The following is a 59,272-nucleotide window of genomic DNA, read 5'->3' on the forward strand; positions in this document are numbered from 1 at the left end:
GTCCAGAGAAGGGCAACGAAGCTGGTGAAGGGTCTAGAGCAGAAGTCTTCTGAGGAGCGGCTGAGGGAACTGGTGTTGTTTAGCCTGGAGAAAAGGAGACTCAGGGGAGACCTTATCACTCTCTACAACTGCCTGAAAGGAGGTTGTAGCGAGGTGGGGGTCGGTCTCTTCTCCCAGGTAACAAGTGATAGGACGAGAGGAAATGGCCTCAAGTTGCGCCAGGGGAGGTTTAGACTGGTTATTAGGAACTTTTACTTCACTGAAAGGGTTATCAAGCATTGGAACAGGCTGCCCAGGGAAGTGGTTGAGTCACCATCCCTGGAAGTATTTAAAAGATGTTTGGATGAGGTGCTTAGGGACATGGTATAGTGGTGGACTTGGTAGTGTTAGGTTTACGGTTGGACTCGATGATCTTAAAGGTCTGTTCCAACCTATACGATTCTGTGATTCTGTGATTCAGTTTAGGGATGCCAGAAAGCACAGTAAAACCTGCAGCCTCTTGCAGACTCGGAACAGATGCTTTTGGCTGAAGGAGGAGGGCAGAAAGAGAGAGAAAGACCAGGAGAGAAAGAGGAAAAGGTTTGGGGGAGCTACAGAGGAAGAGGCAAGATGAAGACAGGGCCACAATGAAATTAAAGTTGGCATTATAAATAAATAATGACATAATTTTCCTGGTAGTGCAAAGCTGGGAGCCTGCTGATGGAGTAAACTCATCGCTTCATGCCATCTGTACTTGCTGATGGAAACTGTCTTGCTGGATATAGAGCGTGGAACATTCCTGAATATGTTCATGCTATAAACTGTTCATAGATTAGCATATGCTGTCACAGAAACACTTGAATTAGAGAAGGAAATGACCTGTCATAACAACTTTACAAGGGTCCTTAATGGTCTCTTGCAGATCTACTGCATGCAAGTAAGTGACTGACCCAGAAGTGATCTGAGAACATTGCAAAATCTTATCTGCAAGCATAGATCCTCTTTGTGCCTGCAGGCAGCATACTCAATTTACAGCCAAAGCTGAAAGTCCTGTGAAAGTTGGCCCTTAAGGTCATATCCTCTGTCCTCATGTCTGTCAAGGATTTTTCCCTTACAAGATATTCCAGGAGGTTTTTCTAGTGAATGCTTGTCTTGTTTGGGTTGTTTTGGTTTTTTTTTATGTGGCAGAAACAACAACCTTTGGGAGAGTCCAGATAATCAGATTTACATTTTGCTTAGCCAGTCTCACTGCTCCTATCTTGAAAATAACTCCCAATATAGCTTTATACTCTAATTCATTATCATAGTATCTGATCATCTTTCATGCTAAACCATAACAACAAAGAAGTTCCTAAAGGAATTCAGAGTCCCTGACATTTTCTTTTTTTTTTTTTTTGGCATTTTTCTTTTTCAGTGTAGGTCTTTTCTTGGGCTGTGTGATTTTTAACTTTTGAGATTCTAATACTTTGGTTTGCTGATTTTTTTTTTCAGATTCCTGCAATTCAGGTTGGGGGCAGGGGAGATTAATGTTTCTCAGTACAAAGCAGGGTGGTTCTTAGACGGAGCAGAAAGTCTCTTCTGTTTAAGGTTTTGCTGTGTTTCCTAAAGAAAGTCATATTATAATCTCTTGTGATTTTTTTTTTCTTTTACCATAGCTGGATCCCTTCTACAAGGAATGCTTTGTCCCCTTTGCTTGTCCCCACTCTCACAGGCTTTGTCCTGTGCTTTTCAGCTTGGCACTGCTATAAAACAGCTTTCTCCATAGTCGATATTTTACCCTTTAAATGTTTGCATACACTTAGAACCTCTCTTCAAAAGGGTCACACCACCTGTATTGAGCTTTTTCAGTTTAATATTTTGCCATGACTTTCTCAACCTTCAAGGTTCTGTAATGTACCTGGTTTAACTCTGTAAACTCCTGGATTTGCATCCTTCTTTTATTACTATTAAGTAACCTGCTAGGTAAATCTGAAAGCATTTAGAACTGTAAATCCCAAACCTGATAAAGGCATAACCTTTAATTTGTTTAAAGTATTTACATTAATGAAAACTGCCCAGTGGAACTGGAGTATAAACCAGCTAGTTTATAAAATACTGAAATAAGTTCTTTTAGATTATTCCAGGGGTCTAAGAATAACAAACAAGGCAAAATTACATTTTTAAATTGAGAAGCTGCTAACTAGAAGAATAAACAAAACAGATTCAGAAGAGATTAGTGGCACACTGGTAAATAGTTACAAGGCATGTATGCAATCTAAAATTATTTGATTTCTTTCCTTGTTTTTGCTTATTTTACACTGGTAAATTAGTCCATTAGAAGCCATCCTTCATTTATATTTTAACTAATGGGAGAATCTGGCTCAAATAAACTTTCAGAATCTGTCTAAGTATGAAGCACATAACCGGGAGCCAAAGCAAAAGACAGACTGAATTACCTAGGGTGTGGTCCATGTTAAGACATGGATTCATAGACTTCATGTTAAATAGCTTTTCTGCTCTAGACCTCTTTTGGTATGTAACTGCTTAGCCCTTTCCCCTGACACACAGCCTGCGACAGAAGCGTGCAAGTGCTCAGAGACTCTTGCAGCAATCACTAGCCTTTGCTTCAGCTCTGTCTACATCTGGGTCATTAATTTCCACACCATCAGTGCTGGGAATGAAAGTACAATTAACAATTAATGAAAACATTTCATTTCATAATGAAATCATTCATTAGAGAACTCAAAGGAATCTTGTAAAATTGTTTCCAGTCCTACCTGGGCTCTTAGTGATGGAGTATGGGCAAGTGTTAATCTGTTGACTATGTGAAACACACTGCTGTGCAGAATTGGGCAATGCAAAACCATCTTGCTTGGTATTTGTGAGTTGTCATTGGCAATGAGGACTGTAAAGTACCCTGCAGATGTACTGAACATGCTTTGGAACAACGTTAGCATAACAATGGGAAAATAATCCACCTCTTAACAAAATCCAGTTTTTATTCTGTAGCAATTCACATGAAAATTCCTTGGTTAAGTGTGGCCTTCTTTTGCTACATTACAATACATTATTGTGGCTAATGGTTTTGAAAGTTTTTGGGAAGCAATAAGTGGCAAATTCAGTTGCCTAAAAATGGCCTTTAGTGTCGTTTGAGATGTCCTCGGGCACAATGTGTGGTATCCAGCTGCTCCAGAACAGTGTAGGCATCTTGTTTGTCCTGTGTTACATCTGCCAAACATATGTGCATGTCTCAAATGCCCTAGGGCATCTCAAATGGCACTAGATGCCCATTTTAGTCCACTGAATCAATCCATGTGTGGTTATTTCAGGTGAGCTTAAATTGCAGGTGGGTTAACAATGAACTAACTTAAGGTGAACTTAAAGAAAGTCTTGCCAGAGAGCTGAGCATCTCCTATATTTCTATTATTTTCTCCCAGTCCCATGGATAGGTCTTGGATATCCTAAGCGCACTAAATGGAACTAGCCACCTGTAAATATAGGCAGTTTTCACTGTCTGCAATTCATGCAACTGAATTTCATCCTTAACATCTACTTAATTCCTGTTTAGGCTCCTACATCCTGTGTATGAAGTGGTACCTGTCATTTAAGTCTAACACGTTAGTTCAGTCTGTTTGCTTTTCACTAATAGCTCGTGCCCCTTAACTCTGAGGCACTTCATGCGGAAATGAATTACAGTGTGGGATCAGAGCTGTGAACACAGAAGTTAAACAAATGAAAATTAAAGACAATCAACTCCTTTTCTTTGTGTTTTAAATAAAATGCAAGAGCTTATGTTTTCTTATGGGAGGATCAATTTAGCCTTAGCAGTGTCTTATTTAACGTGCTTTCCAGCACAGAAAAAAACCTGCTGTCACAGAAGTTTTTCCTCTAAGCTACATCTCTATTGGAGTCTGTTATTCTTAGCAATTTTGAATTTTCCCAGGTAAAGTGACAATTCATCATTTTGAAGTGATATCACTCAAATTAGAATCCATAGTTTTTGTTTTCCAGGGAAGGAAAAAAAAAAAATAGACAGCTAGTTTTCTGTATCAAGAAAATACTCCTTCATAGATGACAGGAAAAAGGGGCATGAGTGTTTGGCACATTAGAAGCTGACTGTAGTTATATTTCAGAGAATGAATGCACAAGTAGAAATGTAATACTTCTCAGGTTCCTAATACAAAAAACATATTTCAAAGCTGCACAGTTCACCTTACCTTGAAGAACTCTTTATCCAGCTCTAGGAAGAGCTCTGGTTCAATGCACATCAAAATGGTAGGAGTTTCATGGTGGAAACACAGAACTTAGTTGAATCCTCTCAAGGACAAACCTGGGCAAGAGCTTTGGGATGTGTCAGTGGAAACAATTTGATAATATTCTAGCAACAAATTAAGACCTAATTTTGTTCCATGTTGTCCTTATGTAAATTTGACTGTTACTGTGAACCAACGAGTGACTGGTGCTTGGAAATTGGGCATCATACTGCTTCCACTGAGGTCCCTGAGCTGTGTCATGGGTGGGCCACAAGAGGTATTCAGTAAGAATAAACCCATGCCCTGCAGCTGCCACCCCAGAAGAGGTAGGGTCAACAGGCAGAGTTAGTGGTGGCTAGAAGGATCAGACGAGGAGACAGGTGTCTCCGATGATATGAGACCATAGTGCTCTGGTGGCAAACTGCTTCAATGCAGCTCCCCCTTACTAAAATTCCTGGTGCCCAGATGGAAATTCTAACTCCTGATGGTGACAAGTTATCGAAAAGACAAACTATTTTTTGGAAAGTAAGATTATCTTATCCCTCAGTTTTTCTAACCTTTTTGCTCCTGATTAATTCTCCATACTGAAGTCTGCCAACCTTCCTCAGCAGAGCAGTCTCCTGTCCTGGAAGTAGTCCCACTGAAACTCAGTTGGAGTTCCTGAGCAGAAAGGTGCTATTCATTTCACTAAAATCATCTAGAAGATGAAGGGTACTTGTGGAGTAGGCTATGTCTCCACAACTAGTATTGAGACAGCAGCATGTGCAGCAACTTGACAGCGACATTAAAACCATGCACCCTGCGCACTCAGGCAGGTGACATTGTTAGACCAATATTCCCCAGTTTCTGACAATTTTCCAGCTTGTGCAGCTGTTCGGAACATATGGGCCTTCATGTCTCTGTAGTTAGCAATGCTTCCTCTTGCTTTTTCTTACGTATACACACACACACACCCCAGCCTGGCTCTGCTGAACGCACTGAACATTAAAATAACAGATTGGCTCTCACAGCAAGATAGTAATGGATTCAACTCACCTTAATTATTGAATAGCTTCATTGCCTTGGAAGAAATTTGAATGTATTGCCAGGTCTGTGATCTGCTTCTTTGATACTGGTAAAGATTTTCTTTGTGAGTGCATTCAGTTAGGTATGTAGGAGAATCTGAAAACTCTGAGCTAAGGCACAACTTGCTTCTTTCTGATTATTTTGAACATTTTACAGGCATGGAAACATGTTGCATTTTAGCTGGCTGTAGTAATTTAGGTGGAAAGGTAGGTATTGCAAATTTCAGTGCTAATTAAACAGAATTTTGACAGCAGGAGAAAGCGATATGCCCTGTTCTTCCAAATATGTGTTCAGTCCAATCTGTCTTTTTAATTGGACTGCAACAGATTATTAAATGATTCAAATAAATAATGGAAGTAAACTTCAACTAAAATCCTGCTGAAGGGGAAACTGCCTTTTATTAAAATGGTTTCATATTATTTTGTTCTGCATTCTGACAAATACATAGCCATCAATATTCTTGCCTCAGTATGACAGAAATTGTTCAGATTAATAGCTGGCTACTTCGATCGCGATATGAATTTCTATTAAAAATGTTGATAAAATTGCCATCACATTTTTAAATGGGCAAACCATGAACAACTGCATTACCCTGCAGCATTATTTAATAATTCAGCAAAATCAAATACATAGTGATCTTGAGAATTTTAGTAATTAAACTCCAAAGTGAAGCACAGGTGTAAGCCAGCTGTTTTCTTATGCCCCTATTCAAGGTAGAAAGAAAATTCAACAGTCTTACCTTTTGGCAAATTATGCTTTGGATGGAAGAGCACAAAGGAACAGAAATTGAAGGTTAATCCTTCAATAGCCAAGTTATTTTGAAAACCATCTGAGATGAATTCATATGCCTTTATTTGTGTTTACAACTGGAGGAAAAGTTGGGACTAAGGCAACCAGCTCCTAGAATCACATAGAGAATCACTGCTAGGAACATCCCTGTCTTCATGAAAATGGAGTTTCACTTACAATTATTCTCAGAAAGTGAAAAAGTTTTCATTTTAAACTATTGGTACTAAGATATGGGAATAAGATACAGATCTGTTGATCATTTGGCAAATGACATTAGTGCATTCACCTGTGCAAAAGCACAGCCTTGGAAGCAATTATTGGGTAACAATCTGGAGCACGGGAAGGGCTAATCTACAGGGGAAATTAGATTGGAGATAACTAGAAGACTGGTGGACCTTAAGCTTTGGAAGAAGGCACTGAGACTGATAGGGTGCCTACAGACTTGAATATCCTTCCCTGTTTAGTTATCACAATCGCTAAATGGTTTTCTTGTTCTCCTTTCACCTCCAGATAAAAGTTTGCACCGGCTTACCAGATAGTAATTATTCCGATTTTTCTAGTTGTGAGGTTTAAGGCAGGCTATCTGTCCCAGATACAGTAGATACGATTGGTGCCACAGAAATTTTATGTTGAAAAAAGTTGAATCTGTCATTTAATCCAACCACTTTCATAGCTATATCTTCCTTCCATACATTGCCAAAGGTGGTACATGTAGAATATAACCCTGCTTGACAAAAAGAGAATAGTTTCCAAAAGATGGGGGAAACAAGGCAACCAATGAGCAAGAGCAAGATCTACCCAAACCATTAATGCCATGGCACTGCATATGCGCGCTCCATGACTTTGCATAAAATTCATAATGGAGCTACACTTCTTACTGATTATATCCAACCACTAAATCTTACATTAACAAGATATGTTCAGGAATTATCTTTCAAAATAAGTCCTTACAGCTGAGCTGATTCCTGTTTCCTACATTTATCTGCTGCTCCACCCTGAGCCATGATTCAAAGTCCAAGTTGTTTGGATACTCCATCTGATTTTGAGAACTATGTTAATATAGCAAAGTTCTTAATACTGAGCAGGGAACACTGCTCATTGTGAAACCAAACAGAGAAAAAAATAAAAAGACAAACAAACAAAAAAACCCAAAATGAAAAGGCAAATTGAAAATCGAAGTCAGTGTGATGATCACAATGAAACAAATACCTCAATGTGGTTGTTTTGAGAACAAATCAGATTACATTATACAGATTCTACAGAAGTATAATCCATATTGAAGCATTAATCATATCACTGTCTGTTTTGTATCATTAATATTTCATGCAGACCTACGTGCATTTTTCTTCCATGAAAATCTCTCATGCTCCTGTAGGATGCATCAGTATTACGTGCAATTCTGTGTTGATGGGTCTTTCCAGCTACTGGAAATTCTAAAATATCACAGCATCTTTTCTAAAGAGATAATAGTTTACTAGAAATTGCCATGGCAAAGTGTGCTTTGAATAAGTCTGTGCACATTCATCAGGCAGTGCATGGCTTTCAATAAGAGGTTTTCATCTTTATGTGATACATTTCTTTTTCAGACTGTTTCATCTTCTTTGATTTGATTTTTAAAAATCGCTCATGACTTTGGCAATATCTCTTTATACTGTTCACGTCATGGAGATTAATCTCCACAGCCTTCAAAGAGGACACAAGCAGCAGACATCTCTGATTTTCCTATGACTATATTTCAGCTCTCCCCACTACAATGAAGGAGTAGACCTCAATTGTTGAAATAAAAAATCAGAAGATTTAGAGCTGGAAATAACTTTCATTAGGTCCTCTCATCTATGGTTTTGCCATTTCAGAATTAGTGTCTTTCAAGGGCTTTTGTCCAAGTTTTGTCCAAGCAATGAATTTTTAGTTTCAATTCCCTGATAGTTGGAAGATATTTTCCTTCATTTGAGAGCATCTTTAGTAGTCTGCCTCCAATTCTTGTGTTTTCTCACCTTCCCTGCAGAAACCCAAATAATCAGGCAAACAGGAAAATCCCAAACTTTGCCATTATCCTTCATTTCAATTTGTATTACTGGCTTGGATTGTAAATTATACTCTTCTGCCTACTGTCTTAATTTGTCTGTATGTAATTCAGATGCAGCCAGCATCGGAAGATTTGTCATAGACACGAAAACCTTCTGGAGGACAAATTCTTTGAAAGTGTGTTTTTTAATTAAAATTCATATCTGGGTCATTATCATCAATGGAGTCATAAAGCTTATGGCCAAGAGAGGAGATTAGATTATTTTGACCTCCTAAGTACTGTACCTATTTTGCGCTTTTTTTTTTAATCCTTACAGCTTTGTCCTGAGCCAAATAACTCAAAATTTTGCTACAACACATCCACTGTATTCTATACGTTCTTAAGGACAGTCATACAGGAGAAGCCTTATCAGGGATTTTTGCTGAAAATCAAATATTAGAATCAAATGAATGTGGTTTTGGACATGTCTTTTTATTAGGGGTGAACTAGAGGAGTACACATGATCTTCTGGAAGGTTCCTTGTGGGTTTAAGATGAAATCAATCAAGCAGTAGAAAAAATAGCAGCACAAACTGTAGCCTACAAATAACTCATGTTGGAAACAAGGGTTGGAATTTTGAGTATGAGGAGCATTCCTGAGGCATTCCTGAAATACATCAATGTAAACATTTACATGGATAATTTTGAACAATGGGTATGTTTGTAATTATCAAACTGTGCCTGGAAATAGCATGTAAAGACAGAAAATGTCTGAATTAATTAGATATACTATTTACTATGGCTATTGCAGTCAACATTGCATGACTGCTACGACTTAAGACTGATGGAAATGGTAATATTCCTGACTTTTTGCTAATTTGTTTCCCTTAACATTAACTAGTATCTACAGTACAAGTGGAGAGGTGCCTGTGATTTGATTATATTATAAATAGTAATAAGAAAGGGTTTAAATTCCTGCTACTTGCATCTGCCAGTGATTCCACGTTACCTATGGTTATTTACCTTAACACGGTATTATCTTATGTCCAAAACGCATACAGTGCCTTTTCTGGAAGTGACATCAAGTGGCAGCATGTCCTTAGGTATCATTATTAATTGACACTTTTTCTATTAAGTTATTGTAAAGGAATTTCAATGCTTCTAGAGATAATTAGATCTCAAGTGATCTAAGTACCCAGTTTTACTGCAGGTGAACACAATCTCCAGATGAAAACTTTAAGGCTTTACATACATTCTCTGAAATTGAAATTGTTGTTAACACAATTGCTCTATCATATTGCCCAGAAGAAGTTGACCAAATCAATTATAAGTAATCACTCATTTCATATACAGCTGACTGACACCTTTGATGAAAAATAACTGTGTTGTACGTTTATTGACAAAAGGATACAACATATTGCTCCCAGAAGAGCCAGAACATTTTAATAGAGTAATATGAATTATAATAAAGAACCTGGAAGACAATTAATGACAATTAATTGGTTGCACTAACAGGCCTTGAAAACTCTGAGGTCCTAGCCATATCACTACACTATGTACATTTTGTATTTTATATATAATGCAGAAATTCTGGTAGAAGACAAAAAATAAGGACTGACCTTCTGAGATGTACTTGCCTTTGATGAAAGCTGATTGATTTTGCAGGTGTTGCAAGCTGATAGATGGTTAAGCAAACATTCCTGCAACTTATCTTGGCTTTCACTGGAAAACTAAAACCAAACTGAAATTGTTGATTACTTTGTCAAAGTCTGAAAATGTTATGGCAAGTATATCTTATAGACCGTGATATAAAAGATCTTGAAATGTATTTAGAGAACCATTACTGTTTCAGGTGGAAACCCTTCAAAACTCACTAGTTTCAAATTCTCAGATTTGAAATAAATTCTCTCATTCCTGAAATAAGAGAAGAATGTCCATAACAAACCCAAACTCTTGATGTCCAAGTGACATTTTTTAACATTTATAGTTAATTCTTCCATTCATGAACCTTTCTTTTTTTTTTTTTTTTTTGGGGGGGGGTAGATCCACAAAAATGTATATTGTTTTTAGTAGATATTATAGAAAGTGTTTATTTGTGTTTGTGTGCGTATACACGAGCATATGCGTAGGCTGATGGATGTATAAGGAATCAATGAAACAGACTGTGGAGTGCCTTCCTGATAGGAAGTGGATTCACGTACAGGGGATTTGCTGCTGCAGCCCCAGGGGGTGCACCACCGTGGGCACTGCTGCACCGGTCTGCACCCTTCTCCCACTCACAGGCTTCCTTCGCCCCCACTAAACCGAGCCCCCTTCGCCCCCTGCCCAGCAAGCCTCCCGGCAGCAGTGCCGGCACCCACGGCGGTGAGCGAAGCTCTCCTTCATCTGCCGTCCCCCCCAAGTGGGACCTGCCTGAATCGTGGCCCTCTTGCATGCCCCCGGGTCCCCACCCTTCCAAACATCTGCCTTCTGTCAAAGCTTGTCTTGTTGAACCTCAGCCTCAAATAAAATCAGAATTATTTTCAGTAATCTTTAAATTATTTAGAATAATAATATAGCCACCCATAAAATTGTTTAAAATAAAAAGGATTTATTTTTTTGAACATTTTATTGTGCTTTTATGTATTTTTTTTCTGAGTATAGAGCTTCTTTTATATTCAGATATGGTGCAAATCTGGATAAGGGCAATATGGAGGTTCGTGTGTTCTGTCCTTCGGAGTCTTCCAGGTTAATTTGCTGTGTTTGCAGATGACACTTTTTCCTAGCCACCAAAACTTCAAACCCTGGTTAGGATTGGGATGTTAAACAATCCATCGGGCATTTTGCCCAGTAGTAGTTATTCTTCTTGGCACAATCTGAAAATTGTGTCTAATATCTATCTGCAACCTTGGTTTGCAGAGCTGCATAGAAATGTGAGCTTGTAGTAAAACCAGTAATTAACAGTGACATAAAGACAGATTACATTTCAGCATAACATTTAGAATTAAGATAAAGATTTTGGCTTAGAGACACACAATGTTTCTGGTGCTGAATTATGTTTTAGGTCTTTCTGTACTGCTGTAATAGCCTGGAAGCTCCAAGTCAGCAATTGCCATGTCTGGAGGCACCTAATTTTCTGAGAAGTCCCTTAATTACTTCCTGCTGTGACCACGTAGGAGCATGCTGGTCTTGAGAGCATGAAGCTGCTTGGTGCCTCAGTCTGTAGAGTCTGTGTAAGGAAAGCATCTTTCTAAGCTAGAACAGGAATTTGAATAGGTTGCTTTTGTGGCGATCATCAGTGTCGCCACATTGATTAGCACTGCAGTGTTAGGATCCTTTTACGGATTTGATCCGCAAAGCTCGTTGTTATCCTTTCCTGAATACTTTTAATATCTTCAAGAATAAGACAAGCAATGTTGCTATATTTTTTGTTCATTCTTTCATTGCTTTTGTTTTTACCCCTAAGTTGAAAACACTGGCAACCAATCATTTGGTTGGAAGGAATAAACCTTCCTCAGGACAATTTAAAGAATAAAAGAAGCAATATGCTTTGCCTACCAGTCCTGCACTGAGGAGTTTGCAAGGTAGCCAAAAGAAGTTTCACACATTTTTAAGTGCCTTAAATGTGTTTCCCTAGATTTCATGAATATTCAGAATAATGATATGCAATATATACTCAATTCCCAGTTGTCTGTCCTACATTAAATCTACACATATCCACCATCAGAGAAAAACACTTTTTTAAAAACTCATGGTGAGTTGTTACAGCAGAGACCAGTGGTAGAAGTGAGCTGGTTTATGATGGTATGTAACACCAGGGCTTCCAACACATAGGCCAGCACTTTTCAGACATAGTCTGCAGGTCAAGCAGATTGCATATCAAGGACTTTTACAATTTCACACTGAGACTTCTACATTTCCATTTCAAAGGCTGGTAGAGACCCTATTTGTTCTTGATGTAGAATTCCTACTTGAAATCAAATGGTATTGAGGGCAGGGAACAAAAGTTGGATAAGTAACAAAGATCTATTTATGTGCCATGGAAAGAAAAAAAATTGTGCAGGTGCATCGGTATCACTTGACTCTACGTGAATCTGTAAAGTGATCTGTGCTTTAGGTAGCAGTTTCATGAAGTAATCCAAAGAGATTTTACTTTGGTTTTAGCCTTTTACCTGCAGTTTATAGTGTGTGTTCCCCTTTCCTGTACCTAAGATTAGCCCTTATTTTCTGGCTCAGCTGGCTAATCAGCATGATCTTCCTTTATCAATAAACATTTTTGGCAGTTTCTTCTATGCTTATCAGCTTAACTGGCTTCGTACCTGTGACTACTTTCCAGGTTTCAGAAAAGGAATTTACCCAGAGGAGTATAAACAGTGACTAAAGAAGTTCATCCAAAATGTAGTAATCACTCACAATTTCCATAAACTAGTGTGCAATGGGTGGCAAAAGGAGTTCTCAGGCTCATGTAGATTGTATCAGCTTGTGCTGCACCCATCTGAAATTGTCAGAAATAAATATACTTTTTTCAACACCATGTTATGAGTACTTATCCCGTCTTTAAGAGTATTTTTGAAAAAGATGTTAAGAAAAGCAAGTTATCAGTGTTCTGGATTCTAAGTTTCCAAAAATGTAAAAGCAGCTTTTTCACATAGTGTGTTGTGAAAGTCTGGATTTCTACCTTGTATCTTGCAGTTAGTGAAACTTCAAAAAAAAAAAAGAAAATATACTACACTGATTATACAGATTTCCTCAAATTTCATTTTTGAAGTATTATTAATTCAATATTTTTATTTTTCACTGAGTGGAGGCAATGAACTTCTGATAATTCAGTACATTAAGAAAGACGGTTCTTGCTTACAAGTTCTTGCTTACTGCTTGGAAAACATGCATGTTCTTCTGTATGAACAGAGGGATTGGCAGTCAATTTTTCTGTTCCAAACTTACTTTTTCATACCTCTTTTTTTTAATATGTTCCAAAAATACAAAATTGAAAAAGATCAATGTTTTCACGGGATCATAAAACTACATTGGCAAATTGTTGGGATGTGAGTATTGTATTGATGACGCAATTAATTTCTGACATAGAGCATCAATATGTGTATACATACATATCTCAAAGATATATAAATATGTATCAAAGATTATATGTATATATCATCTTTACTTCCTGAAAGTGCAAGCTTCTGCACTGAAATTGAGACGACACTTGCACAGTGAAAACCTCACTTTCTGCCTTAGTGGTTTGAGCGCTTGCCGGGGTGGAGAGAAGTCAGAATCTTTTTTCTTCCAGGGGGATTGTTCCTCTGTGTGGTGTTAAACTGCTAGTAGCAGTAAGAAAATACCATCTCTCAGTCATTAAACAGGGTTTCTTTGGTGTGTCATTCTCTGCATGAAGGAGGGAGCTCAGGTTCCCCCAGGAGAGATGTCATTCTGCTCCTGGAGTTTCTGGGCACGCTCAAAGAAAACTGGAATAAAACGTGGAGGTTTAGCCACACAGTATAGGGGTCAAGCGCTGGTTCAAACAGAAGCCCGTTAGTATTCTGTAAATATTCTCACTTTTTTTTTTTTTTCCTGAATTATTTCTCAGGTTAGTGAAGTTTTCAATTATTTTTGCAATATAGCACAGCTTTCTCCACAGGAATAAAGGATGCATACATTTTCCTTCAGTTATCCTCTCTCCTGCTAATTAAAGCAGTGGCTTGGAAAGCTAAAGATACCGTTTTGAAGCTCACAGTCCCCGCAGGGCTTGCAGGCAAGTTTACCATTTTGGGGCAAGTGTTCTGATCACTAAATAATTAGCAAAAACCTCAGCAGCAGCAGGAGCAGAATCACAAGTGGCCTCAGTTGGGAAGAAGTGCATGGCATGGGAAGCCCCACGTGGCAGCCCGTCCTGGGCTGCTTCTGAAAATACACGGCAAAACGGGGCCCCTGTAGGGAGGGAGGTGGGGGTTACTCTGGTTTCTCAGGGTTTCTGGCCAGAGCAAGGATGGGAGGTGGGCTCTGGGCAGCACAACATGGGGTGGTTCTGGGCATGCTGAACACCACAGGTGCTGCCTGAGCTTTGCAGGAGTTCATGCTTTCCCAGAGCTCGGTAATCACAGGGGGAAGGCTGCTGGGCCAGAAATTAGGATTTCTGTTCCACGTGTCTGTAGTAGGACCTAAATTCTGTATTCATTCTCATCCTCAATGCTTACACTAAATCACCCTTAAAAAGCACACATATAAGGACACTTTTTTTTCACAGGAGATAACAAGTTACTGGCTTTGCCTACAAATGTTTACTGCGATTTTAGACAGAATAATTTGCAAGATACAACCTTGACTGACCACGAGAACACTGAATTAATTCTTACATTCCTATCTTCTGAAAATATTCTGTAAATATGGAATAGTCTGAGATTATTGGTACCCATTTTGATTTCTATTGTAATCAAGTGAAGTGTAATCAGGGAAGTGGTTGAGTCACCATCCCTGGAGGTATTTAAAAGACGTGTAGGTGTGGTGCTTAGGGACATGGTTTAGTGGTGGACTTGGCAGTGTTAGGTTAATGGTTGGACTCAATGATCTTAAGGGTCTTTTCCAACCTAAATGATTCTACAAGTAGATGATTCTAAGTTTACAAGAACTATGCTTATGGATAATACGCCACTGTTAGTTTTAAGGGCAGGTAATTGAAAGTTGTTTCTTTTGAATGCAGCCTCAGAAAGTTGTAAAGCTGCTGGGTTTTATTATTCAAAGTTGACATGTAAAAGTTAACCCTTGGTTTAATGCTCAATACATTACAACTATTTTTTCTCACTTTATTGTACTGATTTTATTTTGTATGGTTTTAGAATGTTTTTGATATAAAGTAGTCTGTATTAAAGTTTAATAGCTGAAAGATATTGTTATCTCTTATGTGATGTTTTCCCTTATGCACTATTCATGTTTGCGGAACAGTGCCAGCAATAGCTAACGAGCAGTTCCCAGCCTGAATTGTGGAGTCAGGGATTTTTATGTTCTTTATGCCTTGTTTGTACATGTCATTAAATTACTGATACACTGTGTAACTTGACTACCTTTTTTTTTTTTTTCTGCAGTTCAGTTAATTTTAAAATTTCTGAGAAATTAAAGAAATGAATGTACATACATTTAAATTCAAAGCAGACTGCTGGAGTTGATGTTCTTTACTGCCTGGGAAAAGGACTCATGGATTATACTGGGAGATCCCTTTCTGGGAAAATCTTATGACAGAAACTGCTAATTCTAGTAGATTAATTTTCCAGTTGTTTTCCCAAAGCTGTCCTTATGGGAAGCCCTTAATTAGTAGTATATTTTTAATCAATTTGTGTTTTTTACCAGAAGTCAACCCTATTAATAATTTTTACTTGTTTTATGTAAAATTTGTTGATGTTCAGTTCTTTGCAGACCCTTTCATGCCTACAACACAGTTCATCCTGCAGAGTGTCAAAAGAAAGGAGCAATTATGCTCCTCAAATGGTTCTGGCCAACATATATGCAGCTGTACAGCAAATGAAAACAGAGTAGTGTAGGGAAAATGAGAGGGAAGCCTTGAAATGTTCATGTCCTCAAACACCCCTGTGATGCTGTCAAGAAACCCAGTGAGCATGCCTCTGCCTTTCAGCCAGGAACATCTCACGCACCCCGCCTCTGTCTTTCAGAAATCTTTTGATAGTGTATTTTGGGCCCACTCTGTTCGGTGACATTAAATTTCTCTTGTCTGCAGCCCTAAAAAACATAAAGTGAGAGGACAGATGATGTTCTTTGTTTCTGTGGCAGTCGTGTGGGGAGAAGACTTTAAAATGACCAGCATAGGCTGTCTGCAGGTGAGCGAACACAGTCACTCAGCTAAACATGAATGAACTAGTCAGTCTAAAAATTATTGTATCTACAGGAAAAGGCTGCCCACAAGCATTCTCTAATCTTGTGATGAATAAAAAAAAATAAATTAAATTAATGTGATTAACAAATCTTATTCAAATGTATGGAATAATAAATAAGAGCCTACAAATAATTTATTCTAGTTCTGTTTCTACGTAGAAAGTGGTAGAAAAAAGGGACTTATTTCCAAACATTAAACAATTTGTAGACCAGCATAAATAAAATGTTCATTTTGATCTTCTGGATAAGAAGTACTTTTGGTCAGACTTCAATGCTTATTTAAGTATTGAAGCAGCTCAATTTAATTCACTGTAACCAATCATATTACCTAACTAAACATAAAAATATTGATCTGTGGCTAAAACACAGTGCCTCCCATTACCAAAGTAATTCAAATGCTGAGTGAAACTCTGGAATGATTTAAATAAGATCAAAAATCAAAATTAAATAAAACCTGAGGATATTCTGAGGACAGGATGGAAAAGGTGAGATTTCTTGAGGGGAATAGAGCTCACCCATTTCCCCTTTGCTCTTCAGACATGGCCAAAGTAGCCAAACTTTCTGTCCCTCAGTTCTGCCACATGTGGAAAACTCATCAATCTCTACAAGATTTCAAAGACCACCACAGAAAGGCAGTTGCTGTTTGTAAAGCCTGGCTAAAAAGTATTAGAATTTATGTCAAAACCACTCGTTTTTTCTAAACATCCAAAGCACAATTATTATTGCACAGCTGATTTTCTGTTTGGTAATAAGAAAAATGTTTTTCATCAATAAAGATACAAAAGTATCTTCGGCTGAGTAGGCATTTGGGGGAGTTACCTGCTCTGGTTTTCTTTAATTTGTGTAGGTTTATTTTTTGGCGTTTGGCTGTATAGCCTTTATTTACATTGCTGTGTAGTACGTAATGTGTGCAGATTGATTGAATCCAGAGAGATTGCCCATCAGAGTAAGGAGCAGACGGTGTCAATACACATTCTGAAATTTTCTTTTATTTCAGTGCTAATGTATTAGGTCATTGCAGGACCTCCTGAAGAAATTTAAAGATTGTTTTGTGAAAGACTGCATTACTTTCACACTATGTTACTCTATGGTTTGAAAACCTGAAATGGCCATATTTGTTTTAAAAAACTCCTATCCTTTGGAACAAAATGACTGGAAAACCTCACCACCAATATAGACAAATAAAAGCTCACAAAATACCATGAGGTCATCTCAGTGCAGGATTTTTGAAAGTGAAATGGAAAATAAAACAAACAAAAAGCTTAACTGGCATTCAAGATCCAACATAATTCATGTTTATTTTCACTGTGTACAGAAGGTGGAGCCAAATTCATAAGGATCTGTGAACTCATACTTCATTCTTTGTTTGAATGGTTTTCTACTGTCTTTCTAGAGGGGCAGCTTGTTCTGAGGAGATATTGATCAGAATCAGTTACAATGCTGGGATAAGTCCTTTTAAGACCAACTTTTCTGGTGTTTAAGCTTTCTGTAATGAGCTTTAGAAGTTCCTTGGTGCAGCTGAAGAGCATCTGAGCCTCCATGTATTACCCTTCTCCCTTTCTGTCCATTAGCGAACCAGGAACAAATTGATATTTCTAAATGGAGCATGGGGAAGTGAGCAAGCTGAGTATTACCATGAAGAAGCTGTGGCGAGATCTTAGTGGTATGAAGTGGCAAGCACCGACCAGAACAAAGAACGGAAAAGAGACAATCATCACCCCAAACTTTGAACACTGTATTTTCCTTCTCTGAAATCCTCATAAATTTTAAAAAGAAACACCCATTTAGCTGTTTTGACTGCTAGCTGATATTTCAAAAAGCAACTAGAGAATAGGACAGAATAATTTTTGGCTTAAAGGATTAAGCCAGACATTAAGAAATTTTGCTCCTAATCCTGGTTCTGCTATGAGCTGTCTATGACTCAGGAGAGCTGCTGATATTCTCCATGACGAACTTTCCATCTCCGTAAAAGAGGTTAATGTAACGTAACTTGTTCTGTGATAATATTTATAAAGCACTCTGAGATTTTAGACAGATGACTGTGCAACAGCGCAAAATATTTCCGGAGAATAGTGACCATTTGCTAGGCTGGGCTCTGATCTGATGGCATCTGTCACTGAGAACTTCTCCACACTTTCATCTGAGGTGCTCCAGTCTTGATGTGTTTCCAGCAGGGTCTCTTTCAAAATAGCAGCTTTTTTCTTTTGCAGGCAAATCAGTAAGAGCAGAATCTATCTTGTGCTGACTAAGCCTCCTTTTCCCTTGGGGAATATCTAGCTTTAATAGCCCCATAGCAAATGAATCTGAGAGACCAGTTTCAACAAAACAGCAAGTGTGCTCACTAAGAGACAGTCTTGTGGTTATCCTACTTTTAATTATTACTATCCTTACGATTATCAGAAAATATTCTCTTATATGCTATGTGCTGTGCCACCCAAGTGGGAGCAGCTACCGCCTTGAGGGATGACAATTGCCTTTGCTTTGAACAAGCAATGACCCTTTGAAACTCAGGGCGGGAGGGAAGGCTGTGTTTTTCAGACCCGATGGTGCTGGGCACAGCAGCTTCCAGTGGGCTCCAGCCCAGTCACCCCAGCTGACAGAACATGGAAGGGCTGTGGCCAGCAACTTCAAAGCTGTGTTATATTTCTACGTGATGTAAATTCCTTAAACAAGCGAAAACCACTGGCTGCTTTAAAAAAAAAATCATTAGTCTGCACATTTATGTGCTTAGGTAATCAAGAAATACCGCATTGTTGTTCCTTGGAGATTCTGAGAAGCTTTACCTCAATAGGGCATGAAACAGGGCCACGCATTATTCAGAAATCTGTCTTTAAAGCCAAATGTGCAAGAAGGGATATAGGTGAAAACGTGCTGAAGCTTACGTGCCATCCAGGGACGTGGGTGACGGCACAGCTGCCTTGAAAGGCACCCAAGAAAATCTGTATTGCATGTGTATATTCATCTCAGCTTACTGTATATTCAGCTCAGTTTACTCGGGCGGTGGACTCCTCTCTGAAATTGCACAGGGCGAGGACAGTGCTGTGCATGGGAGTACTGGGAAGTGAATTTTGCAAACAAATTGAAAACAAGTGAAGACATGCTATTTGTCTTAAGAACTCCATAAATCACAGACATCCTTAACTGGGAGTAGACCATGAACCCCACTGGTATCAACGGGAAATTTTGTAATGGTCAAAGGAGTGGAGAGCCTTCCAAATGAAACATTCACTCGGGCTTTCCTGGCGAATCAGGTTACTAAAATATTTTTGAGGGAGTATTTGGAGGCGATGTGAGGGAAAAGTTTCTGTATAGAATTTTGTACTTGTGTTCAGGTAATAAATAGAAAGAAAACAGTGGACTGAGTTCTGTGTTAACCATGAATCTGTGTCAAAGGCTGGAAGTACTAAATAATCCAATTTATGGTTCCCTTTGGTAAGTCTGTGTAGAAATGCAGCAGCAGTACTATGGGCTCTGAACTATTTCACTGGTTCACCTGAGGATTCAGGAGAGAGTGGACAGAAATCCTGTGGAAGTCACCCTGAGGTTCGGTCCCAGAAATGCACTTGATGGAGCCTGGGCTCCAGCACTGTGTCTGGGTCGCAGTGCGAACGTGCCCTTACAGATTGTGCTGTAGCCTGCCAAACCAAAGACAAACAGGTTCTGCAGTCCTGGCATTGCCACGCTGAAAGATTGCTTCACAAGACAGCGCCGACTGCTCCACAAGGCAAGATGTCAACGGATGGCAATATAGGTCCCAGAGAGCTCTGGGCCCCAAAATCTTCAATTCCATGATGTAGAAAGAGTCTGTGTTCCACGATACAAGGCTTCAAATCTAACTGTGATCTTCTTACCTGTCTCTTAGTCTGTAATTAAGAACAGACTTGCAAATATCTCAGGTCTGATACCCCCATGCTTTCCTGTTGAACACAGCCTCAGCTGAAGAGGGGTTGTGTGTGAAGACATTTGTTCAATCTGAAAAGCTTATTTCCATTGCAATGCAAATGAGTGTGAGACTTTGTGGTAACCTTGTGAAATGGTAGATCATTGCATCATCTGAAGCTGAATATGTTCTGGTAATAGGCTGTGATCATGGAGACATATTTCCAAACTCTAAGAGACATTTCCAAGTCATTTTTATCAGGACTAATAATAATTCTTCTTAATTCTATACAGTACCACAGTGGAGACTTGAAATACTTTCCCTTTTTATGTGGATAATGCCGTAGCAAAGCCAAGTGTTATGCTTATTATTGCTGCAAAATTATTCTTCCCTTGTTACTAACATACACATTTTAGTTTTCCAAAGTGGATTTTAAGAGTGTTGGGCTTCTCACAAATACTGTTTGTTTATTTAAGTGGAGAAATACTTCTCAGTCCTTCTTTTGGAAATAAGAATGTTTGAAAAATTGCAAAGCCTATACAGGAAGATACATGCAAAAATGCAAGACTGGGCAAGCTGGACCCTGTGATCATGCCAGCTTTGACAGGGAATGATAGCATTGTATGCTAGCGTGCTATAATTTAAGTTTTTTTTCCTGGCATAAAGCTGCTTTCCTAAGGGGCAGCTTTTTCAGCACCAACACATACGATATCCCAAATTTCTTCATTGTCTCAGCATCGGCACACATGTAGCCATGTTGTTGGTCTTCTGTACTTTACTCTAGAATAACCAGTGTTTCATGGGGCAGTAGCAGGAGCATTATGTGTACTCCACTCACTGTCTATACCATAGTCATGAGGGCACTGAAATGCTATGGTTTGTGTATTACAATTTTTTAATTCTCAAGAAGAGCTCACAGCCTGTTAAGCACAAAGCTCCATTTCTCCCTTGCTGTAAAGAGAAAAAGCAACCTTAAAACAACACTCAGACAACATGAAGAAAAGGTTCTCTTTGCCATATGGCTTGGACAACTGTAAAAACGAAAAAAGCTGTCAAAACTAACAGCCAGTATCAAAGGCAAGGGGGCAAGCTAGGGAACCCAGCGGTCCCCATCTGTAGCCGGAGGAAGGAGAATGGAAGGCGTACAGATGTAGTGTACTAGCTCTTTTTCTCAAACAGGAGGCAGTGTGGTCTGCTACAAACAGCTCCAGAGCAGGAACCAGGACTGTGTGTTTCTTTCCCAGCTTCAAAGCTCCCTGCTGAGTATCTTTCTACAAAGATCTTGTCTTAGATCTCTTCTCCGGAGAGTGCTGGGTGAAAAGCAGTAGGTAAAGGCTGTGAAAAATAAGCAGCAATATCTAGGTTGTGTTGTAGAGTGTAACATTCATTACTTTGAAAAGAAACTATAAAGAGGACCTTTATTTGGGAACCTCTCAATGGCCATTACTGGACTTCTCCCATCCTTTATAGACCTTAAAGAGCAAGAAATGCTCATCCACACTACTGAGCCCAGAAATAGCCCATAAGAATAACATGAATTGAAACCCGAAGGCGTCTGGTAGAGCCCAAAATGTGAAACTTCATTGAGAACTAGCTAACCACAAACACTTCTAGAGAAGCTCTTAAGCAGTCCCACAGAGAAGCTAATACCCCATGACACGAACAAGTACAAGACCAATTCCTAATGCAGTTTGGACTCCATGTGTGAGGGCTTAACACAGGCAGAGAAATAAATTAATCTCTGTTCAACAGAGGAGGCATTTTTCAAGGAGCGTTTAACCAGGGACTGGTCAGGAGCAAAGCCAATCTAGTTTCATTCTAATTGAATAGATGAGTTTTGGAGCATGCTTTTATTCTGTAAAATGCGCTCAGAAGTTATCAGGAGCATTTCTTCTCACTGTTGAAGACTGATTCTCTGTACTATGCTTTATTTTCTGAAGTTTCCTGGAAAGAGTTTCCTGGAATGTGAGATCATTTCTTCATTTCTCCCATGGGATGGACACACGCACACGCACACACACACACACACAAATAATTAAAAAAAAATGTGTGATGGGTATCTGCTGTAGAAACAAACACGCTGCTCCTGGTGTGTACTTTCATGTGTGCACGTAAAGGAAATAGACCTCCGTAAACAAAGCTGTGTTCACAACAAAAAGTGGAGAGGGCTTGTGAGGGCTTCCTCTCCTACGTAGTGGCAAGGAGGGAATGGGGACAGCAGCTATGCGGTCCAGCCCCAGCATCCAGGAGGTTCACGCTGGTTACCCATTAATCCCTTTCACGCATTTTTCCCTTTCCCTGCAGTGAAACTGCTGGTGCACACCAGAGAGCTAAGTTGTTTCATCTGTCCCGGGCAAGCCCAGATCTGGATAAAGTGCCACCCAGGTGCCCTCAGTGACCGGGGGGGGTGTGGGGGTGTGGGGTGGCTGCTGACTGCTCGTGTATTTGTTTTGTTACATCAGCAAGAGTGGACTTTCATGCCTTCGCTCCCTCCTTTTCCCCGGGCTGGTTTTTGCTGTGCCTTCAGTTCTTTCCCTCCTCCCCCACCTTCCTCCTCTCCATTTGCAGAGCGCCCCTCCTCCTGGGCTGCCACCCCTCCTTTTCCCCTCCTCTTTCACAGTCAGAGGCTTGAAAACTTGTTAAAAGCTCTCCCAGTGTTCCAAGTTAGAAAAAACTTTTACGAGGTATCAGCACTTTTCTTTCATTAGTGGGGAAGGAAGGATGAAAAATACAAAACAGCAGTAGACTTTTAAAGTTTAAATAGACAGGTCTGAGTGCCTGAACGTGCTCTTCCATTTTACTTTAACCCTCCAAAGAAGTATTCTGATCCAGTTTCACTGCTGATCAGCAAGGGTAAGTTGCAAGCTCTCCTTTTCCATCTTTTTGTGTATCACTTTTTCTGAAAACACTTTTTTTTTCACCCTAACAATTTTGTGTTATCGCGCTGATGGTTGAACGTGTTTAAAACTATACATCTGTAAAAGCGTAAGTTCTCTTAAAGTGCCAAGTTCAAACTTGTAGGAATTCTTTGCTTTCTTTGGTCATCTTTCTATACATTTCTTCAGATACGACACTTTCACAACTTTTAACCTTGTTGCGCTGAAGGAGAAACTGTGGTGGAGTAACTGCAGGGCTGAGTTGCGGACTTGTTGCTAGTGTTTGGGCGAAATCGCTCCTCTGTGTGCTTGCCTCGGACTAAATGAGCTCCTTTAAAGAAAGACCCGAGGTGCGCTTCAGGCTCTTCTGTTGTACCGAAATTGCATCAGAAGTTGGTAACAGGGAGCCCTTGTCTTGACTGCGTCCCATTTCTGCCCCACACATTTTGCTTTCATATGGGAATCCTGATTGATGCCTAATAGTTTGTGCAGAGCAAGGTTCTTAATTAGGTGCTTTGTTAAGTGCTGCAGCTACTAAAGTGGTGACTTTCACGTGGTCTTCCTGATAAGATTTCCCCTTTTCTTCTAAAATAGATGTGATAAAATCCAGACGTGGGTTATGGATTTTTAACCTGGTTTGTATATAGTTACTCTGTTTTAGCAACCTCGGTGAGGGATTTTAGCGAAGGAATGTGAGATATCATGATATGCCTTACCACGTTGGCAATGTCTGTGAAAGTCTTGGGTAGATATAGATGAAAGTTGTCTGGGAAGAACTGTGCAAGAATATCCACAATATGTCATAATCCCAATATGACACATTCCCTTTATATTATTACCTTGAAGGCTTAAATACCAAAATGTGGAGGACAAAAATGCTTGAGCAGCATCTTTTGGAGAACTAAAAGGCTTTTTACGTTGCAGGACTTGGAGTGATTCCTTATAGCAGTTGTTGCCTGCTGCTTGCCAGTAGTTAAAGAGCAACACGAGGAGGCAGGAAAAAGAGCCTTCAGCTGAAAGACAGACGAAGCACAGAGTCTATCTTATCGAGTAACACGTTCTCCTCTTAAACAAGAATATTGTGTGCTTATGTGTGTCCTCACATTTTGCCTTGAGATAACCAGCGAGCCTCATGAAGTGGCATATTTCATCTGAGGAGTTCCTTTTGATTTTTGTACGTGAGATTTATGACGAAAACCCCTGGTAATGGGGACAAAAATGGGCTACGGACACCTTGTGCCTGACTTCTCTGTGTGTGTGTGTGTGTGTGTGTGCGTGTGTGCGCATAGGGAGCAAGCTGGAGGACTTGCGTGAAGCTTTCATCCTGCCATTTTTAACATCTGGACAGCACACTACACTGCAGAATTTAAGCCTCTAGTCTTTGGGATGTTTACTGAACTGTTTCCTTCAGAAACTTCAAAGCCAAACACTGGCACTGACCCATGATACCTAACAAGCATACAAATGGGAGAAGGGTGAGCAGCAGGCTGGGTTCAGGAGAGGGAAGAGAGGGGCACAAGGGATTTGATTTGTGACATAAATCTAAATGCTTATACACTCAGGAGCACAAGCAGATTCAACACTGTAAAGTTATCTCAGCTCTCGTATTATGCAAGCCCGAAAGATTGATTTTATTTGTCTCTGAAATGAATGTTGATTTAGGCCAAGGATTCCTGTGGGCATGAGGAAGGTTAGATGACGTTAATGAGATACATTGCTCTCTTTCCCCTGGTCTCTGGTATCTCCTCCCCATGTCACCCACTGAATAGATCTCGCATGGACGCACCTGGTCTATTGTTTATTCCACACGTACGTTTTAGAAATCCAGATTTCAAAATCTGCAAGCAGGAGCATCAGAGTGCCCAAGGCCCCCTCAGGGAATTCAGCATTTCTTCCTCTTAGTTTCAAAGTGAGTCGGGAGAGGGATGAATCTGGGCAGTAACACAGAGGGTAGACCTGACTTGTACAACTAGAGAATGTCTAAGAAAGTGCTTAGGGTTGCTTTTGCAACTGTGCTTTAGAATTGAATTAGGTGGAGAGGGTACAACACAGGAGAGGCAAAGGCTAATGGGGTAGATGCGCTAGTGGCTGACCACCAGCAATACGAGCAGACAACGAAAAAACCACGCAGTTGTGACACTTTAAATTCTAGTTACTGCAACCATTTAGTGCATAATCTTTGCCCAGTGGATGAAATGAACTGGAGCTTGTCTGCAGACCTACAAATGAACCAAACCTTCCCAGGGGAATGTCTGGAAGACATTCACTGGTTTTTGTAAGATTTCAGAAAACTAGCCTTCCCTATTCCAACCCATCCAAATCCCATCAGTTGTACATCTCATCTGCTTTCTCTGCAATGCTGGTTGCTTTTGGGAAATAGTCAAGCTGATTGATGTTCAAGGTCCAGAATCTTCTCTTTTGCTGGCTATTTATGTGTGTGTGAGCACACATAAAAAGGTAGGAAAGGTTGGAAAACCAAAACTTTGGCCTGTTTCCCAACTGCTTCAGCTACACAATCCCAATTTAGATCCCACTCTAACCCTTACTGCTCTTCAGACTTGGGCATGTTACCACAGCACTGAGTTTGCATTATTCTTCCTGGAAAATATGAACCAGATGATGTGATGAATGCCATCCATAAAAAATAGTTCTAGAATTTCTTAATTGTGACTTACAAATCAAATTTCTTATATACGTGGTCATCCAAAACCTATGCAGATGAATGCTGTCATATCTCCTGCTGCTCTGTGGCTTTTTTTCCTCTTTACCCACACACAGTAGGACCTGGAAGAAATCCATCTTTTAAAGAGTTTACTAGGCTGGCATTAGTCTGTCTCAGAAAAAGGTTATAATCCTGTAAAGTAATAATCAGTAAGAACTCATGAAACACACGTGCTCATCATCAGCCATATCCTTAAATTCCTGAAGTACTGAAACTGTATCAATCGATCAGGTCAACCTGTGCCTTTCAGTGGACTCATTTAAGGTGTTTGGAATTGTTAAAAGAAGTTTAAGTCCAGAATGCTGAAGAACTATTTTTAAAGTTCTGCCATCCATTTCAAACTATTTACAAAGCTAGAATACTTAAATAACTGTTCGATACAAAACCTCTTTTTATACCTAGAAAACAGATATTTTAATCAGTTAATAAAAATGGTCTTTCAATGCCCTGAAAGTAAACAAGTTAGATCCGTTGAATGAATTTTCTCTACAGCGAAACAAAGTACTGTTTCATAAAGCAACAGAATCCACTTAAGCAAAGGAATAATATATTTGTGCCACCATAAGGTTATCTGATTACAGTACAATGTTTTAAATTGATGTGGGTTTTTTTATCACTGGCAAAGGCCAGCATGTAACTGATCTCTTTAAAAAAAAGTTGCTTTTCAAAACTATGTATGAGTAATTCAAGCATGGAATGTTTCCTCCTGGAGCTTATATTGCCAGAGGACATAAATGAAACTTAGCAATTTTGCATGCTGAAACAAATGAAAAAATAGGTAGTAAATTCTCAAAATATTGCAGGTGTGGGATTAAGTAGGTCAAAACTGAAGTAAATCACGTTGCATTAATGGACCAGAGTGGAGTGTAATTAAAAAACAAACAACACATAAGTGCCTAGAAATAACACATCCTCTGTTTTCTTAATCAAACTTCCAATCTGAAATAACATTTAGACAGTAAAAAAATACATTGAGTCTGAGGAAAGTCTGTTAATGCAGTAGTTTCAAATCATCGGAGAGCTGACTAATTAAATCAAGAAGCTGTTACATGAAAAAGGCTCCTTCTGTCCACTTCTAGGACATGGAGCAAATAGCTCGCCTTTAAAACAAACTTCACGTGTTGTATAGTTACAGGCTGTTCTCTGTTTTAACAATCCCAGCCTGAGGAGGAACGTGGTCGCATTTCATTCCAGCCTTTCCAGAGACCTCCGCGCTCGTGTGCCCGACTCCTTCTCTGCCGCCCCGAGCCCATAAAGACAGACCAGCCTTTCCTGGGAAGGACTAAAGCTGGGGATGGCTGAAGGGATGTGTCAGAGACAAACATGCTGTGTAGTCCTCCCGGCCGAGGCTTCCAGATTTAAAAGTCTGAAGCAGGCCTGATCCTTTGATGGGGCTTCATTCACGTGAAGAACTAATGAGATGAGGAAGGGTCTGCCTGGCGCAGTAGGTAAACTTCAGAGCAAGCTGACGAGCAGACTGAGGAAACGGCCCTGGGATATTTTTCAGGGGTTCAAAGATAATTGGCGTCTCGGAGCTATCGGAGGGAGTACTTTAAACACTTGTCTCCCATTACTCTCTCAGACTCTTTCCGATGGCAGGAACAGTGTGTTTTTATTTGGCATCTATTGTTATGATTGCGTTTGCCAGACTTATAATCTTGTGTTTCCAGTGACTCACTGCTTCTTGAAAGAAAATCTCCTTGGTGCTAAAATTTCCTATTTTATGAATTATCCAAAAAGGGCTTTTCCTATAAATGACCTTCGCGAGGGAATATATACATGATGCGATGGGGAGGAAGTAATTTGAACATTATCAACACTGTTAATACCAGGAAGGGTTTACTCAGCATGCACGGAACAAATACCTATACCCAGCAGCATCTACTTTAAAAGGGAAACTTTGTGATTATTTTTCCTTTTAAGTGCCCGATTTCACACGCTTGTTTATGTGGGGCAAGTTAAAATGTAAGTTTTTATGCAGAGAAGATTATCATTCTCCAGTTGATAAAAATCCTATCGTGAACTTTGTTTTTACTAGGAATCTAGAACATCAAGTAAACCATTTCATTTCTTTTATGTCATCCTGTGTATTTCCAGTTATCCCCGAGAAGCTGCCTGGGTCCCAGAAATGCGCACTTTAAAACTCAAGGCGAGAGAGACAGTTTAAACTTGCAGTGTTCAACACTTGGAATGCAAACTGCACGCCAGGAGTTGCCTTAAAAAGAGAGAGAGCTCATTTACCTTTTTTGCTTGCTAAATCTTTTTTCCTTTCAAAACAAAGTGAAGGAATTTAAATACAAAAAGATGCAAATACAAAGCTGAAACTACAACAAATTAAGCAAGCCACAGATAAACAGGAAACCAGGTCCTCCAATATGGTAACATGAGCTTAGGTGTACTCCATGTATTTACTATTTTTGGTTCCTTCATAAAAGTATAGGTAACGAATACTAACTTTGATCTTTGTGCTGCAAATACTAATGAATAAACTTTATTTAGATAGCAAGTTTTTTCTGAAGTTGAGTATAGTGTAACTTGGCATCATTAGGAACTATACTCTTAAATGTATCACACACAATGTAGTGATATGCAAGAGCTCAGTTTAATGTTGCTGTAGGAAAAATAGCACACATTTTGCAGTGATAAAATTTTAGGTATCCGACCCTAACATTAACTTAGTATAACCTGTTGTATTTAGGTTATACTATGGTTTGCTTGCTTATTCTCTCAAAGAGTGAACATAAAAAGTACCATGAATGATCCACACTGAAAGAGAGAAATCTTTCATTTATTCCTAGCATATTCAGGCAGTGCCACTACGTACTTCCACACCCTGCTTCAGCGGTGTGTCACAGCTCTTTTCTACCTGAGGCAGGTGTAGATCCTTGAACTGAGGCTGCTACCAAGGAAGCTGAGCCAACCACAGTGGCAACTGAGGGTAGTCACGGACTTCTTGAAAACTGGAGTGAAATTAGAAACCTCTTTTTTCATTGTGCTCTGAGACATTATATGTTACTTTCTCTTTTCAGTTTCCCTGACTTCTCACTCCACCTGTAGACTAACTAAAACTCTGGTTTCTCTTCAGATTATGTAAAACACATGAATTAAAACAAAGCTGACATCACTGCTCTATTAGCATTGGTCTGTGATTCAGTGTATCGAAGGTATTAAAGTTCTGTCTTAACCATCACTATTTTTTTTTCTTTGTGTTCTTCTTTAGCCAGCATCCTGTGAAGATGGGTGATTGGAGTGCCTTGGGAAAACTTCTTGACAAGGTTCAAGCCTATTCTACTGCAGGAGGGAAAGTGTGGCTGTCTGTCCTCTTTATTTTCCGAATCTTGCTACTGGGGACAGCAGTCGAATCTGCTTGGGGAGATGAACAGTCTGCTTTCCGGTGCAACACTCAACAGCCTGGTTGCGAGAACGTCTGCTATGACAAGTCCTTCCCCATCTCCCATGTACGCTTCTGGGTTCTGCAGATCATATTTGTGTCTGTACCTACCCTTTTGTACCTGGCACATGTCTTCTATGTAATGAGGAAAGAAGAGAAGCTGAACAAAAGAGAAGAAGAGCTCAAGGTGGTCCAAAATGATGGTGTGAATGTGGATATGCACCTCAAGCAAATAGAAATTAAGAAATTCAAGTATGGGATCGAAGAGCATGGCAAAGTGAAGATGCGTGGGGGACTGCTCCGTACTTACATCATCAGCATCCTGTTTAAATCTGTCTTCGAGGTTGCTTTCTTGCTGATACAGTGGTACATCTATGGGTTTAGCCTGAATGCCATCTACACCTGTGAGCGAGATCCATGCCCGCACAGAGTGGACTGTTTCCTCTCCCGTCCAACTGAGAAAACCATCTTCATCCTCTTCATGCTGGTTGTGTCCTTGGTGTCTCTTGCCTTGAACATCATCGAGCTTTTCTACGTGTTCTTCAAGGGTGTCAAGGATCGTGTGAAAGGGAAAACCGACCCCTACTCCCACAGCGGTGCCATGAGCCCTTCCAAGGACTGTGGCTCCCCCAAATATGCTTATTACAATGGCTGCTCCTCACCGACCGCCCCCTTGTCTCCCATGTCTCCCCCAGGGTACAAGCTCGTTACCGGAGACAGGAACAATTCCTCCTGTCGTAACTACAATAAGCAAGCCAGCGAGCAAAACTGGGCCAACTACAGCGCGGAGCAGAACAGAATGGGGCAGGCTGGCAGCACCATCTCCAACTCGCACGCCCAGCCCTTCGACTTCTCCGATGAGCACCAGAACACTAAAAAACTGGCGTCAGGACACGAGCTGCAACCCCTCACCATTGTGGACCAGAGGCCTCCCAGCAGAGCCAGCAGCCGAGCCAGCAGCAGGCCTCGACCTGACGACCTGGAGATCTAAGCTTCTAGCTGCAGTACTTGCTCAACTATGAAACGACATGCATTGGAAGATGCAGTCAGTGCTGATCTTGTTCCAGTGGAGGTGGTACTTAACAGTCTCAAGCAGGAGATTTTAACAATCATAAAAACAAACATACAAGCGAACAAACTTTTAAAATACTTGCTGTTTTTTGGGGGGATGTGGGGTTGGTGTGGGGTGGTACAGTACACATTGGTATTTAATGTAGCTGGTTTAAAGAATTTAAATACTAAAAAAAAGAAAAAAAAGGAAAAAGATAGGTAGTCAGTACTAAGGTAGGGGGTTGTTTTTCTAGAAAGGCTGTAAATATCTGAGTGTATGTGTATGTGTGTACTATCGTGTTTGTTTCTAAAGAATCTTCTGTAATACTAAAACCCAATAATAACTGAACTCACATTTGTCAGGGTGAAGTGCTGCCTGAAGATGAAAACATTTTTCCTATTCAACAAGCAAAAAAGTCCAGGAGTGCCTCTGATCATTTCCCTGTCAAGAACATTCCATTCTTAGAAAGTGCACTTTGAAGGTAAACTTTCCTATGTGGTCCTCCAGGTTGTCAAAAGGCTCCTGTGAGGACAATCTACAGCTTTTGAATCATTCAACTCAAATTTCAGACGTGGCCCACCAAGAAATACTTTGGTCACCTGTCAGCCCTTCACGCAGGCAGATTTTGTGATGTGCGTAAGTGGGATGGCTCCACACTCGTAGAACCGGCAACCACAGTCTTGCCCACAGTGATATTTGTGTCCTGCTGCTCACGTACAGTCTAATTAGCATAATATAAAACCCAGTTTGCTGCCACTAGCAGATTTAAGCATTAAGACAGGCAAGCAACTGCCTTTAGTGAATTTATCACACCTTTATGTATATTAAGGGTGTATATATGTGTGTGGATGTGGAGGTAAAGGTATACACAAAACATCCTCAGAAGCATACGTTGAGAAATAAACGCACACAGGTTACTTGCAGTTGACACTTTCTCATGGATATTGTGAAGATGTGGGCCACTATGGTGTTTACATTCTCTGATTCCTTCAATGCAAGTGAAGCACATGTCATATTTTTTTTAATTCTATAGAATATTTTCCATGTATCCTAAATGGATGCTTTTTTAAAAATAAAAAATAAAGGGGGCCTGATCCTGGATGTCTTGCTCTGGAAAACCTCTCTTTTAAGTCAGTGGGGGTTTTGCCTGAACAAAGGCTACAGGATCAAGCCCAAGATGTAGCGAACCGTGTTCTTGCTGGCATGAATGATTTTCTTTTGTAGAAGTTAGGGGTGGAAAAGACCCATTAGGTCATCTAGTCAATCTCCCTGATAGGTAATAATGATGCTTGAATGATAGAAGATGTAGTACTGTAAGCAAGCTTTAGTCTTTTATGTGAGAAACTTAGAAGAAATGCTTTGTGCTGGATTAATAATAAAATATGCCTACATGACTTTTGCAGTAACTGGTATTTTTCTTGTTCTAAATATTCACATTTACTGAACTGTAATGTCCACTCCGAGTTTGGCAGTTAGGTCTTTCTAGATGGCTCTAGCAACTTTAGTGTTTACACTTAGATTTTGTTTGAAATGCAAGTGAAGTTGAAAGGATTTTTAAAGAGTACAATTCTAGCTAATTTATTTGAAATATATGCTAAAGAAATCTACCAGTTTCTTCAAATGCATAGCCTCTTAGCTGAACACAGAATGACCAAGGAAATACATAGCTTCGTTTCATTTTGCAGCAACACAGATAAATTGTTTCATTTAATACATTATATTAATTTGTTTGACATTCCATGTTAAACTACTGTTGTGTTCAACTTCATTGCATGTATGCAACCATAGTCCGTTGGATCATGTTGTCTGGAGAACATTAGTCAATAAAGTTTTAATTTAGTATAAATATATTTTCTATTGTCTTTTACTGTTTTATATGTCCATATATCTTGTTTCAGTCTTATAATCCAAACTCCTTCCTTCTCTCTTCATTTTTCCCCAGTCACTCTGCACTTCAGCAGTATTCTTGATTTAATCCATCTGGATTTACTTTGAACTGAAATTTCACAGGACCAGATTCAGATACCCTCACAACACTGGAAAAACAAGCATTGTTTGTGCCACTCCTGGAACAAAGTCATACTCAGCATGAACTACTGTAATTCAAATCTTGCCATGAGCCTCAGAAAATACATATTTATTTGCAAAGTATTATAAAAAAGATAGTAGTAAGATACTATCACATAATTTTTCAAGCAATTTTTGTATATGGCCTAGATGCAACATTATGAAATCATTGCCTCTAGTTTACATTTCCCCTATAATCAGATTGCTTGACTGACAGTCAGTTTCAATTTCTGGAGTGAAATCCTCATTCTTTCAGAGTCAATGGGAGAAAGGTACTGATTTTGATAAGGCTGGGATTTCACATACTGTCTACTGCTTCACCATTTAGGTCCCTATCACTAATGAAGACATACAGTGCTCCGCTTTCCAGCATTGGACTCTAAAGGAAAGATGGTCCAACTCCTTTTTTATTTGAAAAATCAAAATATATTGGTCATGCAGTTATCATACAGATTTCTACTTTCAAATTTGCTTATCATTTAAAGTCTGAATTCTTCCCCCTCCTATTAATAAAGAAGGGGAAAAAAATCAGTGGTAGTGGATTTACAGCTCTGAGAGATACTACACAAGCACTATCACAAGGAATGACTCCTTGAAGTATTCCTTAAATAATAACGAGTCATATTTAAGATGGCTTGTCCTAGTTCATCTGTACAAAGGGAAGGGAATTCCAAGCATTTTGTGAGGATCATGCCCTTGGAAAGGTGGATACAGAAACATCCAGAGAAGGGCTCATCCTGAGACAAAATCTCAGCTGTCTCCTAGACAGGCTGATTGTCAGGTACGTCCCAAGTTAAGGACTCAGTTCCTTGGGGCATCTTGGACAACTGATAGAAATTAGTGCTTCAGTGCCAATTCTCTCTTGAGTGATTTTTTGGTGGTAATGCATGTGTGGGTGCGTGTAGGATAAAGACATGCCATGGGCCATTTCTCCCACCTAGATTTATTTCTGTGGAGTGTATTTATTACACACTTCAAAGTCATTGCAGCGACAAAATTTTGTGTGCCATTCATCCAATTTGTTATGCGCTTTCTCCCAGTGCATCTCTGCAGCAGCAATTGCATTGTCTGCAGCTGACAAAAAACAACGTGCGATACAATGCTAGTGCATACTTCTCAGCCTCTGTAGAAGGATATGTTAGATATTGAATTCAAACTGGAAAAGATGTAAAAATACACATCTCTGAAGGTAATTAAAACAAAAGCAGCGTTACAAACAAAACAGCAAGAAAATGCAAATTCAAAATCTGTTCTGTATTTAAATTTTGTGTTGATGTTTTGTGTAGAAGTATTTTGAAAAAAGGCAAATTCATCCTAAGGCCCCCACCCTGCCCCAGTAATTTGAAATGTTTGTAAAGAGTAAAATTAGAAGGACAAGTTACAGACAGCCTAAAATCTATATGCAGATCATGTAATTTCAAGATGTTTTAAGTACAGTGAGCACACACTGAAGGTTATTTCCTAATTTAGAAATGAAATTTCCATATTTAAAGTGGAAACTACAGTAACAGTTTGAGAACTGGAACAAACTTTGTGAGTGTACCTGTCACACCCCCTGAAATCGGTCATTTTTAAATTATGTACTCGTCTCACCATTCCAGAACCGTGGCTGTCTGCAGTGCTGCTGCGCTACATAGCATCACCAGCTGGACTGCGCATTACCACCATGCTGGCATTTCCCTCGGAATTTCTCTGCAGCTTGGTATCAATTCAAGAAAAAAAAAAAGTAGTGATGTAAGGAGTAGAGTTCAGATCTGGGAGTCGATCCAGATTTGAAGTTACCTTGATTGGTTAATGTGGAGTTCTGGGTGTGTCAGATCAAAACCTTCTCCAGTTTTGGTGGCAGCTGTTTCTACCCCACTAGGTCAGGACTACTTTTAATTCTTCTTGTAATTCCTCCATGATTACCACTGCTCCCTTTACCAGACTTTAAACAGAATAGGGAAGAAAATAGGATTTGCCTTCCTCCTGCAGAACTTTCTCTCTATTTACTGCTAATCCAAACCTGGCAGGACTGAGGCTTCTACTGTGCTCATGAACTACCCCGATATACAATATTTTTTTTAATGCAGTGTATTATACAAATGGTCAGAATGACTATAATCTCCTTGAAGATGTCTTAATTTCCTTCTCATGCTATTCAATCCAGTCATTTGCAGTTAGATCTGCCAGAGGACTCTGACGACTGAGGTGGGGCGCATGGCCCTTGAGGATTTCGCTGGCAAAAAAAGCAATCCTCTGATGGTACAGAGCTGTTGAAGCTACTCCTACGTTACTTTCATTGTACTGCCAACATAGACAATAAGGTCAGAAGCATAAGTCATGTCTGAGAAATCACTACCTAGACATATTGTCTGGCTCAGTCCCTTGAAACTATTTGAGGGTCCTCCATTTTATTCTAATTTATTCTAACATAATGGCTCCAGAAATATGGGGCTATAAGATCAGCTCTGCAAAGAAATGATTGCCTTTCCCTGTCTTTAACCATGTGTTTTTGACTGTGCCCAAGGATGTATTCACACCCAGACTCTGTCAGTCCTGGAAAGTGTGTCAGATGTAAATTACATGATGCTAGCACATCACTAGATTGAAACAGGAAGAGCTTATTGTTTCCTGTACTTATTTAAAAGGTATTTTGGTAGGCACAAGAAAGAATGCTCGTCTTAAACTTGTCTTAAATACTTCCTAACATGCGGCACTACCAGGAGACCCTATGAAGCAATACAGACACTGTGCATGTATACATGGTAAGCATTATCTATAGGTACTATGTCTAGAAACTGTTTAAATAGATACAGCTGCTCAGTAATCTGGTAAGACCAACCGCCTCCAAAATGGCTGCCCTCACTCTTTTCTCATGGTAGCCTAAATGCTGCATCCGGCTTACTGGCTTGCTGGAATTTGCAATGCAAATGCACCTTGGGCAAAGACGGACTTGTTTTTACAGTGATCGTTTTGCATTAACTCCTTTTAAATGCTGAAGAAGCATAGTGCTGGAGAGGCAGAGAGTCTGGGACAGGCAGTGCTGGGCTAGTAATACACAGTCAAGGGAGTCAACCAGTCAAAAGTAATGGCTTTCTGGTGACTGCAGACTCTCCCGTCACTTAAAAAGACCAGGTCTCTGCTACTATGTTGAGGAAATGTGCATAACAAAATGAGACGTGAGCTTAGACCAGTATAAAAGGAAAAATGTTCAGACATTCAAATTGCTCCTTGAAACAAGCCTAGACCGCAGTTGCATACTTCCCATTAGAACTGACAGAAAATGCTCACATGAGTTCCAGGGTTTCAGTCATTTAAATCAATGTAAAAGTTCCTCTCAATTTCAGACATAAACAGATTGGATCCAGAAAGATATATTATGACATCTAATTTTCACTGATATAAATGCAAAGGGAAACCTTATGGGTATAAGGTACTAAGTCTTGAATGGTGACCACTTGAATATGTGTAATCATACTATTTCCTCACAGCTTTCTTTTTACTGTAACTCAGTGCAGAGGCAAGTTATGGCAAGGTTTGCCTTTTTTACAAACAGACATGAACTCTGTAAATGTAATGTAATACATTTATGTGATGTCCACGTCTAATTTACACAGGACTACAGAAGGGAGTGTAGGGTACTCTGTAACATGCATCTAACTCTGCTGGGTTGGGCAGCTGAGGAGTGAAATCTTCACTTTGCCTTTCCTCATCCTTATTAGAAAGCTTTTCATATCCCAAACACCTGAGCAGTTTTTCCATGCTGTTGAATGTGCCTCTGTTCTCAGTATCTCTTCTGTGGGCTTTGCTTGGGTGAGAGTCTTTGCATCCTCCCCTTCCTCCTTCTCTTGCCATCTGTAATATAAGGTCTGTAGAGGAAACCATAGCAGCCCCAAATATGTAAGGAAATACAATGACAATTGATAGCAAAACAGTGCAATCATGGAATATACAGTAGTTCTCTTTTACACGTCTGCAACTAACTGAATAGGAAAACAGCATGGAAAATAGCTTAAGGGATTAGAAAAGCCTCTGGATACTTTAGCATCTTAAAACCACCGGTCCTTGCTGAAACAGGCTTTTTCAGTCTCAGCTTCTGCTGAGTCATAGAGTTTGCTGCCTTTGAAGGTTGAAGTAGCTTGGCTCAAAACTGCAGTTGTTCTGGAAAAGTTCAAACCTTCACTAATGACCATATTTGCATGCTATTCTCAGTGGTATTTACATATAATAGGACACCCTCCACAGGAAGGCCTCTTCAAAACACAGGCTTTGCTTACACTTTGAATTTCCCTATTCAAAGGGGAATATTCAAAATTATCTATGCATCATTACTTCAAAGTGTTTCGCTGGGAGTACTCTGCCATATATTTGGGAAACTCATCATAGTTGTTTGAAAGCTGAATATATAGCCAACTGTAAGATTGTCACCTGGGTTTTGTGTGTGGAGGCGAAGAAGTATTACTCAGGCAAGAATCCTACCTGGTCTGACCTGGCGTACTTCTGTTGAGGACAAGGAGTTTCTGTTGAGTGACATGAGATGAAAACCCTGCTCTGAGCTTTACTTAGTACCTTCTTTTATTCAAGTCCCTGTAGTTTTATTTCAGGAGCACAAAGAGGATCCAGCCATGAATCCATGGGCCTTGTATAACTTGCTGAGGTCTAGGACAATCTCTGAGGAATTTCTTCTGCCTCCATTTTCATTGTTGGTACCCCCCAGCTCTGTGGACTTTGGACTGACTATAGCACTCAATCCCTCAGTAGTAGGGTGGATGTTCAGTTAGTGCTGTCAAAGGGTGTGCAAGTAGAGAAAGTGGGTCTGGATTGTTTTCCGTGGGATTTCCTGTAGGATCGAGGCAAACTAGTCAATCACCATTCCTTGTCCTGAAAAGTCTAGCTGTAAAGGTGTGAAGGGATTTCTGCATGGATGATAGTGAAAACTTTAGAAATTCATCCCTCTTCCATTCTGCCTGGGGCTTCAGCTGGGAGCTTGTCATATCTTGTTAATCTTTGTCTTCTTCTCCACTCCTCCCATGCAGCCATCTTCTCCCACCACCCACTTCTTTTCTGCATATCACTTCTGCAATATGTATTTAATGTTTGGTACTGAAAAAGCTTTCTGTAGTGATTATTTTTTCCCTGCATGATGTGGTAAGGAGCACTCAAATATCTTAGAATATCCTGCTCCATTAAATATCTATTAATTAACAAGCTGGTGTTTCTCCTATTTCATTCATTCAGAATGAGTGAATTAATTCTATTAATTTCATTCAGAATGAATCTCACAGGTGTTAACTACTATAAGTTTTGGCTGACAGATTAGAAAGTAATTTTGTATCTCACCTTATAGGAGTCCACATTTGTTTCAATCACTTTCTTTTACATAGTATTTTGTAATTAAGGAAGGCGGCAGAGGAATTCAGAATGCTAGTTATCTACCTTAACCAGATGCAGTGAAAGTGCAAGGACATGGAGTTTGTCCAAATCTTCCTCCCACCTTAGTCCCAAAGGGACTTAAAGCTAGGCTTCCACTAATGTTTATGTATGCTATATAAATAATAATAATACCTGGAGTTGCACTGATACAGCACTTTTCATCTTCAAAGTAATTTGAAAACCCTATGTAATTAGTGTGCTATGAAGTCACCTCTTATGATACTGCATGAACTCCAGTACTACCCACTGTGGGAGCCAAAAAGGGAATCTGAACAGCCACAGAGATTATACATAACCTCCATTATCACTACAAGATGAAATCGAAAATGCTGAACAAAGGTATTTTAGCACTTCACGCAGGAGGAGGATCCACAACTATCAGGAAGCCAGTATCCCTAAGATAAGGAAACAGGAATGTTTTCTTTGCTGGTAATCTACTACTTCAGATCTCTAAACACATTTTACCTTGAACTATGTCTCGGTCAAGCTGGCAGCAGATCACAGGTAGATTATCTCATTACATGGAGTCTTCATCTTCATGCAACTAGAATACATCTATTTTTTTTTTATTAAAAAAGCTTTAATTTGATGGAGCTAAAAGGGGTGCAGACATAATAAATATAGCATGAAATAGGCTTCTACAGACTTTAGTGAGACTCCAGGGGAGCAACTTATCTGGAATACACCATCGGCAATTGACAATCCATCTGAGCACAATTTAAAGATTATAGTGTTTTCCAAGTTTTTCCAGCATGATTACAACAGGTCCTTGTGAATGTTCAGGAGCTTGCTCTTTAAGCCAGTTTGGCATTTGCTGGAGATTATCATCCCAACATAAGTTTCCAAACAGCCTTCTCAAAACTACACCGTTAAGAAAAGAGAAGAAAAAAAGCAGTAGCAGCCCATTCAATCTGGCGAATACAACAGTGCAGAGGAACAGAACATTTTGGATAAAGAAAACTTGGAGTATTTCTGAACTTTAATAATTTCTATCTTCCCCAGACTTGTATGCTGACTAGCATGTATTTTTCTCAACAGAAAGGCTAACGTGCTTTATTTGCGTTTTCCAAATAAATTTTTCTTATAGAGATTTAATAGGGCAAACGGATACCCTTTTAAACCATAGTATGTATTAATGGTCATCTGAAGAATAATCTTGAGACTAGATTTCAAAAGCTGTGATCAGGCAGAAGTAACTCTGCTTCCCATGCAGTTAATGGACACATGCATCCACACGCCTTGATTTGTGCTCCATTTTAAGATCAGTGTTTTTTTTAAAAATTGGTGTTCTTCCCTGTTATATTTAAATATCACACAAAACCATAAACATAACCATATGTCAGAATGAGGTTTTTACTGATGAGCGACGGTTTGGGCTCAGTTTCTTTGCTTTTATTTTTACTGCTTATTCCATTTGCTTTAGGTGAAATATATTCTCTCTGTGTGTTATATTCAGCATATTTTTAGCTACTCCTGGACTACTTAAGGAAAAGTCAGCAGATGACCTCAAGAGTATGAGACGTACCTCCTAAAGCTTCCTTTCCTTTTTCCCGTGGTGCATCAGGACAGTTTCATCAGCACAGCCACAACAACCAGCTATCTGCAAATAAGAAATAATGTTTTGGAAAAGCAGCAAAGCAAGAAACGGGCCGGGGAAGAGCAGCAAGATGAATCATTTGGGCAGTCCTTCCACATTTCAAGCAACTACAGCTGTCTCAGTTCTCTAGCAAGAGAAGTTAGCATTCCATGCCAGCTATTTTTACAGTGGTGGAGCTGCAGGTCTCGGAGCAGGAGGAAGGAAAGGGAGTGACTAGGCACAGCTACATGAGAGGTGGTGTAGGAAAAAAAGTTGACAACCGGGAAACAGATGTTTGAAAATAAAGTGTTGCACAGTAGCTGTTCTGTGATCTTCCCATATGCAACAATAAAGGAACTTTGAATTTGAGATTACAGTGTGGAAGGTGTTGGAGGTGAGAAACTCGGAGCTTAAGAGTCTCCAGGAACTCATGGAGTTTCTCTGGGCATGACAGTGCACTCTTTGAAACATATGGTGAATACATATCTCAGCAGATAAATGTGGTTTGCTTCACAGTTCTGCCAAGCAGTATACAGCCATGCTGAGGCATGCTGTGCAGTTCAAGGGTATGAGGAGGAAACTTATTCTCCTTTTTTTTTTTCCGGGTTCAGACTGGTCATTTTCAAAACCATTTGTACAACTGTTTTCCCACTGTCACTCCCTGTTGGACCCCTGTTTGGCCCTGCTTTGTTTATTATTTATCTGTCATTGCTTCTTTTTTTCCTCCACTCAGCGGTCAGGTATACCCTGCATGGCTGAGCATGGTACAACTATCCAGAGGTACAGCCAGCACTAGGACTGGGGGCGATATTTCCACATCCTAGCGATGCTGTGGCTGACTCCGTGGGTCCCAACAGAGAAGGTGATGTTACTAGCCGGGGCTGGGTGCCACAGCAGTGTGGCTGCACCGCTGCTGGAGCCGTCACCGGGAGGCACTGGCCCAGGCTGCTGCTGGCTCAGAGATGGGCAATCTCAGAGCACAGCACCAGGCTGCTGTGCACAGCAGAGCTGCCCGCCGTCTTCTTCCACACTGCTCCTTCTCTTAGGTTTTCCTTACGCTCTTGGATCCCATCTGCGCTCTGTGGCATCTCACCTTTAAAAGCCACTAGCTCTTCTCTTCTTTGTTCTGTTTTCTATTGCTCTGGGCCATACTCAGACAAGCTTTTCAAACTGTGAGCTTCTCAGGCATTCCCTATCAAATGTAAATAGGCCATTGGCAGCAGCATGCAAATTGAGTAATTGATCTGTTAATGGTTAGTTGTATTGGGCAAAGGAGGAAGATTCATTTTGCAGGGTTTTAGAACCAGAGTGTCAGAGAAATGATTCTTTTGGCACCTGAATGCTCTTGGGCCCTTTAATAAATTTACAGGTGAATGAACTGGAAGTCTTATGTAGCTTTCTCTAGGCAACATTAATCATGAATGTACATATTTCTCAAGGATTTTTTACTTCCTTTATTCACGCCTGAAAAACTTAAAACTGACATACATTTTCTAAAGCCTTTAGTGAAATTTCTCAGGGTGACCTGATGTCACCCATGACACTTAACATCTGAACTGGGACTTGTCTGAGACAATAGCAGTGACCATAGGTCACTGGAAGAAGACTCAGGAAATCTCCAGTCTGTGACTGAATGACTTTGAGTGCTGGATTTCCTTTCTGAAAAATGCTGATTGTACTCCCATCCCTTGTCTGCTTTATATATGGAAATTGTAAGGTTTGGGGACAAGGAGATGACTAGTGTTATGCAGAACTAGGCTTAGCTGAGACATAGGGAGAGCTCACCTTTGGAGGAGTCATTGCTCTGGGCTGACCACCTGGTCCTCACGGCAGGAAGATCTGTCCTGCTGATCAGTCAGTTCCTGCAGAGATTTCCTGTGTAAATCAGTGTTCTAAAGCAAGTTCTAATCAGTAATAATTTAAACAAAATCTCACTGTAACTTAGTGGCTCAGGAGCAGATGCATGAATTGATCTGTTCTCTGTGCAGTGCAGGTGGAGCAGGCAGCTGAGCACCTTGTCTGCCATCCCTACGGACAGCACCATCATTTGTCAAAAGCATATAGACAGAAATTCAACCACCAAAAACCCCTGGTACGCTTGAGTACAGTTGTTCAGAAAGTTTTCTGTTTTCCATAGGCATTTAATTTTGCAGGAGCAAAAAGAAAAGTGGAATTCAGTGGAATTCCAACTGAAAATGTTAGTGAAAAAGGGAGCGCACTCATTTGGAAAAGCTACCCCAGGTCTTTGCGGCAGCTGCTGTCTGGACTAAGCTCTGCTGGCTAGGTTCCAGGCTACTTTAAAGGTCCCATGATGCACCATGGCCAGCCCTCTTGTCTGTTCCCATGGTGCATCCTGGAAAATCCAATATATGCTGCACCAGAGGGAATATTCTTTTCCATTCATGAATATTCACCAATACTCAAAACCCAACCTGATTATGGAACCTGATATGTAAAATGTCTCACAAGTTTTTTTCATTAAATGCCCTGATTAACTTATATGTCCTAATCAAGAATGATAACAGTTTCATGTTTAAGGCTGATGACTGAAGTAATCAGAAAGGGGCACAAAGTGAAACAATTTGAGACAGAAACTGTCTTTGCCATCTGGATTCATGACACCTTTTGCTCACTGAGGTTTACTGTGGCACAGACAAACGAAACTCAGCATCAAAAGCTACAAACAAAAGAAAAAGTAAAATCCTTTCTAATATTGCTTCATTTTTAAACAGCTGCTTCACAGGTGGAGAAATATTGCACGTGGTGGTTTTCATGCTGCGTGCCAGGCTCGCCACAGGTAGCTCGATGAGGATCTTGTGTCCCCAAAGAGAATCTGATTGAAGGGAAAGCAGGTGGCTGAAGTGCAAAAAAAAAGGAAACAGGTCTAACTCCTGCTGGGAACTCGTGCTGCAGGGTGGGGAGGCTCGGCGGTGATGCTTACGTGCCTGAAATCTCGCCAGCGTTGGTCTTCTGGCTGCTCCTGCGCTTGATGAAGCGGCTCTCGGAATCCCTCCTGCGCATACTTTTTTTTGATGCTTCGGGTGAGCGCTACCTCAGTCTATTTTTAACAGCTACACTTTCCATGATTAGATTTTAATGCTATTTATTTATTTAAACTGAACCAAACAATTCCGCATAAGCTCAACATTCCAGTGGGCATCATACTCGGCCACACAGAGCAGTCTAAATCTAGTTTAAATTACATTCCTTGAATGGTAGAAAAAGCTGGGTCATGCGCCGAAGCTTGGTGAGGAATAACAGAGTCATTCTTTCATAGATTGCAAAAACTTTATTAAGGAAAGATAAACAGGTTAAAAGTCTCTCAATGACTGCACTGTCTATACGTAGCAATTACCCCTTGCTTTTTTCCCCCCCTGCTCCTAGTTGAAGGTGTAGTACTTACAGTCTCATGATCTGCCGTAATGGAGCCAGGTCCTCTCTATGTTCACTGAAGTAAAAGGGAATGAAAGGCTTGGGATAATTAGACTCAGTGTCTCACTCAGTTATGTCCTTGCAGACATCTGGGAGTGTGAGGCTTTTAGCTCCCTCCCTTCTACATAGGTGGCAAAGGCAGGTATGAAAATTCGGCATCTCTCAGAAACACCTTTCCCCAGACAAAGAGAGCATCTCCCCACATCTGTGGCATCACTGTTTCTGAGGCTTTCTTCTAGGCTTCCAAGGCTTCCTGGTAGGAAGGGAGAGTGTGCTTACCATTTGCATCCATTTTAATAAAATAAATCGCTTGTGTTAAAATTAGCAGTGGGCAAACTGTTTCAGTTATAACAAGAATTGTCCTGGATTGGTTCCAATCCTCAAACTAAATTCAAGCCAATTTTATTTTTAAGTTTTAAAAGTAATAAAAAGTAATAAGCATGCAATGTGTATATAGACATACACACAGAGAATAGTTCAGGGATTAGAAAAAGATGTATTTTGCATCTGGAGTCCCAGTTTTGCACATGCATATGCATACAAGTAACTTTATTCACGTGAATTATCCCCTGGTGCCATGCACTATTTCCTGTCTAATCAGGCAGCAACATATACAAAAGGCTTTAATGTATAAGGGCGCTATAACCTGCAGAACATCACCGCTTGATGCATCAAGTGAAGAAAGCCGACACTTGTTAATAGGACAAAGCTGGCACCAATTAAACCACGTCCAGCACATTGACTCGACTTGCTGGAAGCAGAGTCATCCCCAAGTGTTGTGTTAGGGAGTACAGCCAGCCCTGCCTACAGCAGGATGTGGCTTCCAAATATCATGCGTTGCATATAATCTGTTGCGTAAACTGAAGGGGGGGATGAAGGGTGGAAGGGATGAGGCTCCACTGGGCTGTGGCCTCAGAGACGAAGTTAGATTGGGTGTACCTGGGGAGCACGGGGGTTGTTTTGAGGAGTGGGGGGAAGGGAGCGTTGTCCATGTACATTACTTCACACATCATAAACTTCATTTCTCAGGGATTTTATTTTAGCAGCCCAGAAACAGATCATTCCCACGTGAGGTTTCACAGCACCAAACTGTGAACATAAGGGTTGGGTTTTTTGTTTGGATTTTTTGATTTTGTCTTCAACTGCTTCAGGGTGGGTGGGTGTGTCTGTGCCTCTGCAATTGTGTGCATGTGCAATAGTCATGTGTGAGGGTGTGAGGATGCCTGTCGTGAGTTTAGACTGTCTGCCTAAATTTTAGTGAAAACAGTTTCACAGCTTACGCGGCTCTGACCTGGCCTATGGAGAGTGACAAACGGTGCCACCCAGGACAGCTAGACGTCTTCTCACTCCTGCATGATTTCTCTTGCTAGGAACAGGTCAGCAAGGACATTGCCCAGGGCATACCCTGACCTCTCAGGAAAACGTATATATCTCCTTTACAGGTTCAGAAACCCTTTTACTACAATTGCTATCTTGTATTTCCGCCAAACTTTTGGCTTTCCACAGCTCTTGCTTAGACGTATCTTCTAGAGTGGAAATGTGGCTTTATAGCCACCTTCTTTCAAATTCATCATGAGCATCCTTCACACATTCCTGTTCTTTTAAGAACAGTAGCGTAACACTTTGGCTCTGTATCTAAGTGTGGATGAACGATGGAGCCTGCTAGAAGGGTCACCTAAAGATATAGTTCTAACTGTTGGATTTGAATGATAAATGTCTTGAAAGTGCTGACACACACTAAAAGGGTTTTCCTGGCTGTAAGGGAGGGCTGGATGAACTACTTGAGGCTCCTGCAAGTATTGGCAAATCATCTTGATACCAGCTATACAGGAGTGAGGACATTCAGAGATGAGCTCCCAGTAGCAAAAGAACAGGAACCTCTAGTTTGGCTCCAGGTCTGGATGATGCCTTGATATCCTGTGGTTTAACTCCTAGTGTATCAGGTTGCCAGATTATTCTAAACATGAGTATTATCTGCCTGTGTACACTTAGCACTGTGAAACAGTCAATACTATGAAGCAGCTTCTTCTTGAACAGCTCTCACCCTGCCTTAGTATGCACAATGTATGTTGAACATAAGACTTTTTTGTCCAAAAAGTAATGAAACACAGTAAAACTGCAGGAGACCAACTTGTAAAATGAAATTAAAATGCTGCCTGAGGACCTCCCTGGAACTAGCTGAGTTACAAACACTTCAAATGCATATTAATTGGGCCATATGGTCCAGTATTTAAGCAAAGGCATGTATTTTGTTTGGCCAGAGTGTTCAGGAGAGACTTTAGGTCAAAGCCTTCATAGCCCTGATGAAATTTGTGATCAGCTGATGGAAATGTTTACCTTACAATAAACTTGAAAGACTATCTTGCACAGAAATGACACACAGGAGTTCATCTTTGTGCAGCTCTGTAAAATCAGCTGCAATACCTGTATGTGTTTTGTTACCCCCAAGTCCCTTGCAGAAGACTAAGACAGGCTTCCAAGGCATTGCCCAGAAGAAAGGGTGGTACAGGATTTACCTCTTGATGCAAGCATGCAGAAGAAGGCGGCTTCTACAAGCCTGCCAGCCACCAGCTGCCATGCTGCATCTCTGATGGGCTCTGCACAAGGCGAGCCATAATATTGCAGCCCCTGCACAACATCACTGAATCCCCGTCTCCCTGTTTCGTGGACTGTGGGACCCTCCCACAGTGTCAGTGGGACAGCGTGAGCTGCCCTTCTGTTTGGTCTTGTGCGACAAAGATCAGACAAGAGCAGTGAGAAAGACCACCTGCACAAGCCCAGGCAGCAAGTAGGTCCAAACTGAGCAATTCAGCATGGAAGCCCTTATGCTGCCTGTGAATGAAGGCAGATCAGGGAGTAGCAAGGGGAAGGCTGTTGCAGGTTGAGCTCATGAGCTGCACTCAGTCCCCAACCACGCTGTTAACCCCAGGGTGACAGCATTCATGTACATTTATGATAGTTGTGTGTTGCCTATTGTATTTGATGCCATGTGCACATGGGAGATGATAGTTCCTATTTTTATGAGAATACTTGACCCAGGAGAAGCTAAGCCTATCAGGATCTTTTTCTTTAATCTCTGCAAAAACAAGAATTATGGCATTTAACTTAGGTTCATTAGGTGACTCATTGTGTTATTCATTTAATATATTTCACATGGACAATGTTACATCTCTTTTCAATAAGTAATTTAAAAGAGCTGTTCCTGACATGCAAGACACAAACAGTCTGTCTGTGAGCCACTGTCTTACATCCTGATCAACTCCGTCACATTTTCTTGTTTTTAAATTTCTCATCTTAAAAATATGAGTCAACATAAATAGCTTTGAATCTGTGTTACCTTATTAACCAATGGCGGGTGACTCTATCCATAAAATATTTACATAGACAACAGTCTTGTGCTAGCAATGTATTTTCACATTACTTAGTAATTTAAAACATGTCAACCCCTTCCAAACAGTAGAAACAATCCAAACATGGAACTGGTGTTGACCTTAAAAGGCTGCTCCTCTTTATTTTAAGTCAAGCAACAATCGTTACCACAGATTATCGCTGTGCATTCTTCACACAACTCCTTATCAGCAATGCCCCCAAATATAACTCTAAATGGTAAGGAAAACAGTAGATGGGAAGGGCTGATGCTGCATCAACAGCATGTCCTTTAAGGGAGCTTGTGGAAGACTGTATGGAAAATATAACATTTTAATATTAATGAGGTAAATCAATGACATATATTTGGCTGTTTTATAAAGTTAATGAATTGTGTGCTTGACTATCTGAATCTGCACCTGATCTTTCTTTGCATCATAAGAATGTGCATGAGTATGCAAATGCATTTATTTATATTGATTGTATGTGTACATGTGCATGAATGTTTTTATGTAATGTATGTGTGTATTGGATATAGTTTTTTAGTTTATTTTTTTCTATTTTCAAAGTCTTGTTTCTTATTCTATTATTAGGGGACCAGGTGATGGAATAGGAAGAAGGGCATTTAGTGTGTGATCTGGAGTACAGCATGTACTATAACCTTCTGGTAACCTAGACTGGGAAAAGATACTGTCCTCTTTTTTTCCCCAAGGCAATCAATAGAACTGAATTTTGGCTTCCCAAGCCACAGTACATTGACATGGTATGAGCTGGAGCTGGTAAAAGAATAGATAAGTTTAATGTATTTATTTATCCTATGGATGTTTATATTATACATGATATTTGCAGTGTTTTCAGCAGCAAAGGATGGTAGTCCCCATGTTGCATAATAGATGACGTGTCTCCTTTGGCAGATACTTAGTCCATTCAGCCAACTAACTAATTAAAATGCTTTACTTAAAAAAAAAAAAGGAAGAACAATAGCAAAAATTCACAACAGTCTACCCCTTTACTGCTTCTCCCTATGTCTCAGAGCACTTTTCCAGGGTGAGCAGTGTAACTTGGAAAGTTGTCCATTAAAGGTAGTATCTTAATCACACTGTTCCCTGCAGACTGGAGCAGATCAGAGAAACAATAAAACCTCTGTCATGTACAGGACAGGAAACCTGATAGCACCATGCTCCTCAGGGGACAGGTAGGTATTGAGGATTTTGGGGGCAGTTTTTGTGATCTTACTGACTAATTGTTCTACTACTGTAGAGTTTGTTATATATTTTAATACTGAGGTAAAAAAAAAAAAGCCCTTTATTTTTTTTTTTTCACCTTTATCTCTGTATTTCACCTATAGTGGTATGGGAATTAAATATAGTATTTTCTAGAGGACATGCAATATTCAAGAGAATGAATATCAATATCTAAGGTTGTAAGGGCTGTGAAAATTTTCAGTTTGGATTTTGCCTTTTTTTTCTTTTCAATATTGTATCATTAGTCAGACTTCTGCTGGTTTTTTTCATCTTGATCAAATAGTATATTGAAGAATTGAAGTGTATGAAAAGACCCATATTGAATTCAAAGGTTTTTGAAATGAGCAGAGACATTGTAAGGTAAAGTTCACACAGTCTGTCCTGTGATAAAGCAAGTCCACTCACACTGAACCTGAATAGAAGGGCAGGATGCTTGATGGCAATAGTGAGAGGGAAGAAGGAGATAGTAAGGTATCTGCAGTGATTTGTTAGAAGTACCATTAGTTGACCCAAGGGCAGAGAGCAGCACAGTCCTCTCAAGCAGAGGGGTCTAAGTCTCTGGGACGAGACCAGAGACACTCACCTCTAGGCCATCCCAGGGCCAGAGGGATGGAGATGACTAACATGAGGTCTGTGAGGTGAAGGGGGAAAGAGACAGAAAACAGAGCTACTGATTTCATTCAGCTACCCCTAAACTACCCGCCTGCCACTTGAATGGCAAAGGTGCTGAGCAACCCTGGCCAGATCAGTGGAGACTTGCAGTTGCGGAGTCCAGATAGGGGGAGCAGGAAAGCTCCCAATAGCTTCTGGGACTATCTACATCTAGCTGATGTTGAGTGATTTACAGCTGGACCTTAGAAGCCCCGTGATGGCAGGTACCACTGAAGCAGGGACACCTGTGACAGTGTGCGATTCTTGCGAGTGTAAGGATGATGTTTGTAGAGAGGAAGCTCTGCACAGTGGTGAGCTGTCCTACAGAAACTCTATCTGAAATGGTCATGGTTGAGGTAGGAAGGCAGAATAATTACCTTAGCTGATTTATCTTTTATTCTTCCTAGTCAACCATCCTAATTCTAATGCAGACAAAATTCCTACATTCAGTGATGTGCTGCAGCAGAAAAAATAGTTTTCCTTCTTTTGTCGACCTTTCATTTTCAAAGACAAAATGTGGAAAAGGTCTAATTCTTCAGTAAAAACGTAAGCCTAATATTTTACAGAAAGATAATCTTTGCTTTTAGTCAAGAGTGGGCACACTTTAAAGCAGGCAAGAAAATCATTTAAAACATTGTAAAAAAAACCCCACAGATGGGCCTAATCCTTCCCTGAAAATGGAATGGACTTTTTATCTTAGTACATCAATTCTATATTTTTATTTTTCAATTTAATTTCATGTCTGTCAGAGATAGCATTTTTCACAATGCTAGTAAGTGTTCTGATCTTAGGATGGAGTTTGGATGATGACACTATTAAAGTGTTTGAAGTTAAGTATGAAAGGTCTTTGTTGAACCAGGTCCTTGGAATGAAACATATGCGGCTGTTCTGATTTTTTAAAAGTAATATGTTTAGTTATAAAATTTGTGATCTAGAAAATCTCACACTGAAATAAAATCTCCAGCAGATTTTATTTAGACAGGTATTGTAAAGATGGTGTTCCACAGGGGCAGCAGTTAGAGAACAGCACAATAGTTTTAGATCCAGAATAAAGTAGAAATGTGTGTCAGATGGATTTTTTTTTGAAGGCTGGTGAACATTTTTCAAACACTTATCAGCCTGACAGTCCTATTCTTCTAAAGCACAGTCCAGTTTTCCATACTGTGCTCATCATTCTGAGCCTGTTCCATCTGGTTCCTCTGGCCTTGCCTTGGATTTGCAGGATATGAGGTAACTTTCAACTGGATGCAAATGCAGTAGCACTGAATTGCTTGTACAATATTTTATTTTAACATGGAAAAGCATCACACAGGAAGAAGCCTAGTAAGTCCCCTTCACAGTTTATATCATGGTTCTCCAGTACTAAATTAAAAAAGCCAAAGGCTACCTCTGATTCAACATGACAAGAGTAAGACGTGGTGTGGTGTAATTGGGAGATTCCCATCTGTGGGAAGTCAGAGTGGCGCAAGGAGGGGCAGCTGGGACATAAGGGAAGGAGTTTGGAGCCTTCTGCAACTTCTGTCGGTCATATCTGATAAATGACTGCAAATTATTGTCCCTTGCCATTTTGCTGTTCTTACAGGTAGGAATTAAAGCCTCCCAATATGTACTGAGTGAAACCTGATCCGATAAAGCAGATGCCATTCTCTCCCAAAACGTGGGGAGGAGTATCAGGAGGTTTTCATTAGTGACTGAGTGGTAGATGAATGGGTGCTCCCTAAGCCATTCTCAACCCTCTCCTGTTTTCCTCAGTTGAAGATCTGAATCTCTTCATACAGTCTCCCAGATTTGTTCCAAGTTGCATAAAGAGGATATGGCAGAGGGATAAAACATGGAGTTAAACAACTTTCCCATGTCCTTTCCACTACTCCTAGAAACTTCTATGATATCTTTGTTAAACTTTTTGGAGATCTGGCAGTGTACAAGGTAAGGCTCAACCAGTCATACTACCTTTTGTTGTCAGTTCTTGAACTGTGGTGAAGTCCCTTGGAAGAAGAACTTTCTGGAGGAGCGGAGTGGTAGCATCAGTGATTAAAAACAAAACCTATGTTAAAAGAGGTAGATGACTAAGACTGCCAAGTGAAATACTAATGCCAGGAAATAAGGCTGAATTAATTATCTTACATATAAATTATAATTTGATTTTTGATTATGTGATCACATATCATCTTTTAAAGAGGAACCTTGCCTGATTCAGTGCATGTGATGGGCTGCGTTCATGTAACATACAAAACAATGTTCAGCTACATTCTCCTTGTTCAATGTGTAGCTGGATGCCTTATTTACTGCATTCCCTTCTAAAATTAGAATTATTAATTTGCTCACAGGCTTTGCTGTGGTGCTTGCGGTGGTGTTAGAGACCTTCAGTAGCTAATTAATGCATATCTTTGTCAGACTGCTGTGAAATAAACTGGATTTATTTCCATTTAGAGATAAGGAACCAGAACATGGACAGATTAAGCTAGAATAATCTCTAATTTTATGTGCCTGACTAGAGGTATCTAAGACCTGATTTTTAAGTGTTTTGTGTTATCTGGCATGATCTATATTCAAGCACAGCTCCTCTTAACCTTGTTTTACAGCTGAAAGAGCTCAGCAGTTTTCCAAATCACACGATATTCTTCATCAAAAGATGAAGACAGCTACTAACCATCTCTCAAATAGTGAGTGATTTGCTCAACTTTTAAAAATTACGCAGTAAAAACACATGAGGAGCCTAGTTCTCCAGGCCAATGTCCATCTTGAAGAAGAAACTACTTCTGCAGTCCCTTGTGTCATTCACTACCCATTTTCAATCGCTATAGTGACTGACATTGGTAGGGATCCTGCAGCCGAGGTTTTCTTTACGGCACAGTATTGATGCAGCTCAAGAGGCCACAATTACCATCTTGTAGGGGGAAAGTAGGGTTAAGGTATAGTTAGTCTGTAGCATAATGCATATACATCAAGTTCTAAGTACCTGAAAACTAAATTTTGTGGTGGATATTGCTGGATAATGGTATACCAGCTCTAGATATTATAACAAGAGTTGCAGGTGCCACCTTCACAAAGGTAACTGATTTCCTAGGACTGGTTCCAAAACCCATTTGAAATATACTGAAGCAAACAGTCTTGAATGCATATTTCTCTTATCTTTGTACTTCAGTGCAAAGTTTCTTCTGGTACAGTATTTGAGGTCTTCACAGCAGAACTGAACACTGCTGATGTTATGACTTCCACATCCAGGGCTAGTCTCTGTATAGTTTTATTCATCACTTTAATGGCATCTTGTATTTAATGGCACAGAGATTTCCCACCTACGAATGCTGTTCAAGATTTTTGTTCTGCTTGTCCAGGATTTCCAGCGTATGATAGTTCTAATCCCGAGGAAAGATCCCAGCACTACTGTTTATGTGCCAAATATCTCCTTAGTGGAAAACAAGTAATGCAGTACATTTCATCAATATGTGCCCCTTTTTCTGGAATCAAGTCTGTTTTTCTAAAATGTTTTTATATAAATTACCTATTCCTATATGCCCCCAAAAAACTGAATTGCATAGGTATAAGGTACTATGTATTTGCAACCATTGACCATAGTAAAAGGAAAGGTGTTTTCCTTCCTTTGAAGCTTGAAGTAATTTTACCATGTATTAGAGCCAGACAGTTTGCACTTTTACATGTGAAGGCACTGCATAAAAAGAGGGCAATCGCATATCAGCAGGCATGATGTGATGTAGGGACATATGGGGGCAATGACCTTTGGACATAAAGGATAGAGATTAAGGCAGGGAAAGAAGCCTGTGGAGTACCGCAGGAAGGGCAGCCCATGATAACTGAACCAGCATGATACCTGCCAGCGTGAAGTTGATTGGTCATTATTTTTGAACGTGGTTGATCTGGCACTGTGAAGTGATATCAGATCAGTGGTTTGGACCATATGGCAAGTATCAGGAACCCTAAAGCCGGATTTGCAATTTCATGGAGACATGGCCTAGAATTTTACCTCATGATTCTTACCACACATGAACTAACATGTGTCACTGGTTTAAACCTTAATAGCAACTAGCATACCTACTCATGGTGCAGGTGTCCTAGCAAGCTACGGACCCTACAGTCACGTCTCAGCAGTCATGTTATGACCCCCTCAGCAGGAACCCTGCCACCATGTCCCAAACTATTTTCCAGTTCATCATCTAAGATAAAAAGAAGCTTTAAAAAAGCTCACATTGAAGTCTTAGAGCACGTTACAGGGATCATTATGTTCAGACTGTTTTGCATATATTTTGCAAATTCCAGAGCCTGAACTGAACTGGGCTTGTCAGCTGTTTCTTTCTAGGAGCAAGGTGGAGTACTGCTATGGCTTGCAAGTGTGACATGGGATGAAAGATATTCCCTTGGGCCAGCCTGTCTCAGTCCATGTAAGACTTTTTTAATGATTACCAATGCTTTACCTTGAGGGCAAAAAGTTGCAGTGTTCCAGTTCAGGGACAGAGATACTCCCAGCTGGATCCAGTCTCAGTTCAAAACCTGCTGCATTTTCACAGAATCTCCGAATGGTCAAGGGGACCTCTGGAGGTCATCTGATCCAATCCACCTGCTCAGGCAGGGCCACCTAGAGCTGTTGTCCCAAGACCATGTCCAGATGGCTTTTGAATGTCTCCAAGGATGGAGACTCCACAACCTCCCTGGGCAACCTGTGCCAGTGCTCGGTCACCCTCACAGTGAAAAAGTATTTCCTGATGTCCAGAGGGAACCTCCTGTGTTTCAGTTTGTGGCCATGGCCTCTAGTCCTGTCACTGGGCACCACTGAAAAGAGCCTGGCTCCATCCTCTTTGCACCCTCCCTTCAGGTATTTATATACATTGGTAAGATCTCTCTGAGCCTTCTCTTCTCCAGGCTGACAAGTCCCACCTCCTTCAACATTTTCTCATAGGAGATATGCTCCAGACCCTTAATAATATTAGTAGCCCTTTGCTGGACTCTCTCCAGTATGTCTATATCTCTGTTGTACTGGGGAGCCCAGGACTGGACCCAGTACTCTGGGTGTGGCCTCACCAGTCCTGAGCAGAGGGGAAAGATCACCTCCCTCGACCTGCTCACAGCATTCCTCCTAATGCAGCCCGGGATACTGTTAGCCTTCTTTGCAGCAAGGGCACACACATTGCTGGCTCATATTCAACCTGATGTCCACCAGGACCCTCAGGTCCTTTTCTGCAAAGATGCTTTCCAGCCAGACAGCCCCCAGTGCGTACTGATACATGGGGTTGTTCCTCCCCAGGTGCAGGACTTTGCTCTTCTCCTTGTTGAACTTCATGAAGTTCCTGTTAGCCCATTTCTCCAGCCTGTTGAGGTCCCCCTGGATGGCAGCATGACCCTCTGGTCCATCAGCCATTCCTCCCAGTTTTGTGTCATCTGCAAGCTTGCTGGGAGTACACTCCTCATCATCCTGGTCATTAATGAAGATGTTAAATAGGATCAGACCCAATGTTGACCCCTGGGTTACTCTGCTAGTTAATGGCCTCCAACTAGACTTCCTGACACTGATCATCACCCTCTGGGCCTGGCAGTTTAGCCAGTTTTCAATCCACCTCATTGTCTGCTCATCCAGCCCATACTTCATCAGCTCCTCTATGAGGATCCTATGGGAGACAGTGCCAAAAGCCTTACTGATGTCAAGGTAGACAACGTCCACTGCTCTCCCCTTGTCTACCAAGCCAGTCATTTCATCATAGAAGGTTATCAGGTTGGTCAAGCATGACTTTCCCTTTGTGAATCCATGCTGACTCTTCCTGATCAACTTTTTGTCCTTCATGTGCCTGGCAATGGTTTCCAGGATTAGCTGCTCCATCACTTTCCCAGGGACCAAGGTGAGGCTGACCAGCCTGTAGTTCCCTGGGTCCTCCTTCTTGAAGACAGAAGCAACATTTGCTTTCCTCCTGTCTTCGGGAGCTTCTCCCAATCACCATGATCGATCAAAGATTATTGAGAGTTTTTGACAGACTTTAGCAGATTGTAGCCCCTAGATGAGCACAACTTAATTGTCCAATTTAATCTCAGTAGCCCTTTACCCCAGTGAAGACAAAGCTGAGGATTTTTACTGAAATAATACTACAGTTCAAATAATAATAATACAGTTCAAAAAATAAAGCAGATGAAAACATATTTTTTAAAAAAGCAAGAATCTTAATGCAACCGCAGAATTTAAATGACTTTGGACTTTAAATTCCATTGATTTTGATGTATTTGACATGCTTTCTTGTGCAATTCTCATGACTAGAGTACTGATAATAAGAATAAAACCTGGCATCTGTCATTTAAGCTTGAACAAATTTTGTATTTGCTTTCAAGTTTGAAAAAATTTTGGTGTTTTTATTAAAATATATTGATTGTGAAAGGAGCATTGGAGCAGATTGTTTTCCAGGCCCTGCTGATTCTGTATTTATTATCAATATTTGCTGAAAGTAAAGTAGTTCCTGCTGAGCTGTAACCAGAAAGTTACTTAACTGTCCAAATATTCACAGCTGTTAGGGAAAAAGTTCTAGTTTATTCTAGTCTCTTCAGTTCACCATTCTATTATAGACCTACATTGGTAATGATAAGATTATTGATCATCTTTTGTTAATACAAGGGATAGATGATACTTGAAAGTTTGAGTTTGGTTTTATCTCATGATTCTTTGGGTTATCTGAACCTTTTTTTTGCATTGTAAATCTAAGCTATCTCATGAGATTTCTGTCATTTCTGTTGTTTATTACGACAATTAAAACAAGCTTTTTTCTCAATATTTTTTGGACATTGGTGTTCTGACTTCATACTGAAAACAAAAGAAAAAAATCTTAGCTATTTTGTTAAAAGTCTACGTGAAGATCCAGTTTAGGCATGTGTGACTATACAAAGAAGCTGTGGCAGTGAACATGCATCCTCTAGCAGCATCACACATGCTGAATGACTGCATCTAATCTCAGTCATCACTTCCACTCCTTCCATGGCTAACTGTTACAACGTCCTAATGAAGGATTTTTGAATTTTCTAGAAACTTTGCTCTAGTCAATGCTCCCTAATCTCTTCAGTAGCCAAGGTGGTGCCAGAAATTGATGTGTCCTTTATGGGAGAAAGAACAAAGAGGTCAAAACACACAGTTTAGAGACAGGAGAGCATTATCTTACTTATAACAAACTACCCCAGCCTTGAAAAATTATTTAACACTCTGTGCAACATGGACAATGTAGGTAAATATATAAATTAATATATGGAGAGGTTTCTAACAGACAAGTATGTTTTGTGTTCAATTCTTAGTGATCTTCACTGGTAGTCAAGCGTGAATTTGCCCTTCAGCTTTCAAAATGCTCTCCTCTACATCACCTAAGAGAGTAAATGCGATACAGTTATTTTTGTGAACAAAAAAACCTTGAATTCTGTTTACAGGTTCTTATTTGGCTTATTCAGAATATTTGGCCAATTCTCAGATATTCAGGAAGGTAGTTACACAAATTTTAGCCACTGTTATGAAGAGTCATACCAAAACCTTGTCCTTTACAGTTACTTGAGAGTTATGCTTAAAATGTTAGCATCCAGTCAGCAAAAGATAAATTATGCATGTGATTTAGTTGACCAATCTCACAAAATAAATAGTGAAGAGTCATAAAAAGGTCGTAAAACCATCAGGTCATAAAAACCTCAAAATTACAAATATATTATCAGAAATGTTTCATAACTACTTAATGAGTATCTAGATGGTATGCACTGCTAATACATTTTCTTTGCTATGAGTAAATCCATCACTTTTACTGATGAACCTCAAAGGAGTGTTATGAGCTTCATGCTAGACACTGGGAGTGAGTAGTACTTTATTTCAAAAATAAGTAGCTAAGTGGAATTGCACAGACTGAACAGTTTATTCAGTGGGAGTCGGAGTACCAAAATCTGGCCATTCATGAATTAGGGTCAGATCAAGCCTCCCATTGACCTTAGTGGGAGTTTTGCCATTTGCTTCAATGGAAGTAGGATCAGGCTATCAATGCGTTAAAGTGGTTCAATAGAAAGTGTTATTGAAATGCAAATGTCCGTGTTCTCTTAATCTGAACTTCCTATCTCCCCATTCAGTGCTGTTTGCAGAGAGTGTTATTATGGGCTATTACCCTTGGGACCTGGGTCCCAAGGGTAAAATCTTTAACAAGATTTTAACAATCTTGTTAAAAAGATTGTTAAACAAATCTTTGTTAAACAAATATTTTTGTATGCTCATCAGAGAAATATCCTGTAGTATAGGCAAATACAACTACAAATTTTGTAATAACAATTCTAAGCAAATCTAGTGAGTCTGGTTTGATGAGCAACCAAGCTTTGCTGTATCACCAAGCCTGAACAAAGATGAAGTTGTCTATGCTGTTGAGTACAGCACATTCACTTAACACTTAGTGCAAGCTGACCTGGTTGATGTCATAAAACAAAAAGCTTTCAGGTATTCAATTGCCTGGAGACACTACCTGCATTGGTTTCAAGTAACACTTAAAATTACTACAACTGAAAAAGACTTGTATAGGGAAAACAGAAGTTGAGTTCATATATTGGATGTAATGTACTGCTAGTTCAGTTTCTTTCTTTGTGGATCAAATGTCATCAACACAAATGAGTGGATAAGCCAATAAAGATTCCATTTTATTAAGATCAAACCATGCCTCTCTCTTCCTCCTGCCTACCCCAAGTCACCTTCCTATTGCAAATGCCTGGCTTCCTCTTCCTCCTTCCCAGCAACAGTAATTCCTAATACCAAACCGGTTGCACTGGGGAGTAGACACATCCTGTTTAGCTTGCTTGAGATCTTGAAAAGCAATCTAGAGCTCTCAGCTGCAGCCAGAAGGCCAGCATGCTTGGTCAGAAGTGTACATACATACACACAGCTGGTTGCTTGCCCAGCCAGGAAATACATACCTTCTGACTGGTGGTTTCGAGGCAATGCATCGTCTCAGCCTCCAAGGGGGACAGGTGTCAGCATCACTCTCATTGGGAAAAAAACAAAGGAATTATTTTGTGAGATACGTGTTATATAGGCCCAAGTCAGCTATTTCCCGCTGCTTTGAATACGGCAGCCAAGTCAAAAGAAGAAGGAAGCGTCAATAAAATAAAATAAAACTTAAAAATGCAATTGCCACCACTTCATGGTGTAGTGATGGTAGACAAGAGTTAAATGGATTAGCTTAAACTCTATTTTTTGTGCTGACTAGGTATCAAGTCAATGACATCACTTGGACATAGGAGCATGGGACACTGCTGGCCAAGTTACAGTCTGTTGCTGTTGCATATGGCAATCGTTGCAAATTTAGCCTTAGTGGCTGGTATGTACTAAGCTAATTAAAAAGACAATTGGCTTTTTCATTGTGATTAAAGCACTAATAATAATATCTCCCTATCAGTAATATTCTAATTGCCAAGGACACGTGGCAGGTCACAGTGCCACCTGCTCATTTTGGAGGGACCATAGGTTGCACCCTTACTGCAATATAAAAGACACAGGCTTGATTACTTTCCCATAACTATCCACATTGTTTAGTTTTTAACCTACTTTCTGGCCTTGTTTTGGCCCTTGGCCTTCAGATGGGTCCTGGACACAATTTGGGAAGAAGCATAGCCAATCACCTGCTGTTGACTGCTGCCAGTAAGCTGTATGTCTGAGTCTACCATGTCCTAGGGTGGCAGGGAGTCAAAGGAAGCCAAACAGAAAGCATGTAAATCCTGAGCTCATGCTTACTCTTGAGGACAGAGAATGATTCCTAAATAGTTTCATTTACTAGGCTAGATTTAGATTATGAATTCCCACTGTCATGAGACTTGTAACTCCCATTAGAACCACTCTTGGTCTTGCAACACCAATAACACTCTGCAAAGAAAGAGGAGACATAGAACTGGGAAGAGTTTCCCCAGGGCTATTTAAAAGAACATGTTCATGCTATTTACAGTCTCTTGTACTTTTGGCCACGAGTCAGTTGGATTTTGTGCCGGTGAAGCGGATTGTAAGTGTGTGAAAGCGGTGGAATTACTCTAGAAGATGCAAAAGATCCTGAATGGCCTTGGGTTGCAGTGAGGTTTAGAAGGGATATGATGTTTCATGCACTTCAATTCAGTACATAATATTAAACTGGAAGAATTGTTGGGGGACCTTTGGATGGCATTGAGCTATGAGGGAGAGGTTAAAGTTAGGTCTGCTTTGCAAAACAGCGAGATGAGCATCATAGGAACAGAAGTATGATTTTCTCCCAAGTTCTTACTTTTCCAGGTGATCCATACATACCTGTGTGCTTGCACTTATGAGTTACAGAGTAACGTCTTTCACCACCACTTGTTTTAGACACTAGTTGCAGTAATTTTCCCAGTAGCACAACTCTTCCTAAGATCCAGCATGGGTCCACAAGTCCAAGAGGAGTGCTACTTACACTCTTATTAAAACACTGCTTGCAAGCCCTGCAAGCACTTGTGCTTGTCTTGGAGAACTCCCCATTGACTAACTTTGCTGAGCAGGCTTAGCCCTGATTAGTTAATGAGATCTAGCATGATCACAGTTGAGGTGATGTAGCACCTAGCCAAGAGGATAAAGCCACTGCATCTTGCATGTATGAAGGTGTTCATTTTGTAAGAAAAAAAAGTGAACTAATTGAGGAGACTTTGGGGAGAGGGTTTTTTCAGTTTTTTTCCCACTCTTTATAATTAACTACACTTTATTCATCATTTTGAGGGGATTTATTTTTAACTTTGGTTGAAACTCTTTTCTATACAAGTCTGTGTCCTATGAATTCCAGCCTTTGTTAGGGATGGCTTAAGTTGTGGAGACTCTGACCTTGTGATACTACCATGTTTCTGCTAAACAAAGTCCAGCATGCCAAACAAAGATGTAGCAAGTAGTTACGAAATGGCATGGCTATTACACATGCTTTTGATTCTTATTGTCTAGTGTTTATTTTGGGATAATTCTGTTTTGAGAGTGGAAAAACCAGACTGTAAATAAAAAGGAGGCATACGATAAATACATTATGCTACACAGTTCTCCTGGGCTCCTCACTGAGTGCCTAGGAGATAGGAAAATTATTTTCAACAATGAAAGAAGAAGGTAAGAATATTCTGGGACATCATGACAAGTCAGAAGAAAGAGATTCATCCACTTGCGCAAAACCTGAGTAATTTACTATTGCATCTCACAGTCTATGTTGTTCCCTTGCTACGTAAAGTTTCTAGGTCACTGGCTCTGGTGTTGTTCCAAACCATGCAGCTCCACTCCCAGTTCACCTCCCTTCTCCTGGGCAGTGGGAGAATCTCTATTGCAACTTCCAGGAGATGTTTAGTTAGCTGGTACTGTATTTCTGCTCCTGACTTCTCTCCTATATTGCCCCACCCATGAAACTAGATGATAGGAAAGGGAAGAAGAGGGAAGGGAACTATGCTGGCTTGCTGTGCAAATGTAAATTTTACCTTTGACAGATCAGACTGAAGGTCAAATGAATCCAAAGACCTAAAAGAGCATAACAATAATGCAAAATCATATTCCAAAGGATAGTAATCCCATTTTAAGATGAAACTTTTGTTAGGGATGTGGATTCAGCCCTAAGTTCCAGAAAACATCATCTAAGCTATCTACTTGTATTTTTATAGCTCTATAAATCTCTAAGGCCAAAGTCTACCCTTCTACACATGTAAGACTCCAT

General features: G+C 40.2%; 1 protein-coding gene and 1 long non-coding RNA gene across 3 annotated transcripts; one reads left to right on the plus strand and one right to left on the minus strand.

Annotated features, from left to right (window-relative positions):
• Positions 1-22,427: 22,427 nt before the first annotated feature.
• Positions 22,428-31,695, plus strand: GJA1 (gap junction protein alpha 1). Of its 2 annotated transcripts, none has more exons than XM_072855772.1 (2): positions 22,428-22,662; positions 28,632-31,695. In XM_072855772.1, exon 2 carries the CDS (start codon positions 28,644-28,646, stop codon positions 29,787-29,789), a length of 1,146 nt encoding a protein of 381 aa, XP_072711873.1. In that variant the 5' UTR covers positions 22,428-22,662; positions 28,632-28,643; the 3' UTR covers positions 29,790-31,695. The 2 variants fall into 2 exon arrangements, with proteins under 2 accessions (XP_072711873.1, XP_072711871.1); XM_072855770.1 differs by having other exon boundaries at positions 22,429-22,662; positions 28,628-31,695.
• A 6,101-nt stretch (positions 31,696-37,796) lies between these two features.
• Positions 37,797-40,766, minus strand: LOC140648995 (uncharacterized). Its single transcript, XR_012041433.1, has 3 exons — positions 40,693-40,766; positions 38,857-38,931; positions 37,797-37,886 (listed from the first exon to the last, which is right to left on the minus strand). It is a non-coding gene; the product is annotated as an uncharacterized lncRNA (long non-coding RNA).
• Positions 40,767-59,272: the final 18,506 nt, after the last annotated feature.

The sequence above is a fragment of the Ciconia boyciana genome, chromosome 3 (genome assembly GCF_034638445.1).
Source record: "Ciconia boyciana chromosome 3, ASM3463844v1, whole genome shotgun sequence".
NCBI classification, from domain to species: domain Eukaryota; kingdom Metazoa; phylum Chordata; class Aves; order Ciconiiformes; family Ciconiidae; genus Ciconia; species Ciconia boyciana.

What these genes read in the sequence shown, in the direction of transcription:
- GJA1 (XM_072855772.1), top strand. Translation starts at nt 28,644, where the DNA reads ATGGGTGATTGGAGTGCCTTGGGAAAACTTCTTGACAAGGTTCAAGCC.